Source organism: Aythya fuligula, chromosome 18 (assembly GCF_009819795.1).
Source record: "Aythya fuligula isolate bAytFul2 chromosome 18, bAytFul2.pri, whole genome shotgun sequence".
Classification (NCBI taxonomy): domain Eukaryota; kingdom Metazoa; phylum Chordata; class Aves; order Anseriformes; family Anatidae; genus Aythya; species Aythya fuligula.
The window spans coordinates 4,746,217-4,815,070 of NC_045576.1; the positions used below are offsets into that span (position 1 = coordinate 4,746,217).

At 55.1% G+C, this 68,854-nt stretch overlaps 1 protein-coding gene across 2 annotated transcripts; it reads left to right on the forward strand.

The window, feature by feature from the left end:
• Nucleotides 1–2,321: 2,321 nt before the first annotated feature.
• Nucleotides 2,322–58,729, forward strand: MGAT5B (alpha-1,6-mannosylglycoprotein 6-beta-N-acetylglucosaminyltransferase B). Of its 2 annotated transcripts, XM_032199864.1 has the most exons (18): nucleotides 2,322–2,500; nucleotides 8,757–8,869; nucleotides 22,451–22,595; nucleotides 32,434–32,546; nucleotides 32,979–33,052; nucleotides 34,165–34,335; nucleotides 34,765–34,929; nucleotides 35,611–35,780; nucleotides 45,326–45,457; nucleotides 46,390–46,523; nucleotides 47,122–47,252; nucleotides 47,486–47,491; nucleotides 48,905–49,060; nucleotides 49,719–49,865; nucleotides 51,183–51,299; nucleotides 56,645–56,719; nucleotides 56,923–57,197; nucleotides 58,283–58,729. In XM_032199864.1, exons 1-18 carry the CDS (start codon nucleotides 2,433–2,435, stop codon nucleotides 58,479–58,481), a joined length of 2,391 nt encoding a protein of 796 aa, XP_032055755.1. In that variant the 5' UTR covers nucleotides 2,322–2,432; the 3' UTR covers nucleotides 58,482–58,729. The 2 variants fall into 2 exon arrangements, with proteins under 2 accessions (XP_032055755.1, XP_032055756.1); XM_032199865.1 differs by lacking the exon at nucleotides 47,486–47,491.
• The last annotated feature ends 10,125 nt before the right edge of the window (nucleotides 58,730–68,854 follow it).

Here is a 68,854-nt window from a genome sequence, read left to right on the forward strand (position 1 = left end):
GGACAAAAGCTTGTTAAACTGGGATTGCCAAAAACGGATTTCTGCGTTTTATTCTGCTGTGTATTTTTGGCTGGCTGGCGCTGCAGGAGGCACCTGGAGGGAGCCAAGGTGTTGGAGCTGCCTTCTGCCTGCTGGAGAAAATTCCCCTTGCAAGGCAGAAGGCACTGAACCAGCCTGGGGCAGCCCCAGATCAAGGTGTTTTGGGCCACCATCTCCTTCCTGGTTCCTGCCTGCCCTTTGCCTGCTGCTGCTGCTTGGCACAGCCCAGAGTCATCCTTAGGTGAGGCGGGGGGGTCCTGTCCTGCTGCAAAACTCAGGTTTTTCCATCCCCCTGCTTTATATCTTTTGGGCAGGATGCCCGAATTTCCTCCCAGCTCCTCGGGAAGGCGGTTTCCATGAGGTGCCCCCAGGAACGGCTTCGAGGAGGGGTGTCCTGCTGGGATGTTGGGCTGCCTGCTTTGGAGAGCAGGGAGAGCTGTCCCAGGGGTCTCAATTCGGCTTGGACAGGGCTGGCTGCTGCTTCTGATCCACTCTTCCTGCAAATCCACTGCACGTCCTTATGTCCACCTGCCTCAGCCCAGCACCATCCTAAAGGGTGGAAGAGCACAAAATCCCTTTTGTGCTCAGGAAACTCTGAGAGAGGATTTTTTTTTTCTTACTTCTCCTCGGCAAAAAGTGCTGTTTCATGGGGAATTTCTAGCTGCCTTTTGTCTGCGAGCTCGCCTGTGTCTGGGGCTGTCGCAGCACGCGCTACCTGGAGCATCGCTGACTTAGGTCACTGCTTTTAGGAAAAAGGAAGCAGAGGGATCCCCGCTGGGGGCTGGACATGGGGCACCCATGGGGTCTGTGAGCCTTGGGCTGCTTCAAGCATGGGGATGCTCTTTGTGCTCGTCACCTTTGTCACCTCCCTGGTGCATGAGCTGGGGGAGGATGGGAGGACCTCTGCTGAGCTCAGCAGCTGCTTCTCCTGCCTCAGCTCCTACGGCCACCAAGGTCACGTCTCTGCCTCCCTGCCTGGCCCTGTGCCCGGGCATTCCTTTTGGCAGCACCCAGGGGTGCCCGGGGAAGCTGCACCGTGGGATGTAGCAGTGAGCAAAGAGGTCGATGGGGAAGCAAAACCACAGCCAGAGCCCAATTCCAGACCCAAGGACTCCCCCGTTCCCCCAAGGCAAGGGGGAACCGTGCTCACAGCCCCGCACTGAGCACAGGGCACCCAGCTCCTGGGGGTGCTGCCGGCCTCCTGGGCTCTCAGCCCCCCCAGGGGGTGGCTGCAGGGACCAGGGACGGCCACGCTCCCCCTGAGCTCAGCCTGCCCCAGGGATAAGCGTGCTCCTCCTGAACCAGCCACATGGAGTAAAGCACTGTGAGAAACCACCTGCAGCTGCTGGAGTGGCATTTTTATTTGTGACTGCAATACCAGGCAGCCTGAAGCAGGAGCAAAAGCGTATTATAACCTTATATTCCCTTATTATAACCTTAAATATAACCTTAGATTCCCTATTATTCCCTATTAACCTCCTAACCTTATATTCCCTGTTATTACACTTAATTCCTCCCATTTCCTCATTGGCCCAGCACTACAGGTTCACAACCTACTGGATGCTTATTACTATACCCTATATGTACAATTTTATTTGACCAGCCGTTAATTTCTCCTTTTTCTTTGGGGAAAAAGGACTAGAGGGCTGGTGATTTTTTTGTTTTTACACATTTCGCGCTGCTCGTCTCCTTTTTTTCTTAGCTATCCTCTTTGTTTGGGGACAGTGGGACCTTCCACTGGGGACCTTCTGCTGTCCCCTTACCTGCTTAACGTACCCCACGCCGTTATACCTGAACAATCACTTTGGAATATGCAAGATTAGTGGAATTTTCCACTGCAAAACCACATTTTCGCTGCACAAACCACCTCCCCAAACCCCCATCATAATACAAAACCCCATCTTACCGCAAAACCACCCCCCAACGCAACACCCCAACTTCATCCCTCCCCGCTTTTCCAGCCTCTCCCATCCATCCCCAAAACCCCGTGACTCCAAAAAAAAAAAAAAAAATTAAAAAAGGGCTAAAAAACCCCCGAAATCTCCCCAATTACTCCGGCGCCGGGGCCGCTAGATGGCACACGGTGGCCGGGCATCCCCGGCGCAGGCTGCGCGGAGCGGGGCGGAGCGGAGCGGTGCGGAGCTGCCCGCGGGGCTGCGCGGAGCGGAGCGGGGCGGCCCCGCCGGGGGCGCGCCGGGCGGCTGGGGGGGCAGCGCTGGCCCCGCTCCGCGCCCCGCTCCGCACCCGCTCCGCGCCCCGCTCCGCACCATGCGGCCCCGCTGAGGACCCCCCCCAAGTCTCCCCAGCTCGCTGCTGAGGTTCCCCTTTGGGGGATTGGGGTGGGGGGGGGGGCGAGGGTCGCCCCCTCCCCGCCGCCCCGCCGCCTTTGAAGGATGATCACAGTCAACGCGGATGGCAAGATAATGGTCAGAAGATGTCTCGTCACCTTGAGACCCTTTAGGTAAAGTTGGTTGTCTTGGCTCTGGGATGGAAAGCATTATTATTAGTATTATTATTATTATTTTAATTTTTATTTTCTTTATTTTACCATTATTATCATGATTTTATTTTTATTTGTGCCTGGTGTTTGCGGCTCGCTTCTTCTTATTATTTTTAATTTCATTTTTATTTCTGCATGGGGCTTACCGGGGGCATTGGTGCCACCTGGAAATATCAGGCATCCAGGCAAGTTTGCCCGCAGGTCGGTGCCGTGCTGGTCCTGCAGCGCTCGCTGCCCGCCAGCTCCCTGTTCACTCCTCACACCAGTACCTTTTGGGGGATTCATTTCAGGGCTGTTTGTGGCTGCCTTTTTTTTAATACCTCCGTCGGAGGTGTCGGTACTCACGGGAGAATTGGTTCCTCTGGCTTGGATCCGCTGCTGCTGACGGGGATTTTGAAACCCACACCTGAACTGGCAGCAGGGCTGGGGCTGATATCGTATCCGTGCCTGAAACCCAGCATGTCCGTGCCCACTCCTGGCTTTTTTTTCCCCCCCTTGGTTGAACTCTCCTCATCCTTGCCTCCATGCACTGGCTTTCCCCCTCCTCTCCTTGCTCTCCAGCATCCTCATTTCGCCAGGGATGCTTTTTGGTCGCTCCCAGACCTGCACCACATGGGAGGCTCTGGTAATTGCTTGGATTTGTTTTATGTTTTCTAAGGGGAGCAAAAAAAACCCACACGAGGGGAAAGCGAAGCGTGGTGTGGGGTGAGCTGAGGCTGGCAGTGCTCCCCCCGGCATGGGGGAGCCTGGGACCACCAGAGGGGTCTGACCAGTGCCTTTCTGCTGAGCCCAGGCTGCTGCTCGCAGACAGTCGGGAGGCTGGGGCTGTGCTTGTGCCGCTCACTTGCGCTCGTGTTTTGGAGATGTCCGGCTCCGCCTGGCTCTGTGCTGCTTGCCTGGAGGCATTCTTGCTGCCGGATCCTGTGGCAGCGCCCTGGGGCTCAGGGACTTGGCCAAGGTCACAAGGGAAAGTGGTGGCGGAGCAGAGGTGTGAGGGTCCCTGCGGCTTGGGCTTGCTCAGGGCGTGGGGTGCATGGGTGGCTCAGTAGGATGAAAAGGGGCAAAGCTTTGGGGCTGTGAGCATGCAGCAGTGGGAGGGCAACAGCCATGAGAGGTGGGAAGGATGCTTGCACCCCAGGGGTGTGCTCAGCACAGCTTTGACAGTGGCTGCTTGCTTCCTCAAGTGGGTTTGAAGTCCCCAGGTGGAAGGGACTGGGTTGGGCATCCCTCCCCCTGTGCCCTGAGCATCACTCCTGGGGCAGGGGAAGCTCGTCCTCAGCAGTGACCTGGGATCAGGGATTGAGTCTCAGGGTGGTCACAAAGACCTGTTAGAAATGAGGATGTGGGTGGGTGAGGGGCTGTGAGGGTGAGAATGCTCCAGGCTGGGTTTCTTCTGGTGTCCCACACAGTCCTGCCTGCATGCCCTGAGCTGGCTTCTGCTCTCAAACCAGTGCAGACCAGTAAGAACACCACTGCGACCAGCAGAGTTTCTCTGTGAACCAGTCAGATTTTCTTCTACAAGAGGAGAAAGTCCCGAGACCCTCTCCCAGCTGTCCCAGTGCCCAGCTCAGCACCTCCTCTGCGTTGGTGCCCTGCTGATCCAGACCCTGCTGTGCCGTGGCCCTGTGGGGCTGTCACCTTGCTCCCACCCTGGGCGAGTGTTGGCTGTGCCCTGGTCCAGCTGTAACCCGGTGCAAATCAGCTCTGCTCCCCTAAAATCAGCACCCCCAGCCGATGTGAACTGGGGACCATCTGCAGGAGCCAGGGAAGGTGCTGCTGTGGGGGTATTTGGGACGGGTCCCGTAAATCAGATCCTTGTTTCTGTCTGGGCAAAGCTGCACTGCTCAGCAGAAACCCGTGGTGTGATCCCCTGCCTGGTGTAGGCTCCTGGCAGCGGTGCCATCAGCAAACAGCGAGCAGGAAGCCTGACCCTTTGCACCAAAACATTTCATTAATCACGCTCCAGACATGCTTAGCAAAGCAACGCAAAGCCCTGAGCCGTGAAAGCGCCTGCGGCAAGTGGAAAAGGGAGAGAGAGAGCAAGTCAGCGTGTGAACGGGTTGTGGAAGTGCCCGCGGATGGCTCTGACTTCAGCCTCAGCAGCGAAAGGAGTGCAGTTTGTGAGTGCTGGGTTCAGGCTGGGATTTACCACGGGGCTGGGAGCGCCCCGGTGCAGCTCGCCTGGCGCTGGGTTTTGCGGAGCGTGGGGTGTTTGGGACAGTTTGCCTGCTGGATACCAAGGGCAGGCTTTTAGTGCATCTACAACGCTGGTCAGAAGGAGAATTTGCTCTGTGGCCCCTTGTGGGGGAATATTTCTGCAATATTTCTGTAGGAGACACAGCAGTTGGCGTTAGTCCGGCTGCTGCTGTTGGAAATTGTGCTTCAGCCTTTGGGCTCCAGAGACTCAGGCGTTGAAAACCTGTCTGATACGAGATACCAGCCCTCGGCTTCCCTGTGCTCTTGGGTGATATTCCCCATTTGGTCCCAGCAAGGCGCCGCAGCACCGCGTGCAGCTGGCCCCGGTGGCACAGCCCCATCCTGCTGGGTGCTGCTGGCCCCCCTCGCGGTGCTCGGTCCCTCCGGGTGCGTCCAGCTCTTACCTGCAGGGCTAAAACCTGCGATGTGTGGGCAGCGCTTCTGATCTACACTGACGAGCCAGGGAATTTGGCTTCCTCCTGGTTTGGGCACGGAGCCACAGCCCTGATTTGTGAACATTGCAGCGCGAGGTGGATGTGTGGAGGGACTTGGCACCAGAGCCCTGGCCCGTCGGAGCGCCGTGGTGGTGGATTACAGGTGACAGGCAGAGCCAGCGAGCGGGGGGGATGTCGTTTGGGTCCCACAGAGCTCCCAGCTCAGTTGCTGGAAGAGCTGAGTTCTGGTAGATTTACCTACTTCGTGCTTCATTTTCCGGACAAGGAAAATTTCTGCTCGATTAAGGCTGGGCCAAATGTCTTTATTCCCCAGGAGCAGGTCAGCATGAGGTGAACGAGACAGGGTCCTCTGCTGCGAGCCGCCCCTGGAAGCTCCCTGCTGCCGTCGGGCTGGGTCTGCTTCTCCTCCTAAGCACCTTAATTTGGGTTAGGCTCTGATCCTCATTTTTATTTAAAAAAGAAGAAGAAAAAAAAAGCTTCCTGTGTCTCCGCCACTCTCTGTAATCCAGTCCAAATCAAAAAGATTTTGTCTGCTAATGAGATGCCTGAGCACAGATCACCTCCCAGCCTTTCCCTCTTCCCTCCCTTTCTTCCCGGAGTTGAACCACTGCTCCTTGCCAGGTTATAATTATGAAGATTAAAAATGCGTAAACAAGCTCTTGCATAACGATGAAGATACTGTCAATAGGAGGGGTGAGAATAAAGAGCGGGAGCAGCTCTGCTTCCTTCAGCAGCCCTCCCTCGGGTGATGCATCCCTGGGCGCCCCTTGGGAAGGGGCAGCAGGCAGCGGGTGGGCTCTGCAGCACCTTGTGCCCCCGGGGGACCCTCGGTCACAGGCTGAGCTTTGACCTCCTCCTCCTGCTTGTGCCTCCTCTGCAAGGCTGTTGTCCTCTGCCACGGAGGTCCTGCAGATCCTCTCTGCCTCAGGGGTGAATTCTGCAACCCCTGAGTTGCCTCTCCCCGACCCAGCATGGCTGGGCACAGGGCAGGGTGATGGGAACAGGGAGCATGGTGTGCCCATGGTCCCCAAATCGCCACCTCCCCAAGCAGATCATGCGACGCCCCGATGCTTCGCAGCATCAGGGATGCTCTGCGGCCTCTGCAGTCACCTCCCTGCCCGAGCTGAGCCGAAAGCTCCCTGGGAACCCTTCCACAAGGTCTGCTTTGGGAGGGGGCCGAGCTCCCCGGTCATCCCTGCGTGCTCACAAGCATCAGCCACAAACGAGCCTTTAGGGATGCAGGTCTGGATGTGATGCTTTTTATAGCTTGGCTAAACTGCTTTCCATCCCCTGGGGCAGGCTCATTCACAAATAAAAGGGCCTTGGTCTGCTTCATTGCTGGAGCGTCTGCATGGGATTTTAGGCTGTTTTACTCAGGCGTTTGAACATCCCCTCCCTTGGTGAAGTCAGCTGTCCTTGTGCCTGGCCGTGGGTATCCAAAGAGATCCGTGAGCGTTCCCGGTGGCATTCAGCAGGGCTGTGCCCCAGCCTGGGCCATGGAGCAGGGCCAGAGATGCCACACACCCCGCGGGCAGCAGCTTCTCCTCCAGGGCCACCAAATGAATGCTAACGAGGCAGGGCGTTGCTTTTTCTCTTGATAAGCAGGGGGTGAGAAAGGGCTGGGGAGCTGCAGAGCCGGTGCCTGGGTGACCCTGATCTGCTGCGGGACCCAGCTGGGGAGGGGTTGGGGAGGATAAATGTGAGTGGGGGGGCAGGTGTCTGCTTTTCAGCAGGGGCTCCTTGGAGCAGAGAGCTTCTAGCAGAGGAAATGCTTTGCTTGTGAGCTGGCTGGGTCTGGGGTGTGTAACTCTGGGGTGAGAGGAGCGTCGGAGCCAGCGCGATGCAGGTGGGAGCTGGTGGTGTCCCCAAAGGTGCTTCTTCTAGGGGGCAGCCCTGGGGGCTCCTCTGTAGGTTCCCTGGGAATCCCAGTCCTTCCCCAGCCTCCTAGTGCTGTGCTTTAGCTCTCCAAAGCATCTCCTGTAGCGAAGATGTGTTGAAGGAAGGTGCTTTGTTTTACCAGCAGCGGGTAATAGCAATGCTGATGTGCCGGAGGCTAGCTTTATGGCTGGCTCCTAATCCCTGCCTTTTAACTACAAAATAACGATTAGATGGAGGGCTGCAGAGTTCCTTTCCAAGCTTTTCTTTGGAAAAGTGTGATTTTGGTGTTAGGTAGCTGTGCTGTATTTCCACGTGTGAGTCCTGCACCCTGCGGGTAACGCTGTGAGCTGCTGAGCACGCTGCTGCTGCCCGGTGTCCGTGGCTCGCTTCCCTGGGGCTCAGCGAGGCAGAAATGCCAACGAGCACCTGTACGGGGCTGTTCATCACCTGTGGGGTGCAGCTATTTAAAGACAAACCCTGTGCTCCATGAGGATGTTTGGCTGTTGTCTCTTCTCCTTGGAACTGGCGGTGGAAGGCGGCCAGGCGCTTGCTGGGCTTGGCTGTTTGGGCACGCTGTGATCCCACGAGCGGTGGCCAAGTCTGTGTCTGAAAGCCTGAGAGGGCTTCCTGGCCTCTGGAAAGCACCCTTCAGCACGAGCTAGTGAAGAACCCTTTTATATCTCTCAGAGGAGAGGCTGTAACGCTCACAAATCTACGCTGAGGATCCCTCATAGACAGGCTTTTCCAAAAATCCTTTCTGGGAGAAACCTCCCAAGGTGCAGGATGATGTGGAGTGGGCTCTGCGCTCCTCTCCTCGCTGTCCCCAAGCACAGCGTGCTGTCCTCGTGTGCTTGCCCTGCAGGGAGATGGGCAGGCTTTGTGTGATGCTCCTATGGTGTGTGATAACCCTGCTGCTTGTGCAGAGCCCTGCCCTCAGGCTTTTCACCCCCTAAATTGGAGAGCAGCACCCCAGAGAGCTCTGGCATAGAGAGGAGCATCCCGGAGAGCTCTCATCCTGCCCACAGAGGGACCAGGGGATTTGGGGAATGATTCAGCACAGGTCCCTCCCTGGCCCCTGGAATAGGGCTGCCTGTGCCTTGCGTGCGAAGCAGACACAAAGGGAAACACCGGTGGTCTAGCTATGGGGGGAACAAAAGGGTCGTGTGTGTTTTTTTTTTAGCTCCTGTGGAAGGAAGGGAAGGCACAAGGTCTGTCTTTTCTCTGGGCCCCCTCTGAAGGAGAATGGCTATTGTCTGAGCGGTTCCTGCAGCCCGCTCTGCCTGAGCTTTCCCACCCCAGGCACGGGCCCTTGGCTCCCTCTCTAGGCCTGTCCATCTGAGGAGGTCGCAGTGATTTTGGAGGGTGGATTTGGGCTAAACCCACAGGTTTGCTGCCGGGCTTCAGGCAGGAGCATCCTGGGGCTCTCATTAAGTGTGCGTGGCTCTGGCTGTGGTGGGAGGCAAGGTGCTGCTCTGCTTTTGCACTGCAGGGGCAGCAGGGATGCTCCTTCCCCAGGCTGGAGGAGTGAGCAGGGGCTGCCCTGGCCACCTCTGCCACACGTCCCCAAGCAAAGCAGCTCATGTGGGTGCCGAGGGGCTGCCCCGTGGACCCACGGGTGGTGGGGCTGTCCTGGGGAGCGAGCCGGGCACCCTGCACACCTCCTTACAGCACTGCTTTCCCTCCTGCAGGATATTCGTGCTGGGCATTGGATTTTTCACCCTGTGCTTCTTGATGACGTCTCTGGGAGGGCAGTTCTCAGCCAAGCGCCTGGGGGACTCGCCCTTCACCATCCGAACCGAAGGTAAGCATCCTGCCCCCCCGATGCTCGATGACTGCCTGTGGTCCAGCTGGAGAGCGCTGGGGATGCTGAGAGGAGAGGATGGTGCTTGGTACATCCCAGAGCTCCCTCCGGTCCCGCAGCAGGGTCACAGAGCCTGTTAGCATCCCTGTCCACATGCTGAGTGCAACCAGCACGGTTATGCTTACAAAAGTCTGGTTAGGAGGGATTTGGGGCTGCTGGGGATGAGAAGATGCATATGAGGAAGGTGGGCAGAAGCTTTGTTGTGGTTATCCTTTTAGAAGACGTGTGCTTAAATTCACCTGCCCGGGACATTCCCCTCTGTCCCAGGAGAGCCCCAGCACCCTTGGAAGCTTGAGGAGAAGGGGTGAACACTGGAAGGGCAGAAGTTCCTGGTCCCATCCCCAAAAAACTTCATAAAGCTGGGGCAAAACTATTATTCAGCCTCTTCCTCCCCTTTCTGGATGCGGTAGTGGGGTCCCTTTTCCCATCCTCACTCCGGTCACCAATTTAACCCAAACCCGAGTCCCCTGGCTCCCACCTTTGTGTGTCTCCTTTGCCAGGTGAGATGGATCAGGGAGCAGAAGGAGCCTTTTAGCACACCTCTGACTCAGCTGGGCTCCCTGCTGTAGGCGATTAAGCCAAGATGTGTGAGCTGGCTCCCTGTGCTGCCTCTGAGCTTTGGGGTGCTCCTCACCAGCAGGGAGAGAAGGCCCCGGCTCTGCTCGGGGGCTGCACGGTCTGGGTGTGTTTCCTTTATAAAAAGAGAAAAACATCCATGACCTAAGTCTTCTAATTTTTCATGTCTTCGGTTGGTCTGTAACTCCAGGCAAGGCAAGTGCTGCTTTGTTAGCAAGCTCAGGAATTGTGACCAAGTCCATTTTAAGTCATTGGGTGGATTTGCCGACAAAGTTACTGCTTCCAGGTGATTTGCTGCGGGTGTGGCTGCTGCCATGCCTCTTGTTGGGGAAGGTTTGGTCCATTTCTTGTCCAACACACCGCCTGGAAGAGGAGGGCTCCTCTCCTGTCCCTGAAGCAGGGGTGCTGTTTGGTGCTGGGTACCTGCGTGTGGGAAAACCCTATCCTTGGAGACATCCAAAGCCCCTCTGGGTGATGTGAGGCTGCAGGAACCTCGGTCAGAGCTCTGGGACTGCTCTGCTTGGGGCAGGGACGTGAGCCTGACCCCATGGAGGGGTGCTGAGCAGCGCTGGACCCCTGCGTGATGGGGCAAGGGTCGGTGGGACAGAGACAGATGCACTTTTATTAGCGCCGCGAGGTCTCAACAGGTCTGTTTGAATAATACACGGGCATTTAATTAACACGTGTTACGGATCCCAAGAAATATTGCTGGCTGTTATCGTTGCTGTTAAGAGCACGATGCCGGGCTGGAGACGAGCTCATAGGAGCAGGTTAATTTTGCTGGGCTGATGAGCTTTGATGCAAGCAGCGATGGGAAGCGGGCCAGCACTCACAAACCTGCACGGGTCCAAGCCCGGTGGCTCTGGAGGAATTCCTGGGTGCGTGCTCAGGTCTGCTGAGCCTCCTGGTTTGGGTGTCCTGGGACAGGCCCCCCATCTACAATGAAATGAGGTCCTGTGCAGTGCTGCCTGTCTGGGCAAGGGGTGCTCGGGCTCCTCGGGGTGCTGGGTTCAGCGGCCCCTTCTGAGCATCCTTCGTTAACAGATTAATTTTGTGTTGCAAGCCGGCAGCCTCCTTCCCATCTACTCATCTGTGGGCTGCCTCACCAACAGAGCAGGAGCTTTTACCAGGCTGCTTGGCTAGCCAGGATCCCATCCTGCTCTGGTCCCTGTGTTGGTGCTGGTTGTGTCCGCAGGGTGGAACTGGAGCATCCTGGCCTGCCAGGTGTGAGCAAATAATCCCATGTCCCAAAATTTGTGGCTGTGGAGAGCCAGGAGTTGGACCTGGCACCCAGGGGCTTCAAAATACTTCGTGCTGGAGAAATCCTGCTGGCTTGTGGAGCACCCATCGTGCTGCTGGTTTATAACCCAGGCTGGGGCTGTTCCTGCCTCTCCCCCGTGTCCTGCCCAGCCCTGCCTCTCGGGTGCTGCAACCCAAAATCTGCCCCTGGGTCTGATGTGTGTTCACCCAAAGGGTGCTCCGAGCAGAGCAGGGGGCTTAGGGGAATGGCACAGACTCACCCAGGGTTGTCTTGGCTTGGAGCTGGGTGAGCAACAATCAAAGCCAAATGAAGACAGATGTAAGGCCAGAGCGTGAAAAGGAGAAATGGATAATGTCACAATCTAGGAGCTAATCCCCTTTTTAATTTTATTTTTATACGTGAATCCGCTTCTAGGAGGCTTTCTCCAAGTTTCCTGGTGTGTGCCAGAAATCATGCCTCGGATGGGTTCTCTGCCTGGCGATTCGATGCAGCAGAGGCTTTGCCTCTTAACCATAAATAAAAACCTTCAGAAATGCGAGTTATTTTATCCTAATCCGCCGCCGTCAAGTAAACACAGACAAAGGTTCCTTTGTTTTGAAATGGCCACCGAGAGAATTTGTTCTACAAACAAGGATCTAGATGAGAAAGAGAGAACAGACAAGTCTATAAATTTTGAATGTGGGAGACGCTTTGGGAGCAGCTCGAGACTCGAGAGATTCAGGTTTCTGTGCCCTCGTCTCTCCTCCTGCTTAGAATTTGAAATGTTTTTTTTTCTTATTCTTTCTCCTCCTGAGCTTCTCCGCTTTGTTTTACTGCTGGAGTAGAGCTGGCCTGGGGCAAGGGTCTGATCTGAAAACCTCACCAAAATGTTTAATGGGCAGAGCGGAGCAGCGAGCGCTGGCAGGGCGACGGCAGCTCTGGGGCCCTGGGCTGGTCTCGGTGATGATGCACAGCCTGCTGCTGCGGGGCTTAGCAGAGGAAAATAGGTTATTAAGTGTTAAACCATGATTACAAGTGGCTGGAATATCGCCTGCAACTGCTGTAGCTAGTTTAGGAGTGGCAGGACTTCTGATTGTTGTTTTTCTCCCATATGCTGGAGTGGAAGGTGCTGCAGCAGCCCTGGGGATGTGTAGGATGGGTCTGAATTCCCAAACCAGCCCTCGCTGCTGGCTCCGAGAGCACGGGCTGAGTTCTGCTGATGCTGGTGGTGCTTGGGTGCGAGTGCTTCGAGCAGCTCTCGTAGCCACCTTTGGGATGTGGTTGCTGGCTGAGCACTGGGGCTGTGCCTGCTGATGCTGCTCCTGCAGCTGCCTCTCCAACCCGGCCTCAAGTGGTTCCTGTCCGGGCTGATGCTTGGCTTGAGAAGCTCAGCACCTGCCTTTTTTCCCCCAAAACAATCCCCCAGCAGCGTCTCCAGATGGCTTCCTGCTGGTGGCCATGGCTCCTACATTGTGTTTTCTCAGCCTCATGGGAAATGGGATGAAGGAAGGGACGGGTGGTGCTGAGCTGCTTTTAGAGAGCAAGCTGGAGCAGGCAGGCGAGCAGGAGTGAAGCACGTCCTCTGCAAAGGCTGCCGCACCTCATCCTGGGTTGCTGAGATGTGTTTTGGGGCCCGATCTCCTTGGGGTTGAGGTTACTGACCACCTTGTGGGATGAGTACCAGGTTTCCCAGGCATCCTGATCTGCAGTGCTGCTTTCCTGGGCTGCCAGGATGGCTCCGGTTCATTGCTCGGGACTTCAGGACTCTCGGGAGAGGGCCAGCAGCCAAGGCACTTTGTGCTGGAAACGGTACTGAGCATCACCTGGCAGAAATCCCCCCCCCTGCCCTCCCGAAACCAGCCCTTGTCCTGTTTTACAGCTACCAAAGCTCTGCGCCTCTCCTGCGGTCGTGGCTTGCTCCGGATCCCAGAGTCTCACCTGCTTAAAGCAATTTCTTCCCTCAGTGAACACAGAAGTGGAGAGGTTGTTTAGGGCTGTGCAGCACAGCTCAGTACCTTGGGGCTGGGATTCCTCCCTCAGGAGGAGGGATGCTCACGGAGGGAGAATTGTGCCGCGGAAAATAATGGTGAAGGTTGTTGAGGGTTTTGTAGGGCATCTCTGCCGTTCTGGAGTCACAGCACCATGAAACGACGGGATCTCGTGTTCGTTCAACCCCCTGAATGGCTCCCCGAGGAGCTGAGCGAAGAGGCTGAGCAGAAACGTGAGAAAACCGATGTGATCCCCTAAGAAGGGTCTTTTGCTCTCACTCCTGCCTCTGCTGGCTCCCCTCCCGCTCCGGCAGCTCCCCGGCTGGCTTAGCCTGGCCGGGTACCTCCGTCGTTTGTTCTCACAGGAGATGCGGAAAGGTCAAGCTCAGCATCGCTAATGATCAGAGAGAGCTCGAGAAACTGTCGTCCTCCTGCGGCTCGAGGAGGAGGAGGTGTGCACGTAGTCCTGACCTCCCTGTGGAGCTGATTGTGTGGGGGTGGCTCGGCTCTGCTTGTGGGGTCCTGGCTGCAGCGAGGTGCTGCTCAGCCTGGGGGGGTTAAAACAGCGCACAGGTGGCTGTCCTTATAAATCCCCCCTCCTTCTGTCTTCGGAAGGGTTTTTGCTGCTTTTTCCCCCGCCTTCAGGCAGGGAATGAAACTCTTTTGATGGGAACGTGGCTTGGGATGAGCAAAACCCCTCCAAGTAGCTTTGCCAGCACCTCTCATCTGACCCGTCCGGGTCTTGCTGGAGAAACCCCCTGGGAGCAAGTGCTTGGGCTGCTGCCTGCTGGGCTGGAGATGAAGGGCACACACGTACCTTTCCAGCGATGCTCACGTTCCCTTTGCTTTCAAAAGGTCGTGCAGGGTTATCAATTTGCCTTACTGCCTTTAGTGCATGCTGATGATGCCAGGAGAGAACTGCTCGCAAAGTCTCGTGCCCCCAAGTGGCAGTGATGGGGGGACATGAGCAGAGCTGGGACAGAGCTGGGTGGGTTCGGCTGGGCAGACTCGGCAATAATTATTCCCAGTTTCTTGCCAGGTGAGTTACAGCTCTCCCCAGGGCTGCCTTGGCTATATTTTGTCGTTGTTTGCTGAGCGGGGCCGGATAACCATCTGCAGTGGCTTGTAAGCACCTTGTCAGGATCCGCTCCTGGAGCGTGAGCGCTTTGCCTGGGCAGCAGCGGGGCGCGTGTGCAGGCGGGGGGACGGGAGCGCTGTCGCAGCACCGTGACCTGAATTCAGATTTGGCTTATGCAAAACTCTGGCAAAAGGCAGCGGGAGGCTCCCCTGCCTGATATCTACCCCAGCGGGGTAGCTGGTGGCTTCCCCAGGTCCCTGGGGCGGGTGCTGGTGGCACCAAGGCTGCTAGGAGGGTGCGGGTCCTGCATATCCCCGCAGGTTATTTCTGCTGCTGCTGCATCGAGAGCCGGGTTTGAGTCTGCTGAAGCTTGCAGGCAGCTGGAGGGATGCCAGCCAGGTGAAACCTGCCTGGAGAAGTGTGCCAGGCAGCTCTTTGGTACCCAGAGCCTGCCTGCAGCTGCGGGTGGTGTCCTCCAGCCCCTGCAGCGCCTCGTGGCTGGCTCTGCTGCCCCCATCCGAAGCTGATCCTGGACCAGGCTGCCTGGCCGGTGCCAAGGCAAACCGGCTGGTGCTGGAGCACCTCCTTGGCTCGGGAAACGTGGAGAGCTTCCTGCTTCCCCTCCCTGCCTGGAGAAGCTGCACCGTGGTGGCTGCCGCGGCTCAGGACCATCTCCTCCCTGCTGCCCTCTGGCCCTTTGTAGGGAATGGAGATGCTGAAACGAGGCAGATCCCAAATGTGGAGTGAGGGCTTTCTGCCTCCCCCCCCCACAGCCCCGTTCCCTGCCGCTCCTGGCAGATGCTTGGGTGCTCCAGGGGCTCTTTTAAGTAGATAGCGCTGCACGCAGCTGCAGTGATGACTTCTGCTGCTCTGGCTGTTGGGTACAGGGAGGCTTTGTTAATTATTGGTTAAAGCCATGCTCGGTGATAAGAAGTGGCCGCGGGGAGCGGCTGCGGGTGGCAGCAGCTCTGTCTGGGGGTGCGGGTGCTGCTCGCACCGGGATCAGGTGGCAAAAGTGGAATTTGGTTAAAATACCCATCCTCTCCTTGTGCCTGAGTCTTCTGGAGTCCCCTAGGATGCCAGGCAGGGATGTAGCAGAGGGGCTGGGAGTGCTGGTCCCTGTGCGAGGCCGTGCTGCCTGTTGGGTGCTTTGCTCCCAACACACCCCCGTGCTTGGGGTACACGAGCTGTGCTCAAGCCTTCATCCCCCTTCTGAAAAGAGAGCTTAAAGTGGAAGCATAAAACTTTACAGCTCTTATTAAATTGCTATTCCGGGCAGGGAAAGGAGCCCTGCTGGAATGGGGGGAAAATAAAGACATCCATCTGGGGTCCCCATTTATCTCTGAATGGCTCAGCTGTGTTAGCTTAGAGATGGTTTCTCCCCGTGGCAGTTTTTGGGGAGGGATGGGGCACCCAGCCTGGTTTCTGTGTGCTTGAGGAGGGCTCAGCACAGAGTCCACTGGGATGCACATGGGAGTAAGACGCAGTTGGGCACTTTCCAGGGCAAAGAGGTGTGGAACGAAGCCGGGGCTGAAGTGGTGGGTAAGGCTTAACCCGCCCTGGGCACACGTTTCCTCCCTGAGTGCCCGCTTGGCACAATCACTGCCCGGTACTGGATGCCTGCAGGCTTGAAAAAAATAAATTTAAATGCCACCAAACTTAGTGAAAGACAGCAGTGCTGGTTCACAAGCCGTGAATTGATGGAGCAGCTAATTGTGATGGGGTGGGAGCGGAGGTGAGTGATGGTCCCGCCGTGTCCCCCGGGGCTGCTGTGGTGCACGGGGGGGCTGTGGGGCTCAGGAAGCGCTGTCCCCTTGGTCCTTGTCCCTTTGGGGTGAGCCCTTTGTCCAAGCAAAGCCCAGGGCTGTGGCCCCCTCCTGCCCACGTCCCCCCCGTGTGGGACCAGCAGCGCCCCGCTGGCCCCCGGCGCTCCATTATCTCCGTGAGCAGCGGCTCCCCGGGGAATGATTAAATCAATTAATTGATTTTCTATAGCTCCTAAGGAAGTCAAATGGCATTTCCATCAACCTGCGATGAGCAAACACCCCACCACGGCCAGGAGGAATGTTAATGGCTCTCTGTGCTTTTATTACCCCTTTCGCTCCTAAATCAAAATTCATCCTGAGCCCGGGAGGCAGCAGGTACTTCAGAAAAGAAAGCTAGCACAGCAGGAACCAGAGCAGCTGCTAAAAGCTGGAATTTTCCCCACTGATTTATTTGTTGCTGTGGCCAAAACGGAGGGCCCAGGGCTTCATCCAGCCCGGGCAGATGTTAGCTGAGCCCCTTCCCATGGCTCTGCTGATGCCCAGCTGGATGAGGCCACTGAGTGGGGTGGTTTGGAGGGAGGGATGAGTTCTTTGCCCCCCTGAAATGCAGTGGCAGGCTGCCCAGAGCTGTTTGGCCGGTAGTTTTGGCTGGAACAAAACCGGTGGTCATTTTGGGAATGTTAAATTAGAGAAGCTCACAAATGCGAGGTCGTAAATAAAGTTGGGCGTGCGGTGAGGCAGAGGGAGCGGATGGGGCATGTGAATGCCAGCCTGGAATCCTCTGAGCCAATTTCCTGCCATCCGTGGCACATCGGCTCCCCAAAAATGCCATTTTCCCTGGGCCAGCAATGGGGCTGCAGGAGAACCAGCTGGTTAGGTGCCGGTGCCCTCAGGGGGATGCCTCTCTGGTAAAGATGATGGATGAAGAGATGTTGGGGCTGTCACCTAAGCAGGGGTCCCAGCTCCAAATCTGTGGTCCAGCTTTGTTCCTCGGTGCTGAATGTGCCCAGCACAGCCCCGGAGCCCTGTGTCCTTCGGGCTGGGGCACCGGCGTGACCGCAGCTGATCCAGTCCTTGTGTTTTAGGAAGCAATTTAAAATCGATGTTAATCTTGTTGTTTGGAGCAGCCTCGCCTGCGGCGTGAGGTGTTTGCAGCGCTGTGGAATAGCTTAAGATGCAATTTAAAATAGTGCTGGCTGGCGATAGAGGAGCAACTAAAAATACCCTGCGAGCACCCATTAAAAAAAGTGGAGAGGGGGATGGGGAAGAGTTTTTTTTTTGTTTTTTTTTTTTAAAGTAAATAAATAAAATGCTGACCTGCAGCTTATGCTGGGTTTGGGTGTGTTCTTGTCCTCTCTCCCATGGGACTGGGGACAGGAGGAGACGACCAGGCTTGTTTTTCCTGCGGTGTGACAGCTTGTGGCAGGGCTTCTGGGACTGTCCCCATGGCCCCCAGGGCAGATCTCCGTCCCTTGGTGGGTGGGAGGGTAAAGAAGTAATAAAAATGGGGAGGGAGCAGCCCTGTGCTCTCTGTCGCGGTATCGAAACGCTCCTGTCTATAAATGCAAGCGTCTGTTTGTACTGCTCAGCCTCCTGCCTTTTCTTATTTCTATGGAAATGCGGAGCGGGCACGTGTTAGCGGGGAGGTAAGGAGCTGCAGCCTGGTGCTGGGCGTGTTTCTGTGAGGATGGTGGGGGAAAAGGGGAGGTGATGGGGTGGGGGGAAGCTCCCGGAGCCCCCTCTGCTCCCTGCCAGGTGTGGACACGGGTCGGTGAGTGGAGGCTGCCTCCGGGGAGGAGGCGAGGCTGGGGACCCCAAAGGGACCCGGGTGCCACTAGTTCGGGTCTGCCCTGGGACTTACGTGGTGCTGAGCTATGATTTGAATGGATTATACTGGGGCCAGCCCTGGGCTGGTTGGCTCTTGGCCTTTTTAAGCTGCTTGAATCAAAAGTGATAGTGAAGGTAAATGGAGGAGTGCAGGAGAGCAGCGGAGGGCTGCTGCCCGGCTACCTGGGAAGCAGGGAAGGTGAACTCCAGCTCCAAGCCTCCGTGGTTTGTTGTTTTAGGATCAGCCACGGGGCTGGCTGCTGGCCCAGGACAGTGCAGGCTGCCCCAGGTACATCTCCCAGCTGCCGTGGTCCTGGCAGAGGGTACGGGGCTGTGGCTGTGCTGAGTAACCCCGGGAACATCTGCTCCTTCAGGAGCCTGCTGTCCTTTGGAGGAGTTTAAGTAGCCTAGAGTTGTCCTTTAAAGGAGAAAAACAAAGCAAAGCAAATGATGCTTTAGATTGAAATTAATTCAGCTGGTATTTTCGGTGGATGTAAGTAATATCTTACCATCTCTGAGCAAATTCCCTTCTCGTAGTGGAGCGTTCAGCTGTTGCAAGACAGCCAGGCAGGGATGTGACTTATGTCTGAGAAGGAGGAAAAAAAATCCCCAGCAAATCAGCCATGTTATGAACAGCAGAGAGAGATTGCAGAATCGCATCTTAAATGTCAGGAGGGTGTTCAGGGCCGTGGAGAGGTGGGTTGAGGCTGTGCCTCGGTTTCCCCAGCACGGCTGGGATGGGATCTTGGGGCTGTTGGGTTAGGGAGGCTTTTGATGCTCTTGAAACTGGGCTGGTTTTGGGTAGAAAAGCCCCATGCAGGGCACAGTGAGAAGGACCAGGGTGAGGTGAGGTGCTACTGCTGCATCCCCGAGTGGCGCTGGGGTCCTGCACCCATGAGGAGGAAACCACAAGGGATGCAGAAGGCTGGGTGCCACCCCAAGCACCGTTTCCCCAACGTGTTCCTCTCTTTTCCCTGGATCCTCGACATGAAGCTGGGGCTGATGGGCTGGTGCTGAGCAGTGTGAGACCTGTCCTGGGCAGAATGAGCCTGAGGTGACCCAGGGATGGGAGCTGCCATCTGGGTCTGGGCACTGAGCAGGGCCAGGAGGCTGAAATCAGCCCAAGAAGCTAAGGGGACTGTGCTGCTCAGTGCGTGTGTTTCTCCTAGGAAAAACCTTCTGAAAACCTGGAGAAGCTCTGGGTGAGTACGAGCAATGGTGTAGCAGCCTGGGGTGGCATGGTGAAGATGCTCAGGGTCCCCAAATATGATGCTCCAGCAAGAAAACCTCCTTCCCATGTGCTGCTCCCCCCCAGCGCAGCCTGGACTTTGCCCCACTCCCTCCCCACAACCCCCAGCCCCACATTGGGCTCTCCTGCAGCCCCCACCAGGACACCCAGCACCAAATTTCGCTGTCCCCACTGGGGCCGCCTGCACACGGAGCAGGATCCACCCGTGTGCTTCCTGGCTCCTGCTGCTGCAGCTTTTGGTGCCAGGTGGGTGCGTGGGTGGGATGCTCGCCCAGAGATGCTCCGAGAAGGTGCTTTAAAGACACCGGCATCATTAGTGCCTTCCCTGGGGATCTGACCCATCCAAATCTGAGCATATTGGCCATCTCCTCCAGCGGTTCTGCAGAGAAACTATTTCTTCTTCCAATAGATATCACCCGGAGGGGATGCTTTCTCTTTTTTCCCCTGATTTCATCCAATTACCGAGCTGTGTGCTCTTCTGAAACACCATAAATAATTCTCCTCCCTCTGCTGTGTTTACCAGCATGTCTCACGAAATCCAGTAAGATATGATTGATTGCAATCATTATTTCATAGTGCTACTATGAAAACCTCTGTCAGGTTCGGTGATTGCCTTTAAAGAGTGTCTGCCACTCAGCAGACTGTCAGGAACCTGTCACACTTTGGCAAACTCCAATTAATCCGTTGAGCAGTTTTACTTGTGTTTTCTCTCCCATCATTGCTGATTATCGAGGGTAATTAGAATATTTCTCTTTTGTAATTAGCAGCTCTCTCGCTTTTTGTTTTTTTAGAGGAAAGTTGCTTGCAAGGCCGTTTTGCTGGGTTTTCGTGCTGTTTTGGTTCAGGTTTGGGTTTTTCCTGCCTCCTGCCATGCTCTCGAGGATCTTCATCACGGGTTTAGAGGCTCAAATCCTCGCAGCCAGGCAGGAGCCCTCACCCTAGGCAGCTGTCTGGGGATGTGACATCTTCTGAGCTTGCTGGTGAATTATTTTAAGGAGTTTTATTCGAGGGGGAGCAGGCAAAATGCAGATGGGGGCTCGGGGGCAGCGCAGCCCCTGCCTGGCTGCTGCGAGTGCCCGCGTCGGGGTGACAAATGAACCCCGGCTCCTGCGTGTTTTAAAAGAGTGGCTTCAGCACTTTTCCTCCTTTCTTTGGGGCTCTTAATGAGGCAGGCTTTCCAAGAGATGTAATAATGGTTGCCAAAAATGTCAAATTGTCCTCGTTATCCTCCTTAAGCTCCTGGAACAACAACAACAAGGGGAAAAGCCAACGCCGGCAGAGGAGAGGCGGCGATGGGCAGAGCTGGGACTTCGCTCCAGGAGCCAGGGGAGGGCACGGAGGGGGGGGACACGTGTGCCAGGACAGCCCTGCTTAAAGCAGAGACCCCCCTGGCACAGGGGGGCTGCAGCAGGGTCCTGGGGGGGTTGGGATATGGGAGATGCCCATGGGTGACCCTGGGGGGCTTAGTGGGGAGGTGGCAGCCCCCCAGGGTCACCCATGGGAGGGCTTTTCCTGGCTCTCCTCCATGGGGACCAGCTCCCTGCGTGGGGCTGGGTGCTAATAAGGGGCCGAGCTGGCTGCTCCCTGGGCTTTGCGAGCGGCCATTTAAATTTCAAACGAGCAGCACGGCTAAATGAGCGTTCTTAATTAAACGAGGGCAGCCTGGCTGCGAAGCGGGGCGGCAGCCCGGCTCTGAGCGGTGCAGGCAGCAGCAGCTCTAAGTCATCCCTGCTCCCCTGCCAGGATCTCCCTCACCAATTCCCAGCACAGCAGCGGGCTCCTGATCCACCCAGGACACGTTTTTGGGGTGGATTTTTTGACTTAAGCCCATTTCGAAGCATTTTTATCGGCTGTGTCTTTGCCATATTTGCCCAGCTGTGTCTGGGGATGTCCCTGGCCCCTGCAAATTGGGCTCCAGGTTCCAAATTTCCACTTTTGTCCCCCACAGCACCTTTTAATTGCACATTTTTCAGCAGTTCTGCGTTTTAGTGAGAAAGGCTGCGACTCCTGTCCCACCCAGAGGATTGGGCTCTGGCTTGGGTGATAGGGTAGGCAAAGGTGGCTGCTGCATTGCTGGACCTGGCCAGGGTGGTCTGGGGCTGCTCAGGACCCCGAGCACCTGCAGAAATCTCTGGCTCCTTGCCATGGGAGTGCAGGGAGTGTTTGAAAGTCTCAGGAATGGATGGGACTTTTTTTTTTATTTTTAGGAATTTCTTTCGCTCTTTGTTTTTCTTCCATTTTATCGGATAGTGCCAGGAAAAAAATAATGTGTTGTTGATAATCCCAGCCAAGCAGCAAGATTCCTGCTGGCCTGCCATCAGCTTCCCGTAGGGTTTAGGGCTCGGATGTAACCACACTCAGGTGCACGTGGCAGCAGTGTGATGCTCTCACAGCACCCACGGAGCTGCTGGGGCGAGCACCCAGCGCTGCCCAGCTCTTTGGGGTGCTCAGGAGCCCGGTGCAACTGGGGACGTGGGTGCCAAAGCCCCTGGATGAGCTGCGGTGTCCGATGCAGCCCTCCTGTGTCGGAGCTGGGAATCCCATCCTGCTGCCTGCATGGCTCCAGCACCATAGCATCAGGAGTCAAACCTTGGGAGATTTCCTGGGGCAGCCAGATCCCAGCACGGCCATAAACACCATGGTCCTTTGGATGCCACCAATGTGCAGGTCCCTGTGCTGCTTGATGTGGGCAAGGGGCTGCACTCTGACCTTCCTACAGCCAGGTTTGTGGCCGTCTGCAGCAGCAGGAGAGGTGCCCAGATCCCGATAGCCCCCCGGAGCATCCGTCTGTGCATCTCCTGCTGCTCCGTAAACGAAATGTGTGCTGCCTCTTGACAAGCACATGTGAGTGGAGATAAGCTAAACGGGAGAAGTTGGGGGATTATGCGCTGATTAACTTATTACAGACATGAAATGAAGCACGCTGAGATAAAACGGGAGCTTTATTTTCCGTTCCTTGGCTCGGGGCTCGGGGCTGCCTGTCACCAGGCAGAAGATCAAACCAGGACCCCGCGTGTTGCCGGTCTGGGGGCTCGGGGAGCTTGGCCGCCAGCAATTTCAGCACAACACTGGTTGGTGCTGTGCCAGCCCGAAGCAAGCAGAGTGCAAAATGGGGCTGGGAATCAGGGGTTTTTCCCTGCTGGAGGAATTTGCTGAGATGCAATGCACAAACAACAAGCTATTTCCAGAGCCTGGGGCACCCATCCTGTAGTTGGTTTGGGTAGAAAGGATTTTTTTTTTTTTTCTCTGCAGGAGGAAAACGTGGTGTTGCTGGGAGGATGTGCTGAGGGAGGAGTGGGGATTTGCTCTGTTTCTCGTGCCTTTCCCTAAACAATTCACCTTAGGCTGCTGCCAAAGGCAGGATGCCGGGCTAGGTGGGTCCTGCGGAGTGAAAAATAGAAGCGTGTAACAAAAGGAGGCTTGTTCAGTGCTCGAGAATGAAGTTTGGTTTCTGTAAGCACTTGGGACAGGCAGGATCCGGGTGGGTGTGCCAGGAGTTTGTGCCCAGAGAGGGCTGGGGCTGGTGCAGCTGCTGGCTGATGGGATCTGCAGCAGCCCGGATAAATTTGGGCACAGGCAGGGATTAGTCTGAGCTCTGCACCTTGGGCACGATGATGGGTATGGGGCTGAAAAGCCAGGGAGGGGATGTACAGGGCACAGAGACAGCCCAAAACACCCCAAACCCACCCGTGGGGCTGGCGGGCACAGGGACAGCTCGGGGTTGAAGCGTCGCGGGGGGGTCTCGCTGTCTTACCGCCCGGCTGTGACCGTGTCCCCTTGCTCTTTGTGCCCTGCAGTGATGGGTGCGCTGGAGTCCCGAGGGGTGCTGCGGCGGATGAGCGACATGCTGGAGCTGCTGATGAAGAGGATGGACATCCTGGCCAGGCTGGAGAACAGCACTGACTTCCACAAAGGGGACGAAGCGCGCTTCCCTCTGGACAGGTCAGTCGGCTGCGCCCCGGGCACTGCTGCTGGCCTCCAGTTCACAGGCACGGGGGAATTGCAGAAGCAAAAAGCCCCCCAGTGTGTTCTGCGGTGTCAAAACTCCTGGGCTGAGCTGCTGGCAGAGCTCCCCAGGGCACTGGGTATGGAGAGACCTGCATCGGTGGTGTTTGGAAAGGTTTTGGGGGGGGGATTTCTGAAATTCCCGTGAACTTTGGGATTTCCTTGTGCATCTCTTCACCGCTGTGCTGTGGCAGAGCTGGAGGTGGGTTAGAGCAGGACGTGGTGCAAAGGGGCTGTGCTCCCTCTGCCATCAACCCCCAGAGCGAGCTCTGCTGCTCTGCGCTCACGTTCTCCCTGCAAACACATCTCCATCGTGCTTGCTGCCGCTGCAGGAGCACCGCAGGGGATGGGTTGCCTGCAGCTGAGGCTCCAAATCGCTGCTCAGGTGATGTCTGGCACCATGGGGAGGATCTGGGAAATCCCAGCCTCACTCCTCTCATCATCCACCCGGTGCTGCTGTGTCCTGCAGAGGGTAAGGAGATGTCGCACCTCCCGTGCAGGCAGCAGCCCCAGGTGGGTGGTGGTTGTATGGTCTGCCCAGGATGTAAAGCGATAAAAATAAAACTAATAGGGCTGTGGAGGGAACAAAGCCTGGGTGTCCTGCCTGGCACCGAGCCACCAGCCCCACAGCTTCCTCTCCCGCCCTCTCCATCCTCCCTTTCGGAAATGCCAAGCTGAAACAGCCACTGAAATGACTGTGCTTTGGGACACGGGGCTGAGATGTCCAGCGTTGGAGCTGAGAGAGGCTAAAAATGAAATAGCAGCAAACTGGCCAGCCCTGAAACACTCGTGGCACGGCGCTGGTGCTCCCATGGTATGCGGGCTGCCTCTGTGCCACGTGCCGATGGCGTGAAAGGTGCCTTCAAATCACAACATGCTGATTTACCAAAGAGATTTACCCTTTGCTAGGGAGGCTTTGAACATTTATTCATGCTAATTTGCTGTCACTCCACAGCCTGCAAAAATATAGTAGGTAAAGGAACTTGAATAAGGAGGGGCAGAGGTGGGAAAAAAAACAAAGGGCAGTGCTTGTGGCAAGGTCTGCGAGGCTGGGAAAATGCAGAGCAGGCTTTGCTCAGGCGGAGTGGTGACACGGTGCAGGGATGTGACATGCAATTGTCCCTGCTGCCCTGCACCTTGTCACCGAGGTCACCGAGGCTGCAGCATTCTGCTTGTGCTTGGTGGCTGGCGAGGGTTTCTGCACCTCGGTGTTTCCACGATCATTTCCACTCCTCTCCCTCGCTTTCCTTCCGAGTCTCTTCTGCACCTCTAATGGAAAATAGAGTAAGAGAGCCTGCAATTAAAGGCTGGGCTGCGCTGAACTGAGTGCACGCACGAATTAGAGTTGCACAGGAAGCCTGCGAGTGCGCACTCTTGCCTTTTCAGTAATGTAATTTTAACCACTGAAAAACATCGTTCGTCTGCGTGACGGCAGCTGCTGGGGATGTTGTCGTCGCGGGGCTGGCTGATGGCTGGGGGCATGAGCAGGACAGCAGCAATCCTGCCCAGGAAAGGGATGTGGCTGCTAGACTGGAAGGCGCTGGCTCTGATCTGATGACGTTTTTGGCCAATTTCTCATTAAAAGAACGAGCGATTCCAGGTTATGGTAATTTCTGTACATCAGCAGCCAAAAGATGAGCTTAGAAGTGTTTCTGTGGGCTGGCAGCGATCGCTTTGGAGGGAAATGTCACTCTGGGTGGCGGCAGCCCTGCGGAGCTGCTTGTCCCAGGTGGTCTCAGACACCTCGGAGGGATGAGTGGCCCTTGGGGACACGTGGGGGTGACACCTCGCAGTGACCCTGGCTGTGGGGTGTCACAGCTCCAGGTTTCTAATGGCAGGGCTGGGGGGGGGGGCTGGTTCATCTGTTGAGTCTGGGACAGAGAGACCATGGAGGATGAGGGCTGACAGACTTCCTCAAAGCATCCTCTGTGTTTTGTGGCTCCTCTGAGATGGCACCGAGTGCTGGCAATTACAGCGTCCTCAGTTTTCAGGGGCAGAATATCCCTCGGCAGGGGCGACTTCTGCCAGCTCCTCACCTTTTGCTCTTTATAAATTATCCCCTGGGAGCATCCCAAACAGCAGATGAAGCTGGTGGGGCTGATGGTCCTTAGTGTCTTTGAGAGTTTTTCCTTCCTCCTCCCCTGCAGCCCCTGCAGCTTGGCTTCATTGTAGGGCTGCAAGGGGAAGGGGGCTCCAGCCGAGCCCGAGGCAGCCCCAGCCTTGGGTTTGTGGGCTCCATCCTGGCCTGTTCCCTCCTCCCTCCCTCTTTGATCTCTCGTGACCGATGTGAAGCTGTCAGCCAACGCTGATACAATTAAAGGGTGGTAATTTCAAAGGGATTTGATTCTTTAAAGCCCCTCTGGGTTAGCACAGCTGCTGCGCTCATCCCCATCCCGGTCAGCACAGCCACGAGCACAGTGTCTGCCGCTCCTGAGCAGCAGCGGGTTATTTCTCATTTTCCCAAAGTGCTCTCGTGCCTATGATAGGATCGCCACCGAAATAGGAAGGCTGTGGGCTTGCAGAGCACCTCCTGAATAGGGACGAGCTGAAGCCCCCCCGGGTGCTGTGTGGAAACCCTGCAATCAGCAGCACAGCCCGTGCCCCCGCACCAGCCCGGAGGGGTGGATTTCTGCAGGGAAAGGGACAGGGAGGAATCCAAATACATGGGGTGCAATGAACCACCGGCCTTGGGAAGCCCCCAGCTGTCAGGACAAGCATCTTTACGCAGCTGGAAGGCTCCCCAAGATGGCAAAAATCATCTTCAGCTCCATAGGTGCTGTCTGAGGCTGAGCGTGCGTGGGTGCCTCTGTGCATCGCCCCTGCAGGGCTTTAGAGATGGTTTTGGTACACCCAAGCATCCAAAATCTGCCCTAGAGGAGGTGCCCAGAGTTTTTTTTGGGAAGATCTCTGGTTTTTCACACTGGGTTAGGGGCACCAGCTGCAGCACCCTGCCTTGTGCCTGGGATTCCTGAGCCCTTTTCCAGCCGTTTGTGCTCCCTGCCCGTGCGGGAAGGTGAGCGGTGGATTTTGTACAGATCGCCAGCAGGCTGCCAGTCAGCTGCAGGAAAATCAATGTCTCTGTTAATTGAATGCAACCCTCGTAAATCATCAGAGGGAAGGAAATTAGAAGTACTTATGGAAGCCTCCTGGAGAGCTGTTTGCTGGGCAGGGGAAATGTTAGCCAGCAGGGGAAGCGCCAGTGCCCTGTTGGAAAGAGTTTGGGGCGGGATGGAGCGGGTGCGAGGTGGTTGATCCTAAATGGACCCCAAAAATGCCAGAGCTGGGGGCTTGAGGGAGCCCTGGTCCCCATCCTGGGGCTGTCCCCACATGGGAAGTGGCAGCAGGGGTCCCAGGCTGGGGTCTGTGTGCCGGTGCCCTGCCTTGCTGCCCCTCAGCCCTGCGTAGTGGTTAGCAGACGAAGAGTGTTATTTGCTAATGACTGATTAATCTTCAAGCTTAATTACTGCCAGGGCTCAGTTAATTTCCATGCGCTTAAAGTATTTGTTCTTGTAATCGTTACATGACTCCAAATTCCCCTGGTAATTACAGGTCTCACAGCGTGTCACCGAATGGATGGGGTTCCTGCGTCCTGCCCAGCTCCGTTTGTCCCCAAATCGCTGCCATCGAGGAGCACCTTGGGGACGCTGCTGCTGATGTTGGGGTCCCCATGGCAGCACCTGGCTCCTCTCCCCCCTTGCTCCTGGGTTTGCATCCCCCCAGCACCTCCAGCTCAGTTTGCTGTGGTCAATGCCTCAGCAGGCTTTGCTTTTTGTTCATTTTCAGCCCGAAATGTCGATGTGTTGGGGGCTGCCTTACGCAGGGCTTTCCCAAGGAGGCTTCTCAATGGGTTAGACGTGGAGTTAAAGTGCTCTCCTGTTGGTTTGGAGCTGTGCTTGAGTCACCTCGGGCAGCTTGCGGCTGGAGAGCCCTCAGTACCCGCAGGAGATGGGGAGCATCCTTCCACAGAGCCCACAGCACAGCCTCAGGTGGGCAAAATGGGTATTTTCGTCTAACTTTGGGGCAGGTTGCTTTTGGATGTCATTCTCAGCAGCTTGCTGAGCATGGCAACATCTCCAGGGCCCCCCAAAGGCCGTTTCTGGCAGCCTGCAGGCATCAGACTGCCCGAGCGTGCAGCAAATACCTCTGATTTATGCCCCAATCAAGCGAAGATTAAGGTACATTGAGGTGACTGAGCCTGTAACCCTTGTATCTCTGACCCTTTGTGTTCACAGGAATAAAACTCGCTGACACCTGTGCTTAGGGCTTGGCTCTGTTCTGCTCCACAAGGCGTTAGGGAGAAGAGGGCTTGGGCTTGCGGCTGCAGCCTCCTATCCAGCTCGGGAAGGCTCCCTCAGCAGCTTATAGCATTCGTAAAATATTTTAATTAACATTCTTGATTACACATCGCTGGCAAGTTCTGCTTGTGTGGAAATATGCGCTGGGTGCTCGGTGCAGGGCTGCAATACCACGCTGATTGGGAAGCTGGGCCAGGTTTTCATCAGAGACCTTATTTCCTGGGAAACGTGTTGCCTGCTCCCTGCGCAGGCAGAGGCTCCCCAAGGGGCGCCGCAGCTCACTCAGGGCCTGAGCCTTTAAATGCATTTTTGTGCAGAACGTCACCTGCGGTAAATGGAAATTAAAATAAATCGAAGCACTTCAGTGAGGAAAATGCCCCGGTATTTACAACGTGATCTGTCATTCGGACAGCCAGGGCCGGTCACCCGCGTGGTTTCCTTCCCACAATTTGCTGAAGTAGCTCGACTGGAGGAGCTCGGCAGCAGCTCTGCTCGTGCAGCATCCAATATTTGCTTCAAATGAGTTTCCCTGGCATGGTCCTGTCCTGAAATAATGTATTCTCTAGGTTATTTGCCCGATATGAATTCACAAAGAGTGCAAACAGAGCCCGAGCGATCTTGGGTCTTTATTCAAGTATTCACGGAGAGGAGATTGAGCTGTTTGTCTCAGCCCTGAGATGTAATGAAAAAGATTGCTGAATACAGAGATACCAGAAATTATATTTGAAGCGTGCACGGTTCTGTGATATATTTTTTTTTAATGCAATTTTTTATTTTTATCCGGTTGACCGGCCGGGGCTGCCTGTGAAGCATAAAACCCTTCTCAGTTGCACAGGGTTTAGTGCACAGCTCCTGGGGATCAGCGGCACCGTACCTGTGCTGGGATGGGATCTGGGGCATCCAGGGGACCACCAGGGGCCGTAATGAGGCTGGGGAGCATGGGGTGCGTGCCCCAGCCCCACATCTTGCTGAACTTTGTGCCCTGTCAGCTATGGGATTCCCAGTAATGTGGTGTGCAGCAGGTTTTGGTCACCTTTGCCTGTTTTTTTCCCTATTTTTTCCTTTTTTTTTTTTTTTTTCTCCTTTAACTGTGCTTTTCTGCCAGGTTGATAGAAAGGCTTTGGGCTTTTCCTCTGCTCCCTATGGCTTTGAACCTTTCCAAACTCCCACCGTGGCACCCCACGGGGCTCAGTGTTTCTCACGGCCACCCATGGCTGCGTGCTAAGGCCAAGCAAAGCTTGCGGATGTGCTCCAGTACCAGATTTCTGGTGATAAATCCAGGTTCAGAACTTAAATAAACACAAGATGTGTGGCTGGTCCTCATGAATGGGGCACCTGGCCAACCCCTGCCGCAGCCCCTGTTGTGAGCTGCGGTACAGGGGGCAGCGATCTGAAATTTGGGGAGAGCAGCAGCTAGCAGGCAACCTCCCTGCCCTAAGGGTTTTTTTTTTGTTGTTTTGTTTTGTTTTTTTTTTCTCTTTGTGTTTTTGAGTGCAAGCCATCCCCTTGTAGAGGACTTGGGGATGCACACAAGGATGTGGATAGAAGGTTTGCCATCAGTGCCCCTTGGGATTTGGGTTCCCTGTCCTGTGGTGCAGCTGGGCAGACACATTTTGTGCTTGACTGTCTCTTCTGCCTTGTGTCTTTGGGCAAAAAAAATCTTTAAAGAGGCAAATGACAGCACATCACCGTGAACAAGTTGAAATCCTTTGGTAAACGGCTCTGTACGAACGTTGCGTTTGTTGATGTATCTTCAAAACATCTGCTTTTCCCCATCTGTAGCGGTCCTCCAAAGTCACCGCTTTCAGCAGTTAATAGCAAGAAATATAGGATGAGCAAACAAATATGCTTAGGGTTTGTATTATGAAGACAACGCACAAATAGAAAGAGATTCATCTTTTCATAATGCCACTTTTTATAAAAGGCAATAAAAATACGGTACCTTGTAAAGGGATAAACAAGCTTGAGTCTGAGCCGCTGCTGCAGGGTTGCGAGCGAGAGACAAAGTGAAGGGAACCAAATTAATGTATAAAAAAGTAAAGGAAAATTCAACCTCTGGCTACATTATATGGCAAATGATCTGCCTGTGGGGAAAGATACATCTTAATAGCAGTTTTTGAAATGAGATGAATACTGTATACAGTGCGTTATAAGCCACCGTGTGATCTGAATCGTAATCAACACGGGGAAGTATAAATCTGAAAATAATAAAGATGAAATCAATATTGATGGTTAGAAGTAAAAGTACTGTATTTGCCGTAGTAAATGGTTTTAAGGTCCCAGGGAAAAATTTCTTCTAGAAAACCTGTAGTAATTTACTATAGTTTCAATAGCTGGCATAGCCCCAGTGCATTTCGGTGGCATTTATATCGTCGCTAGAGAAAAATTTAAAAAGCAAGAAGGAAAGAAGGGGCCCGTTGCTGCTCCCTGTGCAGCAGTGTTGCTGGTAAAGAGCTTTTCATCCTGCTGTGCTGGTGGGGGCTGCACCCGCAGCCTGAGACCCCGCAGGGGCCAGGCTTTGTGGGACATGGAGCGTGTCCTGCCCGGTCCCTTCCAGGCACCGTCCTGCTCCGGCCACATGCCGTGACTCCGCACCCTGCTTCTCGTGCTGGGTCAACATTTTGTGATCTCGCTGCTGTTTTTGGATAACGAGCCACGTTTCCATTCTGCTGAGCTGTCATTTAGCAGAACAAGCCACTTACCTTGTCCTTCCCAGTGTCTCCAGGTGCTAAGAATTAAGGTATCGAATTCTGACGAGCTGCAGGAAACCTCTTTGCCTTAGAGGTTTTGCCTTTGGTGTTTTATTTCCTTGTCCTCTACCCAGGTGACAAATCGCTTTAATGATAGCTGATGTAACTTCTGCTTAACCTCTTTCTCGTCTCATTAGCACGTTAAATGAAATTTGCTGCTCGAGCTGTGCCTTGCTGCCCAGCAGAGGAGGCGGTGTGCTGGGTGCTGCACCCAAAGCCCTTGGAACCCAGTGCCCAAAGCAGGGGGGGAGGTTGGAGGAGCTTGATTTGAAGAGTAAAGGTGCAGGTGGTGTGAGACTGAGCATGGTTCAGGATGTTTTCTGCAGTTACTCCTTCCTTTTAATATATAAAACATGCCAAGGACCACACTGGACATTTCAGCTCCAGAATAGCTGAAGGGAGCGAAACATCCCCTTGGCTTCTTGATCCAGGTCAGTTCAGTTTTCGTCTCCTCTCAGGTAACCCTCCTGTGCCTTGCAGGAAGCCTGGCACGACGCGGCTGTCTTGTTTCGGAGAGCTGCGAGTGCTGCTGACATGCCGTGATCAAACACACATCTTACATCAAAGCCTCAAAGCCTTTGTTTTCGGGGAAGAGCTGCAGCAGGAGCTGGGTGAACTGACAGGCACCGGGCCAGATCTGGTGGCAGTGAGCAGGATTGGTGCTGGCTGTGGGGCTGAGCCATTTATTTGGGGGTGAAGATCCTGATTTTATGTTTGGAAGTGCCAGTGCTTGGTCCTTGCTGATGTCTGGAGGTTCTCAGGGAGGAGATGGAGACCAAGGCTGCCTTCAATCATTGGGATTCTCCTGACTGCTGGGGGCTGGATTAGACTTGGCCAGATCTTGGGGCAGCTTCTGGCTGCAGGTAGAGGTTGGACCGTGCCCTGATTTAGGTGTTTTGGAGTAGGGTTGCTGTTGCATTGTCTGTGCCCATCCTTTCGCTTTGCTGTGAGTGCTGGAGAAACCTGAGGAGCGTTCCTGCCAAGCCATCGTCCCCCTCCTGTTGTTACAGCAGGAGGCTGGGCTCGTTGGCTGTAAATTCAGTAATTCTGGAGATGTTTGATCCTCACCTGCCTGTCCTGGCTTTTTATTTTTTAGTCTGTGTGTGCTCATCACCTGCATGAACTGACCACGGCTTCCTGGTGGAAAAAAGCTACCAAAAACCAGGGCTTTGAGAGTTTTCAGGGCTGGCTGAGCACTTTTGCCCTCAGACTGGGAGCGTTTTGTCTCCTCAGAGCCACGCTCACAAGCCAAGCTTGTCATAGGTCATTTCTGTGTCTGTATTTTGCCAGGGTCTCACGAGGAATCTCCCTGTTTCAGCAGTTACAGCAGCTGGCAGGAGACCTGGGCTTTATTCTCTGCAAAAGGTTGGAAGTTACTTGGGGGCAATGGTGTCCTCTGCATTTAATTATTATTTCTTAAAAGCCTAAGATATGTGGCTCCCCGTAGAGGTATGCAGCTTGAGTATCGATGGTCATAAACCATGCCAGAAGGAAAAATGTGGGCTGCTTGCTGCCGGAGAATGGACTTTAAATCAACAGCCGGAGCAGTATCGGTTCATAAAACCAGGATTTTTTTAGCCTTGAGGACAGAGGTGCTTTAAATCCCAGCCTCCAGGTTCAGTGATCCGCTGGAGAACAAGCATAAAACTTCAGGGGGAAGGACCTGGTATCAGTACCTATTTCTGTGCCGGGAGTATTCAAGGTAGTCCTTTTGGGTTTGCTCCCTACTTAGGACATTTCTTTGTATTATAACGATCTCAGCAGCAGCAGAAAAAGCTCGTGGCCCTGACACTGCAGAAGGGAAAATTATTTTCCATGATAACCGAGCTCATGAGGGCATCGTTTGCGGTAGAAACTGTAAGCGAGGCATCGGAGGTGGAGATCTGCCCCTCACCAAGCGAGGCAGGGCGCCACTGCTAGTGGATTGAATTTTCCTGCCTTTGTGTAAATTATACTAGGTTTTAACTGACATCAGGCATCTTTGCAGTGCTGTCACTTGTGCCACTTGGTGCGTTGTGTAGAGGGGTTTAATGGTGCTGCTTACCCAGGACGGCATTGATCGGGAGCCTTAGCTCATGTACATGTACAGCAACTCACGCTGGTGGCATTTGGTCTCCAGCCGTACCAGGAAGGTCCCCACGTGCTCTGTGGAGGCTGTGACACTGAGCTCAAGGCCAGCTCAGGCTGTGCTGCCGATGGCACTGTCCCCGAAGCTGTCCCCATAGCCGTCCCCCTGTCCCCAAAGCCCTCGTGCACTGCACCTCACCAGGGGGAGTGGAAATCCACCCACCCATTGGTGGTGATTCGGGCCACCCACATGTCCTGCATGCTTTGTGGTGTGGCTCTGTCCTTCACCTTTTGTTGTTTTGTTCATCCTTTGGCTTGATTTTTGGTTCTTTTCTCCCCCCAACCTTCCTGCATGCACTGCGAGACCAACAATCGCAGCAGAGGATTTTCAAACATAGCACGTCTGAAATAAGGAAAACAGATTTCCCCGGCATATTTAATACTTCCCCATGTAAAATGCATGGCTATATCTGTGTTTATGAGCACACTGGAAAAAAAAAATAGCAGAAAACCGATTTATGCTGTTTTAAAGCCTAATCTCTTTGAAGCTACTGAGCTTGGTGCCAAGCCTGCGCAGGATGAGGCGCTCCCGTGTTGCACACAACAGCTCAGCTCTGCCTGGGTTTTGGGGATGTTTTCAGGGTGTCTCTGCTTTATTCCCAGGTTCCAGCCAGCAGCTGGTTTGATGGAGAGGATCCAAGCTATCGCTCAAAACGTCTCGGACATCGCAATAAAAGTAGATCAGATTCTCCGGAACAGCCTCATGAGCGCAAAAAGTAAGTGTCCTGTGCACAGCTGGGCTCCGACACAGTACACAGGTGCAATAGGGAGATCCTGCCCTGGAGAACTTGGTAAAAATGTGGGGTGGATGCTGATCTGAGGCTACATAACCCACTCCAGTCTGTAAAACCAAGGGGAGCACGCGAAGCCCTTGGGCAGAGCTCCTGGCACGGCTTGGGACAGCTCAGTGCGGATGCAGCGTGTGGTCGCAGCATCTTTGATCTGAGCGTGGTTTCCAGGGCTCTCGCCTTGCTGTTACAGCCAGGAAGAGGAGCCTGGGTGGGAACTCCCACTCCCTGGTCTCTGCCAGCCCTAGTTTTCTCCTAAAAACATTGCCTCGTGATGCCCGGGGGCTGCCAGCCCCATCCCATCCCATCCCCTCGCGTGGCTCCAGCCGGCGCTGCCTCACCCAACTCCTCTCTCCGCAGTGGGGGACGGCAGGAGGGACCAGTGCGAGGTGCCCAGGGACCCCAAATACCCTGACTGCGCTGGGAAGGTGGAGGTGAGTCGGAGCTGACCCCAACTGGAAACTGCTGAGAAAGGCTTCAAGCAGCGGGGAAGGGCTGGGGACCCGGAGGCTGGCAGGCAGCAGCGGGCTCAGCTCCCTGAGTCTGTCTCTCCCTGCCGGTATTTTCTGTGTTTAATGACAGAAGCACGGCGAGGAGAAAGCACTGTCACATCTTCTTTAAATATCTGGAGCAGTGCCGGTGTCTGGGGAATAACCTCAGCGTGTCGCAGAAGAGCATCTTGTTAAGGTGGCAGGGACCTCGATCGCAAATACCGCGTCCTGCCCGCCACGGCGCGCTCCTTACACCTCAGCGCAGCCTGGCATTTGGCCTGGAGCACGATTGCTTTGTCAGAGAGCATATTTACATGAACTAATTAAAAGCATCTCCCTCTCCCCTCCCCTCCCCGGCCTCCTGCTTCCAGCTCAGGATCCTGCAGGGCTGAGTCTCCCTGCAAAGACACTGAAGGGTACATTGAAATGACACCGGGGCGTTGCGTTTTCCACCTCCCCTAGCACAAGGCACCCTTTCCGTCCACGATTGGAGCGAATTCGGGATGTAATTTAATTGTGGAAGGCTGTAATTCGATCTCCTGTCTGGGTGATTGGTGCATTTTACATAGCAGGCGCTGCGACCTGTCTCCCGAGGAGATTTGGTTTTGGAGTTGAATTAGGAAGAGGCTGGCAGGAGCCGGGCGGGAGGGATGATGAATGGGGTCTGCGGTCGCTGGTTGTTCTCCTGCACGTGAAATCCTTCACGGGGATGGCTGCTGGATCTGCCTCCTCACCCCGCCGTGTGCCTGGGGCTGTGAAATCCGCAGCCCTGGCACAGGGGATGGGAAGAAGTCCCCATAGCGCATCGTTTCCTAGGAGGTAATGACTCCGGTCTGGGGGAAGAATTAGAACTGGTGGGAAAAAAAAATACACACACACACACACACACACAAAAATCACAAAAAAAGGAACACAACCACCCCTCCTTTTCCAGCAGCTCCTCACCATTTGTCCCCCTGCCCTCATCCCCAAGCCCCAACGTAGCTCAGGGGGGAGAGGACCGAGGGTCCCTGCGCCAGAGACAAGCCCCCCATGTTTCTTTGCCCCCTTTGCAGTGGATGAGGGCCCGGTGGACCTCTGACCCCTGCTATGCATTTTTTGGCGTGGACGGCACCGAGTGCTCATTCCTCATCTACCTCAGCGAAGTCGAGTGGTTCTGCCCTCCCCTGCCCTGGAGGAACCAGACGGCGGCCGCCCCGTCACCCCCGCCACCACCCCGCGCCCAGGTAAGGTTGGGGACATCAGGGGGATGTGACGGGTATGGAGCTGCTGCAATAAATGTCCCTGGGGCCGTCCCCAGCACCAATTCTGATGAGAGGGGGGTGGTTCAGTTGGGAAGGCACCTTGGATGCGTGGCATTCACCGTGGTGCAAGGGGGGCTGGTTGGGGCTGCCCTGGGCGCCCCCATGTCACTGCCATCCCCAGGTGTGGGCAGCCCAAGGGCTCTTTCCCATGTCCCTGACATCAAGAGCCGAGCTGAGAGGCAACAAGAAGGGGAAGCAACCCCTAAAATCCCCCGCTTCTCCCACCTGTCCTCTGCGTCAGGCTTCCCAAGTGAAGCCATCCCTCTCCAACGTTTTTTTTTTTGGGGAAAAAAAAATAAATCAGTACTTTTCTTGCCAGCAGGCACAAAGCATCTCTCCCTTCTCCTGCAGGCAGCTTTCCGGAGCGACCTGGCTCGCCTGCTGGAGCTGGTGGGCACGGGCAAGGAGTCGCTCAGCTTCATGAAGAAAAGGATCCGGCACCTGGCCCAGCAGTGGCTGCGGGCCGCCCGGCGCCTCGAGCAGAAGCTGAAGGGGCGGCAAAGAGACCAGAAACACGTAGGAGCAGCTTGCGGGGGGGGTGTTGGTGTGGGGATGGGGACACGGAGCGTTCAGCTCCAGTGGTTTCAGAAGCTGGGCTGTGTTCCTGTGGGTTTTGGTCCTGCTCCGGCAGCGGGATCGGACTAGATGATCTTTTAGGGTCCCTTCCAGTCCCTAATATTCTGTGATTCCCAGCAGGGTGGCCTTGGCCATGGCTCTGTGTGCGCTCAGGACGACACAGGACAAGCGTGACCAAAATCTGGGCAGAATTTTACAGCAGAATACTGCAATTTGGGGAGGGGGTGGCACAGCTCCTAGGGGTGCTGGAGGCTGTTGGCCATCCTGTTGGCATTTTCCCTCTGCCCTCCCCTGGGTGGCCCTTTCTGCAGAGAGATTCTTGCCCCATCCATGAACAGCCCCTGATGGGCATGGGGGAAAAGGACCAGGTCTAAAGACAGAGAGAGCCCAGCCGCTGGGAGCATCTGAATATTGGGTCCTTGCTAATTGGGCATAGATTGTTTGTCTTCACACCCGAGTGATTTCCCTGAGTAATTACAGCCTGCAGGAGGAGGCGGAGGGGGGCACAATCATCAGTCATTTTTGGCCAAAGCCTTTAAAAACCAAACTGCCTGATGGTGACAACATCATTCCCCCCCCCAGCCGCCCATTCGGCACTGACCCCTCTCCTCCCGTCCCCAGATCCTGGTTCACATCGGCTTCCTGACGGAGGAGTCGGGGGACGTTTTCAGCCCGCGGGTGCTGAAGGGGGGCCCGCTGGGCGAGATGGTGCAGTGGGCGGACATCCTGGCTGCCCTCTTCCTCCTGGGACACAGCCTGAGGGTGACGGTGTCGCTGAAGGAGCTGCAGAGGTGGGTGCCGCGGGTGCGCGATGCCCTCGGGGCGTGCACTTGTCTGAAATCATGAGATCTGCAAAGCTCAGGGCTGGCTTTTCCCTTGCCCATGGTTGGTGCAGGCTCTAGGTTGGTGCTGACATGCTGGGCTCGATCCCATCCCCTCCGCATCCCAAGGAGGTGGGAGAGATCGGTACAAATTTAAGGCTTTGTGTGGGGCTGATTGCGTGGTCCTGGGGCTGGATCTGAGCAACGTTAGTCCCTTGCTGTCAGCACACAGCATCTCCCGTGTCCATTCTGGCCCCCGTTCCCCAGCAATGCTCTCTGGGGGCCGTGTGGCTGCAGGATGTCCCACGGGTTGGGGGCTCTTCCCTCCACACCACAGCGGGTACATGGCTGTGCCAGTGGTGTCTGAGCAGCAGCCGTGCTCCCTTCCTTCCTTCCTTCCCTCCCTCCCTTCCTGCTCGGCTGTGAGGCAGCTGAGTAAGGCTGCCAAAAATAACCCGTGTCCCTTGCGAGGGGGTGGCAGCCACCAAGGAGCCCTCCTTTGGAGGTCCTGGGGTTGGTCTGGGGACCCACGGGGGAATTTTGGGGTGCTTTCTGTGGTGTGCCATGGGGTGAGGCAGGGTGGGAGCGTGCAAACAGCTGCACCCTGCCACCCTCAGCACCCAGTCTCCAAGAAAGACCAATATTAAGTGGAAAAAGAAAAAAGGAGGAGGTGGTCATACAGGAGATGCCCGAGCGGGCGTGGGGCTCTGCTGCTGAGCTTGTTATCACCGGGCTTCTCGCAAGGTTTCCTGGGCTCCTGCCAGAGATGTCAAGTTGGAGGGCAAGTGCCAATGAAAATGCAAACGAGGGCAGGATGTAAATGGAGAAAAGCCTGAAGTCGCCTCGTGGACCAGGGAGATTTGGGGCGATGCTTAAGCTAGCATCTGCCGCATAATGAGCTGTGCTGGGAAGGGAGTGCAAAAAATAAATAACAATCCTGGGGAAAAAAAAAAAAAAAAGGAAAGAAAAGAAAAGAAAAACCCAACCCAGTCCCTGCAGCATTCAGAATTAATGAACAGAATTAGCTCCCGAGTAATTAACTCCAAAAAAAAAATAATCCTGGTCCTGCTGCAAGATGCAGCAGCTTCTCAAGGAGGCACGGGCATGCATCGCGGCCATCCCTGTGCTGCGCTGCGTGCTGAGCTAAATCGACGTGCTGAATTGGATCCGTGTGCTCCAGGACGGAGGAAGTTAATGGCTGGGAGGCTTTTGTTGTTGCTGCCTCGTTCTTGCCTGTGTTTTTTGATGGAGGGCCTCACGGTGGTTGTTTAATGAGGGGAAGGAGCTGGCTGAGGCTTCCCGGGGGTTGTGCAGGGTTTGTTTCCCCCTGCGAGCCACCCTGGGGAGAGGCCCTGGAAGGTTTCAGCTTTCTGAGAAGCGTAGGAGTTCTGGCACCGCTTGGCCATGATGAAATCTGCTCTGGCTGTGTGGCTTTGGACCTATTCCCTGAGATGCCTGGACACACGGATCCTCCACAGCTGGGGCGAGCGGGGCAGGAGCTGGGGCTGGAGCTGGGTCCAGCTTTGCAGACCCATCCCGGTGCTGGATGGGACCCGGCTCGGTACCTGCTGACCTTTTGGAAAGCTCCCTGCCACCGTGCCATGGAGGAGGGCTGAGATAAGCCCCCGTGCTGCCGGGAGCAAGCGGGAGGCTTAACTGAAGGTGTGTGATTAATAACGAGCTGTGCTGGCCGTTAATCTTGTGTGCTTAGCCAAGGTCCCGAGGGGGCTTTGCTGGTGGCTGCGGGCATGGGATGCTGTGCAGAGAGCTGGGGATGTGCGAGGAGGGGGCTGCAGTGCTGGGACGGACCCAGAACCCCCCCTCTTCTCCCTCCTTACACGATGTTCAAGGGAAAACTGGCTACAGCCCACATCAGGAATGCGTTGTGATGCTTCTGTCCCTGCTCAGCTCCTCAGTTGGGTCTGCTGAGGGTGGGCAGCAAAGATAAACCCACCCAAGTGCTCCGATTCCCCCTCCTGCTGACCCCGTGCAGCCCCCTGGGGTGGCTCAGGGAGCTCACGCGTGGCTGCGGGTGCCTCGGGTGAAGCCCCTCCAGCAGCACCACCTTGCAGGTTTTTTGGGGTTCCCCTGGCTCACATCTCATCATTGCGATCACCAGCTCAGCCCGCAGCCAGGATCCAGCTTTGGGCTGGGTCTGGGGATATTTCTCTCCAGAAATGTGAAATGTTGATTCCACTTTTTGTTTATTTCTCTCTGGCACCCCCCTGCTCCCTTCACAGCTCGGAGCTGTAGCTGCTCCTGCCCAGCACGGCTTCGCGGAGCAAAGCCTGGTGCCCATACATTATTCAGCATGGAATAACCTCTCTCCTGGTCTGTTTTTGCTCCTTCACGTTTCTGAGCTGGTTTTTATACCTGTATTGATCATTGGCAAGGGATGGCTAAAAGGTTTGTGTGCGCACTCTTCAGCCAGCAGTTACCTGCCAGCTGCTTGTTACTGGTGTGTTTATTGATTGCAATGCAGCAATGCCCGGAGGCAGTGGTCAGGATTGGGTCTAAAGTATGGGGATTGGGTAAACAGGATGAAGAGAAAGTCCCTGGCCCCCAAAGGTGGCACCTGGCGGGCTGGGCGTGCAAAGGGATCTGGAGCATGGCATCTGCACGGTGCTCCAAGGAGGAGAGCAGCAGCGGCTAAACTGCAAACGGTGAAGTGCCCAGGTGCTGAGCTGGCCTTTCCCAGGTGCTTTGGGGATGAAAGCGAACCCGGAGCGAAGGATTTGCTGAGCCCAGCCCTGTTTTTTCCATGGCCTGGTTCCAAACCAGGCTCCAGGAATCGATCAGGTTGCTCACCTTCACAGGGGAGGCAGGAGGCCATGTCCCCACCTCGCTGCTGCGTGTCCTTCACCACGTCCCTGAACTTCTCTGTCCCCATCACACCCAGTGTCTGTCTGTCTGTCCTGTCTGGGCTGCAGACGCTTCTGGCTCGGACAGATCATGTAGCTTAGTGCCAGCACTTCCCTGTGAGCTGCAGGGGCTGTCGAATTACCGCACCACACCAAATCCAGCCTCATTTTTGCCCGCTCTGGAGCTTCGAGACCTGCTAATCACGCTCCTGTGTCCTGCCAGAGCTTAATTTTTCTCCTGCTGTTGAACCAAAGGCGGGTGTTTGTCCTCTCCTGCATTTCTTGGTTCATTTATTAGCTGCCTTCTGATGCATCTTGCCAGGCTGGAGGTGAAACACGGCAGCAGAGCATCACTGGGCACATGTTGGCTGTGCTGCAATGTGCTGGGAGGGGACCAGGTGGGTTACGAGGTGTGCTGGGTGTGCAGGGGCAGGAGAGGGAGACAGCAGTGTTTTGAGACCTGAATAAAATAGACACTCTCAAATCTGAATATAAGCACTCGGTTCTTGCTTGAAGCCCCCCCGTGCTGCTTTGGTAGCCCAGATGCGCTTGCAGAGAGACAAGAACCAGGCTTGCTGTGCGAGGCAGGGGAGGGGAGGGTTGTCTGCAGGACCTGAGCTGGGTTCCTAATGAGGCAGCTCGAAGGAGATGCTGGAAAATTACAAGGAGAGCCTTTGGAGCAGTGGCTGTGCCATCACAAACCCACGATCGTCACTGGGTGCACGCAGCTGAGCATCCCCCCCAGCACCTTGGGGACGTGGCAGGATGGGCACCGGGCTCCTGCCCTGTCCTCGGGTGCTGGTGGGCACGGTCACACCAACACCTCTGGCTGCTTTCAGGGGGGGCTGCTGGGGAAGGGGTTTCGGGAGCTGGGGGCGGTTCTGCACGCTGCTGAAGTGATGGGGAGTATTGATCCTGGCAGCGCTGAAAGGTGCTTTTGAAATCGCCCCCTTGAAATTAACAGCTCATAAGGCAGGACAGAAAGTCGAAGAAAACAGGATTTGATGCCTCGCGGGGTCAGGGCTTTACAAAGTGTTCTCGGAGCTTAATTGCTCCGGTGTCAAGTCCTGGACTCACAGCACAGGCCCTGGCAGGGCACTTAATTTTAGGCATGTGCTTGTTCCCCTGCTGGCAGCCCTCTCCCTGGTGAGCAGCAGAGGCTGTGAGCCACGGGGTGCAGGCGAGGAGCATCCCAACAAGTGGGGCACGGCCACGGCACGGGGCTCTGCTCAGCCCTTGCCTGCATCCCAGTGCTTGCAGCTAGCGCAGCCACCGCTCTCATCTCGCTGCCTGGCATCTACTTAATTAGAGCCGCTATTTTCCCGTGCTTTCCACGGTCACTGAGGTGTATTCAGGCTGCAAGAAGGGCCATTCGAATGGAAACGCGATGGCCAGATGAAGGCATTTCTAATTATTTTCTGGCAGATAAAAGCCATCTCTCCGCCTCGCATCTGTTCGCACGAAAACCAACGTGGTGCCCGGCCTCCAGGCTTCACCTTCCCTCTCCAGCTGGCAAACGCAGCCCTGGCATCGTGCAGGGACAAGCAGATGTCCAGCAGTGGCCAGACACGCGTGGTGCTGATGGCATGGCAAGGTCGTGGGACCGATCAGCTCCTTTAGGCATGAAATGCGTTTTGTGTAGTGTCCGCTCTTCCCATTCCTGGAGACCGTGTGTTTCTATAAGCGGGTTTCATGTCCGTGCTGGGGCATCGGGCTGGATGCTGCACTCCAGGGGAGAGGCTGGGTGTATTTTTTATTTTTTTTTTTCCATCTGTAATTTAATCAGGGCATGTTTCCAGCAGGTACGTCCTAGATGATGCAGCACCCAGGGGCCTGGGACATCAGTGGGTAGGAACCGGCTTTGCTCTAGTGGTGCCTGTGATGATTTGGCTGAAAATATCCTTTATTTTGGGCTGCTGCAGATGTCACCGGGGCAGCAGGAGGCAGCCCAGCAAGGCGAGGTGCGCACAGGCACTGCTGGCACGAGAGCGCCCTGGCTGCTCCCTGGGTTAGCCCAAACATTTCTTTCCCTTTCCTGGGAAATTTATTGGCTATTTGCTGTATTTCTGACCAGGAAGAGCTCTCTGCCAGCACATCTCCAAACACAGGTAATTTTCCGCAGTTCATTTAAGTTGGCACTGAACCCTGTGGGAGCCGTTCAGAGCAAGCAGGGCTGAAATCAGCAGCTTTGCGCCCTCTGCGCTTCGCCGGGGTTCAGCTCTGTCCAGCTCAGGCACCACTTCTGGCTTCTCCTGGCTAATTCCAGCCAAGAAATACCACGAGTGCTTCTCCCCTTAACTCAGCATCTCCCTGCTCGGAGCTTTGCTGGCGGCTCCCACGTGGGGAGCAGGGATGGAGCCGCCTCGGCATGATGGGGAGGGATCTCTGCCACTTCGGAGGGCTCCATCCCGTAGGAGATGGAAGGTGCATAAATTAGCGCGAATTACCGAGCTGTTAAATTGCCCTCCTTCGTGAAATATGTTTATTTTGTAGCCAAATGAGGACTCGCTAAGCTGGCTTCTTCGCCTTTGCAGAAACTTCTGCTTTAATCACGTAGAGGTTATCGTAACCTTGGTAATCACAGCAAAATTTAGAAAGGTGAGAGGAGCTCTGCCTCCTGCCACGATGGGAAAGTGGGGTGCTGTTGAACCTCAGAAGAAAACAGCATTGCTGGCACCCTCCCCCAGCTGGGCTACAGCACACAACCAGAGGCCAGGAAAGGAGTCCGGATGCTTGTGGCACGTGGCAGGTGTAAGAAATGTGCAGGTGGCTTAACAAAGAGTCCTGTAATTGCTGGAAACCCCTTGCTTCTGAGGTCATCTCCTCCCTTCTGGCAGAAGGAAGAGCGGGGAGCAGAGGCCACGCAGCAGGGCGTGCATCTCACAGCCTCTGCTTTGCTCTTTAAATCACTGGTGACGGGGCTGTCCCAGGGGCCAGCACATTGCTTGGGCTGTCTCCAGCACCCTTTGTCCCTTGGGTAATTCCCTGTGCCTCTGCAAACAGGGAGCAGAAAGGGCACGAGCCCTCCTGCAGTCCCCCTGCTGCAGCCCAGCTGGCTGATGCCAGCAGATGCGGGCAGAGAGGGTGCAGTGGGATGTAACGTGGGATATTGGCTCGGGCTGTCAGCAGGTTCCCACGAGAGCTATTTGCTGCTGGGCTTCTCAGCCCCAGGAGCAATGACTCGGAGGGAAAGGTTGGGTTAATTTGAAAATAGGTCAACGGGATGTAAAGATAAGCCTGCAGTCATCTGAATTCAGAGAGCCTGCCCCGCGCTCGGGAAGGGAACGCGTCCCCTGGTTGATTGAAGTACCTACAAGGGGAAAATAGCAGGACAAGAAGCTGCTGTAGATTTATTCTGGAGTGGGCACAGCTGGTGGAGGCAGCTGGCAGAGGGGGAAGCTCGGTGCTTGTGTCTGCCAGCGTCGGAGGCGATGTGAACCCTCGTGGGAAGCGAGGGCTGAGGAAGCTGGCCGTGGGGATGCACTGGGTGTCTCGGAGGGGAGGTTTCTGCAGGAGCAGGACCGGGATCGAGGGTTTCTCGAAAACAAATCTCCTGGCTGAGCTCGCTTAGAAAAAAAGGCGTTTGTGCTCGTCAGTTTTATTTGCGTAATTTCAAGCGCCATTAATGGTACACGGCACGAGGAAAAATCACAGAAATTTCACTCCAGCCATGAGTGAAATTGGGTTTAGTAGAATATTAGTTGACTTAACTGGCAAATGATGAAAGCTTGAATAAAGAATGTTTAAATAAGGAGGAAAGGGGGAAAAAAGTCCCGCCACCTAGGAGGTGCGGCCTGCATTTGCGTGATTGGATTATTAAAATCAGCAGTTCAGAATTGGTTAGGAAGGATAAGAAAGTGAGAGAGAGATGCTCAGCTTCAAAGCCACCAGCTCTGCCTTCAGATTCCTTCCTGACTCGGAGCACGGGTGGATATGGAGAAGTCCCAGACATCTGGGGAGAGGTGGCAGGGCTGGGCTGGCCCTGTGGCACGTACCCAGGGGGAAGGTTGCAGAGGCTTCGGCATGAACTGCGCTGCCTGCTGCCTCCTGCAGCTCCTTGTCAAGCCTGGTCAGGGCTTTGTTCAAATCCTGGATGATTCTGAAACAAGGGTGCCTGTGTGACACATCCGAGCTCGTGGCATCTTGCTTGGATGCATCTCACGAGCAGCCTCATTACAGAATGTATGGCACGTGTGTGCTGGAAAAGAAGTGGAAAAAGTGAAAAGATCTGGTTTGGTTAAATGCAAGGTTTGCTTGGCTCCATGGCTGTGCACTTTGGTGCAAGCCAGCACTGCTGCCAGGCTCTGGGCAGGGGTGCCTGCAGCCAAAACTCAGGGCTGGGTTGAAGAGCAGAGGTGCAGAGGGCTCGGGGAAAGGCACGGCATGGTTTCCATAACTCCTGAATACACATCGCTTGATGCCTGAGGTGGAAGTGGCACGTAGGCAAGCAAACGTGGCATTTACTATTGCATCTCTATAAAATCCTGGGGATTTTTAGTGGCTTTAAAATTCCCTTTCTCCCTAGTGCAGAGACAGCCAGGCTGTGCCCTGTTGCTCCAGCTGGGTGCAGCCTGTCCCCAGCCCGAACCCATCTCTGGGACCGCATCCTGCCCGCCCTGGGGGGCACCGGGGCAGCATCTCCCATCAGGAGGAAACATCTCCACCCCCATGAGGCCGGGTCACCTTGCTGCCCTATTTATCTCATTGAGGTGGCTCACGGAGGTGAGAGCCTTTCTATTCCTGCCACCTTCCCAATCTGCTGCGTCGTGTAAAATCACCCATAAAAGTGATAAAAGTGCAGCTTGTTTCCCCTGCGGCTGACCCGGCCGCTCTGCCTGGAGCTGATGTTGATATTCCTTGTGACAGGAGCAGCGAAGCAGCTGCAGACGCAGCTCTTTGCCTTGAATTGAAAATCTGTGCTTTCCCTGGCTTGGGCGAGCAGTGTGATTCTGTGGTTACTCGCTTTGTGGAGTCGCAGGAGTGCTCAAGGGTTTGGGATGGCCCTTGTAGGGATGCAGAGGGGATGCTCAGTTTTGGAAGAAGAAATGTAGAGAAATTGAGAGAACCCATGAGAGAGGTGATATAAGAGTGAAGGCTTCAAAGTCTGGACATCTAAAAACCATCTGGGTCTTTTATTCCTAAGAAAAGGGAAAATACACATAGGGATGGGTGGGATAAATTCCCATTAGGAGTTAGCAAGGAGCCCAGAAGAAAACAAAGCCAGACATCTCAGCAGTCAGGATTTCCAATGGTGCTGGGCTCAGCTTTGCAAAATACAAAAAATATTTCCCCCTGATAGAAGAACTGAGGCAGAACGGGGGCTGCAGTGTGGTGGGAGTGGGGCAGGACCCAGCTGGGTCAAATGGCCTCAGCATTTATTTTTATTATTTTTTATTATTATTTTCTTGTGGATGTTTTCATTTCACAGTAATGGAGGAGCCAGTGTTTAGGAGGAAAAAGGCACAGGAACATTGCCACTGAGGGGCGGATCGCCTGTATTTCTGAGCACACTGGCACTCTGAAATCACACGTACGTGTTGCAAGGGTTTTTGAGAAACCTGCTGAAGTTGGAAGGTGTCACTTTTTTTTCTTTCTGAGGAGGAAACGTGGTCCAGACAAGCAGATGGGCTGTCAGGCTGACATCAGTGGTACACTTAATGGAACAGCTTTGGGGAGAGGGATTCATCAGTTCACAGAGGTAATTGAAAATGGAAGGAGACATGCCGCAGGTTTACCAGCCATGTATCACGCCAGATTAATCACGTTGCACGTTGGCGGCAAGGTAACTGATGATCTTGATAAAGAGATTGCAGTCGATCTAGTTTATCTGGGTTTTCAGAACGCACCTTATCTGCTGCAGGAGGGAAGAGGGGGCTGAAAAGGGTTATTTTAAGGAACTGGCTGAAAATCCCTGGAAATGGCACCGAATGAGACCCCCGGTCCGACTGCCCTGGCTTTGTGAGCTGTTCCACAAATGGGACAAAAACTCAGAAATAGTAATAAATGTACCCAAAATTCAGGGGCAGGCAGAGGGGAATGTGAGGGTCCTGTGGGATGTGATCAGTACCTGTAAGGGCTGGAGAGGAACAGGGTGTGTGTGGTCTGCACGGGGTGGATTTGGGACTGGTGACCAAGCTGGAGAACTCGGGGGCACGCAGGACACGAGGACACGGTTGTGTTAAGTCTGTTGGTGCTGACGTGATCGCCAACAAAGCAAAGCAAACTGGTGTTTTCAACTTGAGGCCAGGGGAGCATGTGTGTCAGACGAGATGCTGGTGAGCTCTTGCTTCTTGCTCTGCAAAAGCTTCATCATCCATGTGTGCGCAGCAGGAACTTGGCTGGAGCGGGTGTGAAGATGGGGAGGGACCACGACTCCCCCAAATCTCATTTTTTTTTGGCCCAGGAAATGAAGGCTGAGCAGAGAAATGCTATTTTCCTGCCTTTCCAAGCACTGAGAGAGGAGCTCCAGCCTCACCTCACCTTGCACAGGGAGCTCTGCCTGGGGACAGATGTGGGGACAAGGCTGTCCCCGAGTCCCCAGGGCACGAGAACAACGTGGAGAGCATGGAGCTGGCCAATGACCCTTCCTAAAGCCCTGTGAGGGGTGTGCACGTGTGTTGTTTGGAGCTGATGGGCCCTCCTGGTTCTCTCCAGCAATTTAGGGGTGCCTCCAGGACGGGGAAACTGTCCCTTGACCAACCCTTTGCCTTTTGACCTGATCTACACCGACTACCACGGTCTCCAACAGATGAAGCAGCACATGGGGCTCTCCTTTAAGAAATACAGGTAAGCAAACCCCTTCTTTCTCCAACCCTCCTTAACGAGCAAGCAAAGGCAGGTGCTGGTGACCTTGAAGGACGACGGGCAACAAGAGATGCTGCAAAACTCATCATCACCCAGCTGCTGTGCCTCAGGGGCTGAGCTGTGGGGTCTCCATCAAAGCTTCTGCCCCCAGCCCAGCTCTGCCCCTGGGGCATCCTCCCCTCCCCAGGAGCCCCTGGCCTCATCCAGGCAGTCTCTCCCTTTTTTATGGCAGCTCAGATTTTTGCCTGGCTTTACCAGCTGCCTCCGTGCTGCAGCCCCCGCTGCAGTGACACGAGGGGGTCTGCTCGCTCCAGAGCCTCACGTGTTTGAAACAAAACCTCGTTAGAAGAGTCTGAACTGGGAGGAAAACCCCCAACCTTATGGATGTCTGCGGCACATGTGTGCCTCCAAGCTGCAAGCCTGCGGGCATGGGTTGCTGTGCCACAAAGGGAGCGGGAGCCCTTTGTGTCTGCGAGAAGCAGAGCCCTGGCCCTGGCTCCTTCAGCACCAAGACAAATGTCATCATCCCCTGGTATATCACCAGGCAGGAAAATATGCGATTTAATTTAGTGCTGATAGTCCTGCTATTTATTATGTTTTCTCCCATCTCTTCCACTATCCTGCACAATTTTATTAGAGAGAAAAATGACAAGCAATGTTATTGCTTTTATTATAAATGCATTTGCTCTCACATTCAGCTTGTTTTTCTCTTCCCCGGCTTGATGTTTCTCTTTCTCTCCTTGGTCTTGTGTTGGTAATGCCTGCCTCAGCATTCCTGGGATATTGGGAAAAGCATTAGCAAGTCTCCAGGACGTGCATCATTCTGGAAAACAACGGGGAGAGAAAGCCCTGGGGTGGGAAATCGCTCCTTAGGCAGGCTTGGGGACGTGACCATGTCCTTTCTCCTCTCCCAGGTGCCGTGTCCGAGTCATCGATACCTTTGGGACGGAGCCTGCCTACAACCACGAGGAGTACGCCACGCTGCGTGGATTCCGCACCAACTGGGGCTACTGGAACCTGCACCCCTCCCAGTTCATGACCATGTTCCGTAAGCTGGGGATGGGGACCCACGGGGGCAATTTTGGGGGCTTGTAGGTGCCGCAGAAGCAGCTCTGGCTGCCTTTAGAAGGAGCTACAGGGACGGTGCTGTCCTCCTCAGCTGCAATCCCGCTCCCCGAGGCATCCAGGTGGGCGCTGAGGCACCACAGCCCCTGGTGCCTCTCCTGCTGTGGGAGTGTGAGATGCAGGAGAGGTGGCTCCAGCACGCTGCCAGCTCCCATGGCACAGTCTGGTTTGCAGAGTGCGATTTTTCCTCAGCTGGGATTTTTGAGGCAGGAGGCAGCCCAGGGCTTGGATTTACCTGATAAGTCTTGCCGTGGAAGGGAGCTGCACTCGAGCGAAGCCCGGTGACCCTTTGGGTGCTCAGTGACTCAAACATTAATTTTTCCTGTCTGGAAACCCATTTATTATCCTTAAAAATGCCTTTTGTTTTAAAGAGCCCCTCGAGCAGGTGCAAAACCTTTATTTTTTGAGGTGCTCTCCTGGGATTTCACATTATTTTTCCTCCAAGCTCCATCAAGGCGCTGGAGCCAGCCTCGTCTCAGCCCCACGAGGTCCGAGCCGTGTCCCTCTTTTGGTGTCCGCAGCTCACACCCCCGACAACTCCTTCATGGGCTTCGTGTCGGAGGAGCTCAACAAGACGGAGAGGCAGCTCATCAAGTCCAACAAAGTGGGCAGCATGGCGGTGGTGTACGGGAAGGAGGCCAGCATCTGGAAGGTGCGTGTCCTTGGGCGCCAGGGCCACCACTTTCCATGCATCCATTAAAAAAAATAAAACATCCTTCTCCCTTTCATAGGAGGTACCGGGCTCTTGGTACTGGCTCTGCCTCCCCTTCTCTCTCTTCCAGAGTTGTTTTTCCTCCCAGGGCTTGAAAACAAGGAGCTAACTCTTGATTTCGTGTTTGTTTTCTTTTTTCCTTCCCCCTTTGCGCACCACTGGGGATGTTCCAGCTGCAGGTAGGGTGCTGCACCCCGCTGCTGTCCCGTGTTAGCCCTGTGCACTGTCTGGGGGGGGGGAAAGCATCACGTTTGCCTCTTGTTTGCCCCCAAGTGGATGGGGGGCTGCATCTGCCCCCATGCCCAGCTTTCCACATTGACAGCCCAGGAAATCCTGGGGCAAAGCCCTGGAAATCCATGGTGAGCCCGGATCCAACCTCCCCATGTCACTTCCTCCTGCCCATGGGTTTGTGGCTTTGCCATCGTGCCCCCTGCCCATCCCTTGTGCCTCTGCCCTGGGCGTGTTACAGGGAGAGGTGAAGATGTTTTGTCATCTCATTTGACCCCCCTGAACCTCTTCTTGTCCAGAAGCTTCATTTGAGCTTTGTTAGGTTCATCTGGGAGGGGATTCAAGACGGTGAAAATCACCATTTGCCTGCCTTTAGTGCTACAAACGTTTTCTCCCTTTAGCTAGAATCCACAAATAATATCCAACGCCCCCAACAGCATGTCGGGGTTAGATTATGCTCAGCAGAGCTGGGTCTGGTTCTCCCCACCAGTGATGCTCAGTGGTGTTTTACCTCCATCTCCTCAGGCCCTTTGTGGCCAAGATTGCACCCCGCAGCCTTGTCTCACCAGGAACTGCTGCTTGGCTTCTTTCCTCTGTATGCAGCTCTGGTTTTTAGCCTTAGAGAAGTCCAGGGCTACGTGGCTGAGTGCAGAAATGCTGTGTTCAGAGAGGCTTTAAGGCAACGTGTGGAGTTTTCTCAAATTCCTCCTTTATACCTCCTGATTCCCTCCCAGCCTGCTCCTTAGGGGCCTATCGCAGCCCTGGAATAAGCTGAAAGCACAGCATCCAAAGTATGGTCCCTCTGTGCTTTTCTGAGCAAAAAGAAAAAAAAAATAAAAAAAAAAATCTGCAGCAGAAAAATTGTTAAAATGGAAGGCTGCTTCGGAGAGCAAAAGCTAGAAAGCCTCTAAAAGAAGAAAAATGATGACCCTCTTGATTTTCCAGGTAGTAAAACAAGCTGAGGGATTAAACCCAAGTGAGAACATCCTGGGGACTTGTTACGTGGAATGAGAGGCCATTAACAAGCCCTGGCTTTGCAAACCTCCCCCTGCCTCTGCTCATCTGTAATTCAGCAGCTCCGGCACTAAAGCTGCCTGTTGACGCTGCGGGGAATGCCGGGCTTGGGGTGCTGGTGTTCGTGGCATGTTTTGGGGTGCTGGATTTTGGGGACCCCCTCCTCTAAATATATGTCTTGAGGGATCCGTGGGGGAGGAGAGGGTACAAGTTTTGCCCTTCCTAAAAGGGTTGGGGGTGGGTTTGGTGGTTTTTGGCTGTTCCAAGCGAGCGGTTTCAGAACTAAATCTCACCCACCCCAGGAGTTTGGGGGGGTCAGCCCCCCAAATTCTTGCGTCACTCCTCCGCAGGGCAAGGAGAGGTTCCTGGCCATCCTCAACAAGTACATGGAGATCCACGGCACGGTGTACTACGAGACGCAGAGGCCGCCGGAGGTGCCGGCCTTCGTGAAGAACCATGGGCTGCTGCCGCAGCACGAGTTCCAGCAGCTGCTGCGGAAGGCGAAGGTGGGCGACCCTCGAGCTCTCTGCCACGGCCCTTCGTTAAGCAGGCCTTGAGAAACGAGCTCTAATTAAAGGCAAGGGTGGTGGGGGGAGAGCCCCGTGCCTGCTCGCCTCCTAGGTTCGCTGTCAGCAGGGCTAATTACCCGGGAGCGGAGCAGAGCACCTCATTTCAACTCGAGACGTGTCTGACGAGTTTCTCCTCCTCACAGACGGAGTGCAAAGTTTCTTGATTAATTAATTTCATGCTCAGGCTTTTTTAGTTCTTTTTCTTCTTCCCCTTGCCTCGATAAAACGAAATGGGACAAACCTCAGAGCGAGGTGCAGGGTGCTGGCACGGTGCCCCCGGTTCCCCAAGCAGAGCAGCGTATCTCCCTGCAGGACCACGGTGGTTGCAGCCACTGTGGGTGATCTCTGCAAGTCCCCCTGCTACAAACACCCCATTATCTTGTACCAGTGGGCTGTGAGCCACAGAGCATCCATCTGACCACGGGGGTAGTTTTTAACACCTTTAAGCTGTGGGGTGTTGAACCGCGTAGAGCTGCCATAGTGGCTCGGTAGCAGCACAAAAAGCTGGTGGGTTATTCAGGAGCCTTTCCACAGGGCTGGCGTGCCAGAGACCAAGGTAGCATTAACTAACATCACCTGGGTTTGCTCCTTGCAGCTCTTTATTGGCTTTGGGTTCCCCTACGAGGGCCCTGCCCCGCTGGAGGCGATCGCCAACGGCTGCGTGTTCCTGCAGGCGCGCTTCAACCCCCCGCACAGCTCCCTCAACCACGAGTTCTTCCGCGGGAAGCCAACGTCGAGAGAGGCAAGTGTGTGTGTGGGGGGAAAAAAGGTGTTAAACTGGGATTTTTTGGAAAGGTTTTCTCCAAACCCTCAGGTGCAGAAGTATCCAGAGTGTTTGGATGGAAGGGGCCCTGCTGGGTGTTGCAAAGGAGAGCGTGGTGTGGGAGATGCTTGCAGACCCCAAAAACGTGTGCTAATTCCCTTCTGATCGGGGCAGATCCACACACACCTCTCCTAGACAGGGTCTGGTGCTCCCCTGCAGCCTGAGCCCAGCGACTCCCCCCTCGTTCTGCAAAATGAGAAGGATGCTGGGACCTCAGCACGGCTGCAGGGGGACAAAATCCCTCCCGGGCTTGCCTGTCGCTGGGAATTCAATCTGAGCGAAGCAGGAACTCTTTAAAAGTTAAAGGGTTGAGAAAATTGCCTCTTTCATTATTAATGAAGTGGATAATGCAGCGCTCGCTCCCCGCGCTCAGCCTGGCAGTGGCTGTCATGTGCCTGGTGGCTGGGCCACTCTGTCCCCAATCGTGCCTGTCCCCACCGGCTGCCTGGGGCTGTGAAATGCCCCAGGGTGGTCATAAAGGGGAGGGGAAGGAGGTTTGGCAACCTGCTGAGGAAAAAAAGGGAAGGGAGAGCAAGCTGGGGAATAAACTGAGGAGTGTGTGTGGCTCTCCTCCTCTTCCTGGCAGGTTTTCCTGCTCTGCAGTGCTCCCCAAAACAGCTCAGCATCCTCTCTCTTCCTGTCCCATGGGGAGATTTCGGGCTCTGGCTGCCTTACAGCAATGTGGGGTTGGAAAGGCAGTGTTAGAGGTTTAAATAAAAGAGGCAAGTTCCCCCAAAATTGCCTGGAGAGAGGTGGGTGGTGGTGGGGTACCAATGAGTGGCTTCCTGCAGCATCTGCCAGCACCACTTTCTCCTGGTGACAACTTCTCTGCCCCTTCGGTGGGGATAGATTTTGTCTCCGACCTGTTTCTTGATCTGGCAATGAGAGATGTCTGTTTTGCCCCCTGGCTCCCTTGAATGATTCAGGTCAAGGTTAGGTTTTACCCGAGTTATGGGGATGGGGGCATTCAGAGCAGCTGGGGCACTTTTGGCACCGATGGGAACGAGGCATCCCAACCCAGCGGGAATTTTAGGGCATCGGCCTAACGCTGGGGAGCAGCTGGGCTTGGAGGAGCTGCTCTCTTCCCAGCACATCTCCATGTGCAGTGGTTTAAAACCAAACACGGCTGAGCCGGCGGCAGTCTACTCCTCTCTGCCGGTGTGGCTGTGGGTGCCAGACAGCAGCGCTGCTTCTGGCAGGGACTGCAAAAAAACAGCTCCCGTTGCTGCCTTGTAGGTGTCCTCCCAGCACCCATATGCCGAGGACTTCATTGGGAAGCCCCACGTGTGGACTGTCGACTACAATAACTCCGAGGAGTTCGAAGCCGCTATCAAAGCAATCATGAGGACCCAGGTGAGGCTTGGAGAAAGGGCTTGGGGGTGGTCACTGATGGTTTGCAGGACTTAGAGCAGTGGTAGTGCTGGTGGCTGGCTCTCCCTTTTGAGCACGAGGTGCTTTTCCCTCCTGGCTTCCCCTCTGGGATTATTTGCACGTGCAAGGCAGCAGCCCTGACCTCCTGCAGCCTGCAGGGCAGCTCACGGTGCCGCTTGTGTTGGTGCGGGTCAGATGGAGCAAGGCGGTGCTGGGGTGAGGGAGATGAGGTTTGGGACCAGGGGGTGGCTGGAGATGCGTGGCAGTGGTGGCACCTGGCACTGAACCACACTGCTGCAAATATTTACCTCCCGTGCAGGGGTTGGAGCCTCTCCGAGTTTGTAAAGTCAGTTTTCCTGGAGGGGGAAGTGCTGGTCTCTGATCTCTCACGATTTACTTTGGTTACAATGAACTGTCTCCTTGTGATAGCGATGTGTTGCTGAGATGGGGCTGGGCTTTGGGGCTCACGGGCTGGGATTTTGGAGGGTGCTGGGGTGATGCTGACCAGGGGGTGACCGCAGGCTTTGCTGGTCCCCTGCTTGTTGGCAAGGTCACCAGCAGAAACGTGCGTCTTTGCTCCTCCTGGCTTAACACAAAGCAGACACAGACATACTTATAGAAATCCAATAAACCCAGCCTCTTGGTCTTACTGGGGCTGAAAACACAGGAAAGGTCCCTGTCATCGCTGCCTGTCCCTGCACGAGAGGCACCAGTGCCTGTGACAGCCTGGGGACCTCAGCCAGCCAACGCAGTCACTGCCCGGCTCTGTCACCGGTGACTGTTGTGGCTCTTCATCTCCCTCACTTTCCCTAAGAGTTTGCAAAGAACGAACAAAACTGACTTAGGAAAACATTCTGTCCTTTTGCGCACGCGTTGTGGGATCTCGATTAAAATGAAATTAAAAACGATTCCATCCCTGCTGCCGTGCCGCCGGGCCAGCTGTCGGCGTGCGCCAGCGGCAGCGAGCGACCCGGCACCATCTGCTCGGGGAGATGCTGCAGGGTGTGCAGGAGAAGGGGAGAGGTGTTGGAGAGAGAGGTGTCTGGGGCTGCCCTGCCATCAGGGACATGAAAAGGGGAGAATTAGAATTAAGTGTGGGGGAAGTGCTGGCTTTTGGGGTGATCCGGTCCCTGGGCAGCTGTGTCATGCTGAAATGTGGACTGAATATGGACTGGGTAATTTAGGAGTTTAAAGGTAAGCCCAGGGTTTAAAATGAAAAGAAAAAAAAGGAGGATTTTGGGAAGTTCTGCCTCAGGCTGATGAGTTCCCATCACCAGTTTTCTCCCTGTTCCCACCGTCAGCTGTTCATGCAAATGCAGTTGCGGTGCAGTCACAACACATCCTTCCTCCCTCCCTTAATTAACATTTCCTACATTGCAGAACAGCTGGCGGGAGGCAGGGGAGCACCAAAAACGTGGGACCTGAATGGGTAGCGTGGGGGTGCCAGGTCCGTGGTGTGGGAACCTGGGGCTGGGCACTATATGGGGCTTTCTGTGCCTTCCCCATTACAGTGCGACACCCACACTGGAAATGGGGCTTCGTGGTCCTATTAAATTAAACCTTGAAGGGGAGCAGGGAGGGAAGCTCAGGCTGCCTCCCAAAACCAAGGAGGTCCTGTCCACAAAGAAGGGTGCTGGGATAATCCTACAACAAACCTCTGCTGGTTTGTGTTTTGGGTTTTTTTTACATGATCTATAAATCCTCTGGAAGCAGAGCAGGGACCAAGGATGAGCAACTGCTTTTTTTTTTCTTCCTTTTTTGTTTGGTTAAATAGAAAGGTCTGCAATACTAGAGATGCTGTCAAGGCAATTAAGTCTAAAATTGACCTCCCTCACAGGTTTAAAAGCCCCATTATGGGCTTTGGCTTCAGGAATCCCTTGGTATCTTGTCTTTAAAGTAATGTTTGTTACAGCAGGAAATGAAAACAAATGTCTTAGCGGCAGGAGCGGGTGGTTCAGTGCTGCTGCTCCCAGCCAGGTAGGAGGAACAGTTTTCCTGGCTCCTTTTCTCCTCAAGGCAAAACAGGACATTGTGTCATCCGAATATTTGGCAAATTTGTCTTTCAGAATAATAACCATCAATTTATAATTTTATTTTCACTGGAAACATTTCATTTCAACATTACCAAAATGAGGTGATGTGTTTTGGTTTCCCATCTGCATGGCTTTGTCTGAAACTGCCCGGCTCGCTCATTGAAAGGGAGGCTTGGATCCGAAATGATGCATTTCCCTTTGCCTCCCCAAGCAAAACAGATTGCCTGACCTGAAACAACACATTTTTCTCCTTGATGGCTGGAAACACTGGAAATTGAAATCCGACCCAAAACTGATTTTTTTTTTCCTTTTTTTTTTTTTTTTTTCCATCGTGACACTGAAAAATCACTCATCGCACACCTTTGGCTTTGAAGCTTTGAGGCAGGTGTCGGTAAAACATTTTCCAGAGGCAAAGCTGGGGAAGCTGCAAGGTGTCTCCTTTGATGTGCCTCCACAAGAGGCTTCATGCGGGGTGCTGGCACCCAGGGGTGCTGGGACCCGTCGAGGGGCTTGGGAGCTGCTGCCACCAGTGGGGAGGTGGCAGCAATCCTGAGGCTGCGCTCGCCTGCTGGGTCTGTGTGCCCTGCACATAGTGGAGTTGAGATGCAGCAGGCGTCCTTCTCCGTGAGCCAGCTGAGGTTTGCAGGAAGAAAAAACTTTTTTCCCTCTTGCTAGAGGTTTCAACACAGCTTGGGTTTGCAATGCCTCTTTGCAAGAGGCAGCACCCCCTGCGAGTGGCCCCTTTGGAGCTCGTCCCGCGGTGGAGCCGCTTTGTGCTCCCCGATTGCTCCCAACCCCAACCTGGCCGTAAGGAGAACTTGGAGCTTGGCAGCTCCATATAACAGCCAAACCCATATAACCCAGACAGCAAACCACCACCCAGGAGAGGGAAAAACACGAGACAAATTGCCCCCTGGAGCGGTGACACCAGCCAGGGGCTAGGGGCGAGGAGGGGAGAGGTTTCCATGCATGGTCATTTCCTTGGCCTTCAGCTTCTTCCCTTGTCAAAAACAGTCCCCACACAAGCAATTTAATAGACCCAATATTCTGGTGTAGCGAAGGGAGAAGGCTTCATTATATTAAAGTCAAACATACAGGAATATAATGGAAAATTATACATTTCAGACTATGCTTGAAAGAGTGGCGTATTAAACATCACCGCCAAAATAGCCGGTTAAAGCCTTCCCAGCCTGCTGCTACGTGCTGGCAGACAATTGCATTACTTTTCTACTTATTTCTCTGGTGACGTTTGGATTTATTTTTTTTCTCTTTTGTTCCCTTTGGACCCAAGGAGGCTTATTCCTCCCTCCAGCTCTGGGATTCCAGAGCGGGACTGTAAAAATCCCAAAGCGCCTTCGCGCCTTGCTTTGGCCCTGGGTTCCCCAGTGATGTGTGCAGGAAAGGGTGGCAGATCCCATCTGAAGGGGACCCCTGTGGCCCCCAAATCTTGAGCTGTGGGGTTGGGGTGATGGGGTGAGCCCCCCCCAGCCCTGCCTGCCTCTAGCTCAGAGCATCCCCCAGGGCAGAGCCCGAGCTCCCGGCACGGGGAGCAGCATTAACACCGCAGCTGTCAAGGGGAGGCCAAGCCTGTCAGGTTTTAATTAAACAATTATCTTCCCGAAATTGGCATTTTCCTGCAGTTGTGGTGGCGGGAGCTGAATTTTAACGAGTGTGGGTGAGGGGTGGCAGGGGCAGCGAGAGCTTTTGGGGTAACTCCGGGGTGGTGGGTGCGCTGTGGGAGGGTCGCATCCCATCATCGGTCACATTGTGCCCTTCAGGCATGGTGTTTTGGGGGGAAAGAGGCTGTTTTACAGGCTTCTGTCTGCATGGCAGCATCCTGAGCAAAGTTCCCCAGCATCACTGCTGTGAGCACAGCGCTGGTGATGCTTTGTAGCTGGGTAGCCCCAAATCCACTCCAAGCAGCCCCAAAGCTGTGCCAGGCAGCCCCAAATCCACTCCAGGCAGCCCCCAGCCCTGCTCAGGCTTCATGCAGCAGCACCGTGCTCTGTGAAGGACTCGGCCCCGGTTAACTCACTGCTAATTCGGAGGCAGGATCAGTGCCTGCCAAGGTGTCAGCCCCGATTACGCTGCACACCTGTAATGAGACAGAGCAGCTGTGATTTCCAGCCTTGCCGAGATCTCAGGTGGGATATTTATGGTGGGGAGACGCTTGGAGGGATCTTCTTGGCAGGCTGAGCCTTTTGAGCTCGGCTTTGACAGGTACTTCAAAGGAGACAGCTATTTTGGATGCGCAGAAATAGGAGAAGCAGTGTTTTCCGGCTGAACTATCTTTGGGGTATTTTTGCTTCTAATCCATCCCTCGCACGAAGCTCAGCAGAGATGTGCAGGAGAAGGGGGGGCTCCAGCACCAGCCCCTTCCCGCACCAAACCCCACGGAGGGAGGGATAAGGTGACCCCACAGGGTCTGGGGGTGTTGTGGGGGCTGGGAGGCAGAGGGGGAAGATGATTTCCACAGCGGGATGCGAGGGCAGCTCTGGGGGAGGGAGGTGCGATGTGGAAAAGCAAGAGGAGAGCAGCAGCGTTTCATAACCCGCGCTAAAAATACACCGGAGTGCTGCTGGCTCTGCACAAACAGCAGGACGGGGCTGTGGGAGGCGTTTGCTCCATCCCAGGGTGAGGACCCGTCCTGTGGTCCCCCGTGTCCAACACGCTGGCCACCGGCATCTCCAAGGGGCCAGGGAAATGCCCCTGAAAATGGTTGGGAAACTGGGGTGGAGCAAATCTGTTGAGCTCCTGGACACTTTGTTGGGCTGGAAGTGTTCAAGCTTTCCTTTGGAAGTGACTTATTGCATTAAACTGAATTTATTTTGCAGTTTTATTTTACAAACAACACCAAGAAAAAAAAAAAAAGACAATAGAGCAAGGTGACCTCATTTTAACCAATATATGGGTCAAACCCCAGTTAATCCTTCACCCTTTTTCTCTCAAACACTTTACTGCTTGCCAAGGTTTTGCAGTGCTAGGTTTTTGCAGTCCTAGTTTTCCTCCAAATTGGATCAAAGATTTCCAAGCTGAGGTCCCAGTCCTGGGAGGGGTCTGATTCCTGCAGTGCCCTTGCGTGGTACTTGCTATTTTTAGGAAAAGGAGATGAATTAATTCAGGAACTGGATGGTTTTCTTCCATGTCCTTCTACCTTCCATGGCGGTAGATGGAGGGACAGGAGTATTATTTATTCTGTATTTCCCCACGGTTCCTGTGCTCTCCAGCCCGGTGATGGCTGGGATGGGCGAGCCTTTCCCTCCTGCTGCAGCTCTCTGCTCTTCCCCTGCACAGGTGGACCCTTACCTGCCTTACGAGTACACCTGCGAGGGGATGCTGGAGCGGATCCACGCCTACATTCAGCACCAGGTCGGGCACTGTCCCTGTTCTGCTGGGGAAGGGACCCCTGGCCCATGGAGGCTCCTGGGGGGGACACAAAGCAAAGATGCTCGGGGGCTGGCAAAGGGAGGCTGGGGCAGGATCCACCAGCAGCCTGAGCGTCCTGCTGTGCCCCCATCCCCACCACCACCCCCTTTCCCTTCGGGCACTGACCTGTTGCCTTTCCCTCCTAGGATTTCTGCACCACGACGTCTCCTCCTCCACCTCCCAGGGCCAAGAGCCCTGCTATGCAAAGCCCCCCGAGCGTGCTGGCCCTGTCCCCTAATGCCACCCACCTGGTGTGGTCCCCCAGCGCCAGCCGGGACCCCCACGCCTGGCCACCGGTGGACTCGCTGCAGGTGTGGGTGTCGGAGACGCGGCACGCCTGCACCGAGACGTGCCGGCGGCACGGGCTGGTCTGCGAGCCCACCTTCTTCAGGTTCCTCAACAAGAAGGAGGTCTTCCTCCAGTAAGTCCTGTCCTCCTCCTTGGCACGGTGCGGTGACATCCCAGGGGGGCTGCCGGAGATGCTCCCCCATTCCCCAGGGCTGGATGCTTTGTCCTGCACCCCCGTTGTCCCCGTGTCCTCCCCCTTAAACCCCAAAAGCTGAATGGTTTTGTCCTTCCCAAAGCAGCGCTGGCACATCCAGGCGTGCCACCATCCCTCGCCCACCCCGCTTCTCTCCGCCTCCCGCGTGCTCTCTCCCTTTCTGTCCTTTTTTTTTTTTTTTTTTTTTTTTTTTTTTTTTTTTTTTACGTCTTTCTCCATAAAACTGCCTTTTGAACACACAGCAGTGAAGTTTTAATAGAGTATAAATCTGTCACCGGGCTCCGTGCTGCTGCGTGGACAATTAAGATGCGAGTATTACCATTTCCGTCACGCTGGCCAGGCAGGCAATTTGGGGCCTGGTGACAGTTTTATATGACAAATTAGAGCTGGGGCGTGCATTTCGCTCTGTGCCCCAGTGCCTGGAGCCCTGGGGGAGCTGTGGGTGGGCTCAGGGGGCTGGAGGGGCACAGAGCAGGGGCAGCGCTGGTGCTGGAGCTCCTGCTGCAGACACAAGCCTGGAGAAGGATGAAGCTGGGATCCTGCTGCTCCTTGGGGTCTTCATGGGTTCCCATCTTCATTTTCCTGCTTTGGGCTGTCAGGGGACACCAGGGCGTGCATCTGACTTGGGTGCACTCCCAGGGGATGATGCCCACAGGGTGCAGGAATCCCCCTTGGCCCAGGGGGGATGTAAGGGGTTTTAGTGGGATTTTGCCTGTGATTCCCTGAGTCCTCCATCTATGGCCTGCATGAGGTTTGGGGCAGTCCTCGGGTTGCATGGTTCGGTTTTGGGGTGTTTTGGGCTGGCAGCTGGCATCCATATCAAGGTGCCAAGCACAGTGCTTGTGGTTCCTGCAACCAGCAGAGACCCCAAATCTCACCCAGGGTACACCCTGGGGAGGATGGATAGAGAATTAAAGACCCCATAGCGAAGCACCAGGCAGCCTCCCCACCCGGAGAGGGGGCACCGAAGCCGACCCGTGCTTTTTTTTTTCCTTCATTCCCAGGCTCAGCATCACCTGCGACAGCACGGAGTACGAGATGAACCATCTCTACCCGGCGGTGGCCGAGAACGTCCACGAGTGCTACCTCCAGAAGGAGCCGCTGCTCTTCAGCTGCGCCGGCCACAACTCCAAGTACCGGCGCCTCTGCCCCTGCCGCGACTACCGCGAAGGACAAGTGGCTCTGTGCAGGGACTGCGTGTGACTCGGCCACGTGCTGCAGCCGGGGGCTTGGGCTCAAAGCTTCTGCAACAGCCGGGCAGCAGGACGGGTCCCTCCCGGCGGGACGCGCGCTGAGCCGGGGGTGCCAGACTCTCGTGGGTTGTTTCGTCCTCCAGCCGGCTGTGAATGACTGTGTCCCGATGTTTGGTTTCCTTTTCTTCTCGAGGCGCAGCGCCCGTCCGCATCCGGACCCACCCGGACCGTGTTGGGGCTGGGGCGGGGTGGCAGAAAAAGGGGGCTTGGGGAGGTGGGGGACACCCTTCCCCTCTTCTGGCGACGGGGATGAGCCACCAGCAGACTGCAGTTTCAGGGTTTTCAGCCTCTTGAAGCATCCGAGGTCGTTTTATTTATTTATTTTTTAACCACTCCCTCCCTGACAAGTGGTAAATTAAAGGGGAAACAACACCCAGCCCTTCTGCAAGGAGTTATTGGGCTGCTTGGGGGGGGCTGCCGGTGCCCGCCCTGGCCGGGGAGGACGAAGCCTGAGGATGGGGGCTGCGTTGGGTGGGTTCAAGGGGGGGGCTGTGCCCATGGTGCCCCCCAGGAATTTAGGGGCAGGCTGGGGCTGGGGTGAGCAGCCCTTTGGGGGGCTCTGCAGAGGATGCTGCTCTCAGGGGTCCCTCCCTGGTGCCGCTCTCCACCCTGCCAGGGTGCGCATGGCACTGCACATCCCTCCAGGGACTCCTGCGCCCCAGCCCGTGTGGGCACAGCGCCCTGTTTGCTCTTTGTCTGAGCGGGGCAGGAAGGAAGAGGTGCTGCAGCAGCTGGGATGAAATATTGGCACGGGCTGAACCTGGGGGAGAAGGTGTAAGAGCAGCATTGTGTCTGCAGCACCGGGCAGCTGCAGGAGGAGGTGAGCTCCAGGCAAAGATCTTCCAAGCAGCATCTTCGCTTCTTTACCTTCTCTTCATGCTTGTCATCAGCCTCACTTCAGAGAAGAGCTCAGTGCTGCTTCTGTTCCTCTCCTGGCTGCCCTCTTGCTGCCTTAGCGCTGGCTGTGGAGCCTGGGGGTGAACCAGCCGCTGTGTTTTTGTAGGGTTGCTCACCAGAAGGAGGTGCAGGGTTGGTGCTCAGCCCTCTTTCTGCACAGAAACGCTGGAGAGGGAGGCTCTGACATCCCAGAAAAACTCACTCCCAACCCTTCCCCACGTGGAATAACTCCTGTACCAGGCGGAGAGCCATGCTGCGGTGACAGCCCCCGCAGTGACACCGGGGAGCATTGTCCCCACCTGGCTCAAGGTCACTGCTGGAGCGAGCAGGATGAGTGCGAGCCCCGTTTTGGCACAACACTGCTCTCGCCACCCCCCTTCCAGCCCGGGCAGGGGGCACCATGGGGTGCTTGTCGACCAGGGCAAGGCGAGAGCTGGAGTCGTCGCCGTTATCCTGGAGCAATTTGTCAGCTTCAGCGCGAAATTGCACAGGCAGCCTCCAGCCAGCCGGCGACGCCGACAAGGGAAAGGATTGATTAAGTAATTTTTGTGTCTTGCGGCAAGCGTGTGTATAAATAAAAGCGGAGAGAGCCTCTCCCCGCAGAGCTGAGCAGCAATCCTCTGTGCCTTTCCGTGGCACCTCTCGGCCAGGGCTCAAGGCAGCACCTTGCAAAGGCTCCCAAGCTATCGCCCAGGCTGCTGCTTGGCAAGCAGGCGGTGATGGTGATCCAGCTCCCAGCACTGTAAGGACCAAATAAGACCTGATTTATGGGGATCCAAGGGAGATTTAGAGCTCCGGATCCCAAACCTGGCTTGGGACAGCTCTCGTTGCACGGCAGCTCCCAGGGCAGCCCTTGCTGTGCTTTCTGCTCAGCTGCTTTTAAAGCAGCCCTCACCTCTTGGCAGCTGGGCGCCTGCCTGGTGCTGCACAGCCCCAATTACCCGCTGTCAGGACCGTTTTCTCCGAGCTGAAATAAAAGGCGGCTCGCTCACCTCAGCTGCTGTCACGGTAAATAACGACCTGTCAGGGGCCTGCGGGGATCTGGGGCCAGCATCGACACCGGGGTGATGGTCTCGGCGATGCTCTGCTGCTATCCATCAGCCCCACAGGCTGTCACCCGTCCCTGGTGCCACCCTGGGGGTGGATGCTGCCTGGGGTAAAGCCTCTTTTTGCAGGGGAACTGGCTGGAAAAAGGGACTGCATCATCCCAAAGTGCTGCTGTTTCTTTGCACACTGGGGTTTCTGGTCCCGGCTGTGCCCGAGATGTCACCACAGCACCCCACGGCCCTACAGCGCTCACCCCACCCTCCCATCCAGGGCACATTTCTGTCTGGGTGGGAGACCTGAGCCTAACCCAGGTGTTGGCTTCATGTTTCATCAAGCAGGAACATGGAAGAGACCTAAAGGGGAGCTGAAGCGCTGGCGAATGAAAGGGATTCTAATTACCGCAGCTAATTACAAAGAATAAATCCCCAGCGGGAGGGACAGGTGGGGGGGGGGGGGGGGGAGAGAGGGGAAGAGAAACTGTCGAAACCATGAATAAAATCAAACAATTAAAAATCACGTGAGGAGCTGAGAGCTGCTCACCCGGCTGCTGGTGGACAGGGCTGTTCGGCTAAAACCTGGGGCAGGCACATGTGGGGTCTGAGCATGACAGGGGGACCCAGTTCCCCACCCAGCTGCAGGTGCCTGGCCCTATACAATGAGCTGCTGGGGTTCAACGAGAGCTTTGGGTTTCACCTCCGTGGCCACAGGGATAATTTTGGGGGACGAGGCTGGCGGTGCCTGTCCTGGTGTCCCCAAGCAGCGTCCCACAGGGCTGCAGGCCCGGTGCTTCTCCCCACCAGCCCCATGTCCTGCCAATGTCGGCCGCACGGAGCAGCTGTCTGGGCTGTAAATCACCCGGGGACGGAGGTAATAGGGCTGCTCCGCTCTTATCTGGGGCTTTATTAGGAAATCGTTAAGCGGCTTTTCCCTCCCAATCCCCTGCTTATCAGCAGCCCGGGTAAAATGGCAAATTGCATCCCGGGGTGGACAGGCCGGGGAAGAGAAGCCCATTTATTTCCCCTTACGGGTTTATCGCTAGATCAAGGAGCTGCTGAAGATGTAAGCAGCGCTGTTTATTTCCCCAGGTGATGGATCTAGCTGCCACACGGCTCCGTTAACCACAGCACGCTGCCTGACACGGACGGCTGATGGACCCGCGGGCCAGACCGCTGGCTCGTGTGCCTCAAGGTCTTGCTTTAATTGAGTGCTGTCTCCCCGATGTCATGCCTTTTTTTCTTTTTTAATTCTTTTTTTGCTTTTGCTTTTTACGTGTTTTTTTCCCCTCCCTCCTTTAGAAGGCCTTCCCAAAATAAACTCGTGTATTTAATCTCCTGCCTCTTTCCCTCATCTCTTGCTCCTTTTGGCAAATGCAGAGCCATAAAGAAAGTTAACAAATTGAAAATCTGTCCGCAGCCTCCGAGTGAAAAGAGCAGTGAAATCTTTTGCCTTTTTTTTTTTTCCCCTTTATTTTTTTTTCTCTCTCTCTCTCTTTTTTTTTTTTTTTTTTCTTCCTCTGGAAGAAAGAATTTGGGGAGGGGGTGAAAACCCCTTTTGAAGCCGCGGGACTGAGTGTTCCCTTTCTTATCAGATCAAGCAATAATTCCCAGTGACACCTATTGTGGCTAGTTAATGGAAAGCCATTAAAACTCCAGCTCAATACTTTCTCAGGAGAGATAGGGACTGTTCAATACCGTTCCCCAGGCAGGCAAAGAAATACCAAGGACCCGTTGACAGCGCGGAGCAGAAGTGCTGAGGCTGCAGCTTCTGCCACCGGCACCTGCGGGGGGGCTGGAGCATCCCCAGCCTGGGTGCTGCTGCAGTCCAGCACCCAGATTTTCTGAAAAGGAGGTAAAAATAAAGTTTGGGAGGATGGGGAGAGCTGGAGGAGGATTTGGGGAGGGTTAGGTGTTTTTGTGGGGGTGTGATCCCAAGTCATGGCCACGCAGTGCAGGTGCCAATGCTGCCTACAAGGGTGGACAAAATGTGTTGATGATGCCCCACTGCTGAGTGCTGGCTTTGGAAAGCCAGGAGAAAAGGGGCTTGGAGCATTCTGCCCCTGTCCTGATGACGGTGGAGGAAAGCAGCCAGGATCTGAACCCCGTCTCCCCACAGAGCTGCCGCCAGCCTCTTCCTCTCCATCCCCCAGGGACCCCACAGCCACCGCGCCAGCGCCTCTCACGTCTCATGTCCAGCTCCTGGTGGAGGCCAGAATGAAACAGCGGCTTATTTTTAGCTTGTGCTTGTTTAAGGAGAGCCACCAGACCTATCAGCCTTTCTATAAATACAAGCCCAAAGACAGGAAATAACAATCTGCCCTGATTTGGTTCCTTTCATCCGAGGATTCAAAGCATCCGATGGCATCTCTGAGAAATGAGTGAAGGCTTCGCAACTTGCATGAAAATACAACTATTTGTTGTTTTTTTCTGCTGAGCTTTGCACTGCAGCCCCTCACTCCCCAGGCCTGATTTGTTCCTAAATTCCCCCAATTTCATGTTCTCAAGCCCTCTCCAAGGCATCTCTTGGCAAGTCAGCTCGGGAACGGGTGATGTTCCTGCAGCTTGCCACGGTGTGCAGCTGGCTCGGTGTCATCGAGCGTGGGGGGTTTGTTTATTTAATCAATTAATTGAATTAATTAATTTTCATGAGAGTGAGGAGAAAAATATTAGGGACTGCCAGCAGTGTTGTTGGCTGACGTACTGGGTGCGGGGCGGTGGGAGCAGCTGCCTGATCTGCCACCTTGGTTTTATTTCTGCAAACCTGGCCCTATCCACTTACAGGAGGAAAAAAAAAAAAAAGCAAAAAAAAAGCAGCTGCTGAAGGCTAAATGAGGAGCCCTGCTGGATGTCCCCGCTGGTGGCCCTGCTCTTGGCAGTTTTTTGTCCTTAGGCAGGAGAGGTGAACCCTCTTCCCCCCCAGCTGTGGCTCTGGACCAGGCTGGAGAGCAAACCGTTCATAAAAGAAATGTGGGAGGCAACGCATTTCCACACTTAATTGACTCCACAGATTAATCCCAATTAAAAGCTGTAATTGGGATTACAGTGGTTAATCATCTTTCCACCCCGAGCAAGAGCCGCGCTATCTCCGTTAGCGTCACCAGGAAAGCCGGGGACATGGAGTTACGCAGCCGCTGAGCACGGGCAGCACCGGGCACAGCCCCAGGGGAGCAGGGATCCCAAAAGGGGCCCTCCGAGGCCTGGTCCCCTCGAGGTGCTGTTCCCAGGGTTGTGGTAGGCAGCGGATGGCACCCCAGGGCTGCACCGTCGGCTCTTTTTGTGACATTTTTCTGACACGCTCTTTCTGAACGTGTTAATTAAGCAGCGTCCTCCAGTGATGGTTTTGTCTCAGTGGGACTGAGGAGCACACCTCCCCTCCTTCTCTGCCGTTCCCTGTTGTTGGGGTCTTGGTCCCTCTGGACCCCAGAGACAGCTCAGGACCAAGCCCAGACCTGGCTCCAAAAGTGCCATGGGTGAAACAGGGGAGGGAACACCCAAAAAGCCAAAGATGCTGCTGGTGCCCTGGGGAAGAGCACACGATTTGCCTTCAGGAGATGCTGCGAACATTTTCCCCAAGGGCTGACCCTACAGGATGTGTTGTGTGCCTGTGCCCAGGATGTATAAATACCCCAAAAACCCCAAACTTGCTGCAGCAGCCCCATGAATTGTTACCACCACCGTTTAGCAGCCTGACAAATCCAGGCTGATGTTCCTTACTCCGTGGCTCAGCTTTACCCAAAGCTGCAGAGGTTTGTGCCGTGGATCTGTGGGTGATGTGAAATGAAAGTGTGTATGGTGTGACACCGTTTTTCATCCTCTAGCCATCCCAAACGCAGCCAGTGCTTGGTGCTGCTCCACCCTGGCTCCTGCCATCCCGCTGGGTCTCTCTCTGCAATCCTAGATGCGATTTCGGCCGGTGCTTAGGAAAACGCCATTATAAGCGCCGCTGAACAGGCAAATAAAAACTCAAGGACCCCGGTGGTATTTTTAGTCCCCTCTCGGTGACTAGCTCAAAATCCTCCACAGGACTGTGAAATAAAATTAATCTGCATCTGCCATGCATCACTTTTACGAAGCTTGCCTCCTCCTGCAGCCGGAGGGATGCTTTAAGAGGCAGCTCCTTTCAGTCTGAGGGAGAGCCAAGTACCTGCCAGGCATCCGCAGCCACAGCTCCAGCCGCCAGCAGCAGGAAACCACCAGGGATGGGTGTGAGGGGGTGGCAGAAGGGTGAAAAATTGATATTGTGTCCCTGTGAGTTAGGAGAGCGTCCTCTGTGCTGGCAGCAGGCTTGGGTCCTGCATCCTGCCCGAGCAGGGAAGGCACTGGTTGTACTGGTTTGCTCACTGGGCAGAGCTGCTGAGGGAACTGGGGGGGTCCCAAACCAGGGGGAGCTGCCATGGGAACTCCCCAGCATCATGATGGGGAGGGAAAAACCTCATTGCCATGGAAACCGAAGAGCCAGTTGAGCTGCCATGGAAACGAGTTGGGGACTTAGGGACCATCCTGCTGGGGCTGGACCTGTACGGTGGGGATGGCGCTGGTCCGTGGGGCATGGGATGGGATTTGGGTGCTGCAGAGCAGGGCTGAGCCCCCACTGCATCCCCCAAAATGGGATAATTGAGGCTGGGGGGCGCAAACTGGAGTAAGGCAGACCCCAAACTGGTGACTGAGCACCCCAAACTGGAGCAGCGTGGGCTGGTGGGGGAAAGATCTGATGGATGCTCCTGGGCCGCACAGCTTGCTGATGCTCAGGACTGCAAATTGTGTAGAAATGTGAGCCTTGAAGTGGCCGAGGGTGGAAATGCAGCTGCCTCTGGGGAGAAATTACACGGAGACAGGGAGGGAAGAGCAGGGCCAGGCAGGGGCCAGCGGGGCCGGCAGGAGGGGCCAGGGGGTGCCCTTGGCTTGGCAGCGGTGCCGCGATGTGGATCGCACTGAACAGCTCTTCCTCCCCACCCTGAGCCAATAAAGCACCTCCTGTTTGGGTTCCGTGGTTGTTTGGCTTCCCAAAATAGTCACCAAAGGGCTCGGGGAAAACAAGGGAGGTCAAATCCTCTCCTTTGCAAGGGGAGGTGTCCTCGGCGGGACACCCTGGGGACACCCCGGGATGCCTCAGTGCGCTCCCAGGTGGGCACACAGGGCTCTGCCCGCTGCCGTGCCAACATCTCCTGCTGCTGGTTGTCTGCAGGAGCTTCCCTGGGGACAGGGAACAGCGGGGATGGGACATGCCCATCGGGCTATCCTCCCACCACCACCACCTCTGCAGGGCTGGGGATGTTCTGGCTCCAAATCCTGAGCCTGAATGTCTCTGTTATGGGATAAATTAATGGGGCAAGGATAGGAGCGCACAGCTTCTAGGAGGGAGGTGAGGAGGATTCCTCATAGCTGTGACCCTAAAAGCTCCTTTCTGCCCTCGTTGCCTGTTCCCAGGGCTCCCAGCATGGGGTGGCCGAGCCCAGGCACGGTGCAGGTGGGTGGGAGCAGCTGGAGCCTATAAAGGGCTGATAGGGGAAGTCATGGGGGAGCCCCAAAGCCTGGCTGCGAGTGGAGGGATGGTGTGGGGTCACCACGGCTGGCTCGGTGAGTTGGTCCTACAGGGATACAAGTGGTGGTTTGGGGTCCCTCATCCTGGGGTCTGGACCCTTTTGGATCCCAGACACAGCTCAGGACCAGCCCCAAGCTGAACTGGGCTTGTAGCTGGGACCCCAGCTTTTGGGGGGCTGGTCCTTCTGTGCCTGCTGGTCCCCAAAACCTGCCCCATGGAGCAGCAATGCCATCCACAGCCAGGCTCTGGCACGAGCAAAAGCGTTCCCTTCCCTCCTCCCCAGGGCTGAGCGCGGCTCTCGCGCTAACAGCAACCTCGGGATGCCCTTTAATTTTTAATGCTTCAATAAAACGGTAATTACAAACACTGCAGTTTGAGTTTTTAAGTAGGAAGTATTAACTTCCCAGGGTTTAATTATTCAACAGAAATTAATGAAAGCGGGGCTGGATCCTGCTTTTCCCTGGCGGGGCCAGCATCACTCTCTTCGTGGGGACCAGGCAGGGACACGGGGGATCCAGGCTGGGACAGTGATGTGTTGGTGTTCCTTAGGGTGTACTCGGGGAAACTGTGCTGCGTTTGGGGGCTTGTAGGTGCAGTCAGAATCATGATTTCTCCCGACTCTCATGCTGTCCTTAAAGCCCTCGTGCAGGGGTGCTGGTCCGTGTGCTGCCCTCAGGACTGGGTGCGGGCTCGCTTTTACTCCTGGTTTCTTGTAAAAGGGGTAGAGAGGAAGAGAAGTGAGTGCAAAACCCTGGCCTCTGCTCACTGCAGGATTTCCAGCCGAGGAGGTGCAGGCACCAGGGTGCTGCAGGGGCCGAGCACCCTCTGGGGAGCCAGCGACCACCCCGAGCCAAGCCAGTGCTGTGGGAGGTGAGTGGGGAAACTGAGGCACGGCACCTGGGGGGTGGCTGTGCCTCGGTCTGCAGGGGAACCTGCTAACCCCATGGCTTTGCTTTATGGGGCTTTGGGGAACCATAATAGAAATCCCTGGGGAAGCTTTGGCCTAGTTTTTAATTGGTTTTATGCCTTTAATTGCTTTTAATTTGGTCTGGTTTTGCTGTGGCATGGCGTGGTTCAAAAGCAGCTGTGCTGGGGAATGGGGCTGTTAAGGTCAGGAGTGCTTTCAGGGCTGTTCAAAGGCAGCAAAACAGTCGGTGTTATGCCAAAAAGCGGGGATTTGGGCTGGCTGCTGCTCGACCTGGCATCGTCTCCCTGTCTTCTGATGGGGATCTGAGCCGGGAAGGTCCGGTCCCTGCCCCGTGATGGCTATGGGGTGGGAAAGCATTGATGGGGGCAAGGTGGGGGCAGAAGGGCTGGGGAGATGGGGGGAACCACTCTGTTAGGTCATCCAGGTAAGGGCAGGGACATCTCGCACCTCATCCCTCTGCCTGGCCCCACAAAGCCCCTTTCTCAGGTGGATGGCAGCCCCTCCTGAGCAGTGCAGCTGGGTGTCCCTATGGAGCCAGCCTGCAGCAACTGGCGGCTGTGGGGTCTCGGGGAAGCATGTTTGCTGGAAAAGCAAGTTGTTGCTGTTATTAATAGTTAATCTTAATAACTTCATTAATAAGCAAACCTGTCAGCTCGATTGCCTGCAATGAGGTGGAAAGAAAATAATGCTGGCCAGGGCTCCCTGCAGGATGGGAATGTCTGCTCCGGGGGCTCGCTGGGCGAGGGGGATGTGCTGGGGGGCTGGTGCTGAGCCCTGCAGGGACCGGTGCTGTGCTGATGAGGTGCTCAGGGAGGGAGTGGAGCCTCATCTGCAAGGGAAATGAAATTATCACCAGCTCCGTCTGCTGTCACCTTGCTCCGCAGAGCCCGAGGAGCTGTGCGGGGAGGGTCCCACGGGGTGTGGGTGCCCACGGAGCACCCATGGGACTGCGGGGCTCCTGGTGCAAGCGGGGCTGTCGTGGTCCCCAGAGGGGGGGCTTTGGGCCATCCCCTGGCTGTGGGGTGGGATTGTAACCCCCAGGCACACATCACAGCCTTGCCTTGTGCTGTTTGGGCTGCGCTTTGGAGAAATCGTGGCAATGGAGCTCGGTGAATGTCTCCTGAAAGAGGAGCGGTGGGGAGAGGGAGGAGATGGTGCTGAGTCCTGGGGACACCAGGACTGACAGGTCACTGCTGCCACCCAGATCCACATCCCCAGGTGGGTCCCCACTTGTGGGGCAGCAGTTCTGGTCCACCCCCCTTCGTGTCCCACTGCAACACGAATATTTTCTCATTCCCGTTTATTACGCAGGGCATCAGCAGTTCCCTGGATGGGAAAGATTCTCCTCGGGGTTCTGTCTGCTGGGCTGGAAATATCTCTCTTTTTGGCTTAAATTAGGAGCATTGTGAGACAAGGGATGAGTTAAGGGACACAGTTAATCAGTTCTGACAGTGCTGGCCTGGGTGAGACCTTACCGGCTGCAAGGGGGCGAGCGCACGGAGCTCTGCCATGAACCACTGGGGGCATCTTGTTTGGGTCTTACCTTGGATTTATCTTCTTTAGATCATAAAGACAAGAAGTCATTCCAAAGCACTTTATTCCAAAACAAAACAAAAAACCTGCCACAGTGGGGTGGTTTGGAGTTGTCAAAACAATTTTCCACTGTTCCAAAATAATCTCTCAGCAGTGACCCGGATTTTACGAGGCACTCCAGCTTTCAAAGGGCAGGTAGTTTGAGTAGAAGATGGGTCTGCAAAATCTTTTAGGTTTACGAATCCTGTGCCTTGCCCCATTCCTGCAGGGTCTGTCGAAGCCTCCCAGCAAAGCATCTGTGCTGCTGTGGCACGAATCCCTGAGCTGGAGGAAATGGGGGGAGTTTGATGGGGGTTGCTGCTGTTCCCTTCTGTATTTCA

Coding starts and splice junctions, on each gene's coding strand:
- MGAT5B (XM_032199864.1), top strand. CDS start 2,433: ATGATCACAGTCAACGCGGATGGCAAGATAATGGTCAGAAGATGTCTC. Junction 33,053..34,164: donor ACTGCGCTGGGAAGGTGGAG/GTGAGTCGGAGC, acceptor CCCCCTTTGCAG/TGGATGAGGGCCCGGTGGAC. Junction 34,930..35,610: donor GGCAAAGAGACCAGAAACAC/GTAGGAGCAGCT, acceptor TCCCGTCCCCAG/ATCCTGGTTCACATCGGCTT.